This window comes from Tinamus guttatus, unplaced genomic scaffold, assembly GCF_059628265.1.
Source record: "Tinamus guttatus ecotype Peru unplaced genomic scaffold, ASM5962826v1 Tinamus_guttatus_pri_ptg000085l, whole genome shotgun sequence".
Classification (NCBI taxonomy): domain Eukaryota; kingdom Metazoa; phylum Chordata; class Aves; order Tinamiformes; family Tinamidae; genus Tinamus; species Tinamus guttatus.
The window spans coordinates 53100-125188 of NW_028288619.1; the positions used below are offsets into that span (position 1 = coordinate 53100).

The 72089-nt window shown below is 42.3% G+C and overlaps 2 protein-coding genes across 2 annotated transcripts; both read right to left on the reverse strand.

Annotated features, from left to right (window-relative positions):
- Window positions 1-13758: 13758 nt before the first annotated feature.
- On the reverse strand, window positions 13759-37832 carry CYB5R4 (cytochrome b5 reductase 4). Its single transcript, XM_088520289.1, has 15 exons — window positions 37676-37832; window positions 35026-35126; window positions 33010-33094; window positions 29919-29957; window positions 25672-25726; window positions 25000-25057; window positions 24805-24898; window positions 24146-24178; window positions 23428-23550; window positions 21514-21654; window positions 20499-20651; window positions 19709-19859; window positions 16248-16334; window positions 14712-14876; window positions 13759-13820 (listed from the first exon to the last, which is right to left on the reverse strand). Exons 1-15 carry the CDS (start codon window positions 37800-37802, stop codon window positions 13766-13768), a joined length of 1467 nt encoding a protein of 488 aa, XP_088376415.1. The 5' UTR covers window positions 37803-37832; the 3' UTR covers window positions 13759-13765.
- A 1346-nt stretch (window positions 37833-39178) lies between these two features.
- RIPPLY2 (ripply transcriptional repressor 2) lies at window positions 39179-41424 on the reverse strand (the record flags this gene model as incomplete). Its single annotated transcript, XM_010222403.2, has 2 exons — window positions 39179-39483; window positions 41264-41424. Coding segments are annotated over 2 exons (333 nt in total), but the record flags the coding sequence as incomplete, so codon positions are not given.
- Window positions 41425-72089: the final 30665 nt, after the last annotated feature.

A 72089-nucleotide genomic window follows, 5' to 3' on the forward strand; every position in this document is an offset into this window, starting at 1 on the left:
TTAATGGATGGCGCTGGGTACTGCCTGTCATGTCACAGATTACCATTTTTTAGCTGTTAGAAATAACTACGGCAGGTTTATAAGAGGATCGCACTACACATCAGATACGGCAATTTCTATATAAATATCAAGCTGACATTTCTTGGACAGAACTAGCAGCAATAGCAGCCAAGTAATTTTATTTCCCAGATGTTTTAGAAATTGACTTCACATTCAAGGAATAAAACTCAGTCAGACACCAGAGCAAGAATAGGTGCCTAATATCAGGGATAAGGCTGTAAAGGGGAGTTACAGAAGCTAAGAGCAACATAAACACACACTTGACTCATTTGATCTATTGTGTTAAAGAGCTCAGTGAAAGAGATGAACATAAGAGATAAGCAGAAAAGCTGGAATAAATGTAAAGCAGCTTTCCAGAAGGTGCAACTACACTGCAGAATAAAACAAGGCATTTGGATTTTCTCCTCCTGAAGAGGCACAGGCTGATTAAATGAGCTGAAGAACAACTGCCAGGCTCTCTTAACAGACCTGGGTTTCTTGGCAGCGGCAATAAAATAGAGTATCTGAGATGGGATTTGAAAGCAAAGTGAAACGCGTTGCAGAAAGGAATCCTCCATCTCCCTGGCAGGCACATTTGCCGGTGGGCCTCATTGTTCACTGCCACGTGGTGAAGATGCTGCGTTCTCCGATCCTACGGCACCAGCAGGAACTCCCGTTTTGCAGGACGATGTAGGAGAGCCCGCGTTCCGCAGGCTCCCCTGCACGGAGCCGGCGCTCGCGCGGGTCTGCGGCTGAGGCTGGAGTGAAGTCCGTGCGCCCACGGCCGCTGCTGCCCTCGCGGGGCTGCCCGCATGCCCGCGGGATGGGGCTTCGCAAGGCTCCTTGGCGTGACAAGCGGGCGCTCACTGAACGTATTAATAAATAAAAGCATTCTTAAGTCTGTGCTTCCTAAGTAACGGGAATACTTGTAATCATTAATTGCTTTTCCTCCAGGAGCTTAAAGACTTAAATTATGCAATTTTGGCAGTGAGGTAATTATATGCCTTTGCAGTACAGAACACTACTTTTGAAGATAAGTAAATTTTGTTAAAAATTAGTTTTGAGGTTTGTTTTTAACAACAACATAGGTTTTAAAGATGCTATTCTTACAGAAGAAAAGCGGAGGAAGCTTCATAGTATAGTAATATTGTAATCCAATTCAATTCCCCAATGGGAAGACAGCATGATGAGGGTTGCATTTATGTATGTTCACCAAAATATTCATTTGGAGGCCTAGGTGCAAGTGATAGAAATATGTACTCAGGGCCAGAGCTCAATCATAGAATCCTAGAATGCTTAAGGTTGGAAGGGACCTCTAGAGGTCATCTAGTCCAACCCCCCTGCACACGCAGGGACACCTAGAGCACGTGGCACAGGACTGCGTCCAAGCGGGTTTTGAAGATCTCCAGAGAAGGAGACTCCACAACCTCTCTGGGCAGCCTGTTCCAGCGCTCTGTCACCCTCACTGTTAAGAAATTTTTCCTTAAGTTCCTGTGGAACTTTTGGTGTTTCAGTTAGTGGCCATTACCTCTAGTTCTGTCGGTGGCCACCAGTGAAAAGAGGCCAGCACCATCCTCTGCACTCCCTCCCTTGAGGTACTTATAGACACTGATCATGTCCCCTCTCAGCCTTCTCTTCTCCAGGCTGAACAGGCCCAGCTCCCTCAGTCTCTCCTCATAGGGCAGATGTTCTGGGCCCCTGATCATCCTTGTAGCCCTGCGCTGGACTCTCTCCAGCAGCTCCACATCCCTCTTGTACTGTGGAGCCCAGAACTGGACACAATACTCCAGATGTGGCCTCACCAGGGCTGAGTAGAGGGGCAGGATCACCTCCCTCGACCTGCTGGAGATGCTCTTCTTAATGCACCCCAGGATCCCATTGGCCTTCTTGGCCACGAGGGCACACTGCTGCCTCATGGTCAACTTGTCATCCACCATGACACCCAGGTCCCTCTCCGCAGAGCTGCTCTCCAGAAGGTCAGTCCCCAGCCTGTACTGGTGTCTGGGGTTATTCCTCCCCAGGTGCAGGACCTTGCACTTGGCCTTGTTGAATTGCATGAGGTTTTTCACCGCCCAGTTGTCCAGTCTGTCCAGGTCCCTCTGGATGGCAGCGCAGCCCTCTGAGGTATCAGCTACTCCTCCTGGTTTCGTAATCAAGCTCACTGATACTGAAGGAAAAAAGAATCTCATGTTTTACAGCTTGGACTTAGTTGCCGTTTTGTTCAGGCATACTATATATAGTATTTCAAGCCAGTTTCATTTTATTTTTCGAACACTTCTTGGACCATCTCCAAATACCTTGTGAACATCAAGAAAATAACACCCACAGATCAAAATATTTGCATTCATCTCAACTTTTTGCTAGGGAAAAAAAAACACACACAAGCTAACCACAAAAAGTACTCTGAGACATATGAAAATTGGGGGTTGTGTTGTGCTCGCATTTTCCTTAACACCTTTACTTGCCTATTGCCTATGGACATCCCTTCTCTTCAGTGGAGGCTGAGGTGCAGGAGGAGGAAGTTAGGAATATGCTGTTTGTTGCCCTTCTCTTTTCCTAGCACATGAAATCACTCCAGCTACTAAACAAGACAGTGGGGAATACTTTCAAGTCCACATTTTTCCCAAGTGATCGTATCGTGAAGGCACATGAAACTGTCGTCTCTCCAAAAGGCACCAAAAGCTGGACCAAGTGAGGGGAAACCGCCTCTCCGAAAGGGTCACAGCCATGGGGCGTCACCTGCACACGTGCACGGCAGCGCGGTCCCAGAACAGCAGCCACGTGTGAATTGCTTTGAGGTCCCAGGTTAGTCACTGTCGTCCTGCAGCGTGGTGGTCATGGCTGCTTGGAGAAGCGGGATACACCAGCCCTATTCCTTCCCAAGCAGGAAGGACTCTCCCAGTCTCCCACACGAAGGGTTGGTGTCCTCCACTCTAGCAGCTCATCAGTTTCTTACTCTGGAGGAGCAGCAGTTTCATCCCTATTAGGATAGACACGGTCAGACAGAAGTAGGTGTTTTTTTTTTTTTTTTTTTTTAGTGCTGAAGACAAAAACCATTTTCACTGTCTTGCAAGACACAAGCCTGGACAAGACATGGGAACTCAATCTTTTTCAGGCAGGAGCATCATTTTTAGGTCCAAACTGATGTACGACTACTGGATATAGATTAGGATAAGCCAACTATACCTCAGTTTTCCAAGAATCGGAGGCCAAAGTATCTGCCAAAGTACCTTTTTTCCTTCTGAAAACACTGCCAGAGAAGCAGCATGGGCCAGCCTAACCTTCCATCATACTGAGCAATGGGTACAGTCGCTGCTCTAAGCTTTATTTGCAGCACAAGCAGGACAGGCAACACTGTTCATAAGATCTTCCTTTGGGCTAACAGAAACAATCTTCAACATGTCTAGGGAAAAACGCTTCTCCACAACAGGACTGTTTTCAAAGACACCAAAGGACTGCTGCTTTCTGCGGAAATTTTTGTCTGGGGATGATTCCAGCAGGTTTAACTTCACCCATGCAGAGCAGGGACAACCCTGGTGCTCCTAAAGACACAGCATGCATTGAGCTCCAGCCTAAGTAACGAGGTGATTTTCTGTGGCTGCAGGATCACTTACCTCCCAAACATAACAGGAAAAGCAAAACTCCGCTGCCTTCCTGCTAGATGTGTCCTGCATGAGGCATGTGCTGACCTATCAAGAAGGACGTGTTGAGAGATTCTCCTACATAACCCTCTTTTCCAGCACTTTCTTCTAGTGCTTGGGTTTTGTGCATGTCCCAATATGCAATTCCCAAGGTTTCTTGCTGTACCTCAATTTCAATAAACTCATAATAGCTCTACCAAAAGGTGATCCTACTATATAAAAAAGAATGTATATATTTATTATTTTGTGTATCATACTACATCATTTAAAGGGATATACATTCTGAACTTACACTCTTGTGAATGCATAAAATTTATTTGAAAACACCACCATAATATTGGTCTATCTGAAAAGGGAAATAAAAGGAAACATTTTCATTTAGGCAGCTGGCTGACCTGTCAGAAACACTGCATGTCACTAGAAACACAACCGTGCACGGAATAGAGGCACGTAATAAAACTTCTGTCTCTCTCTGTACAATTTTCCCCACTTGAGGCAAACTGATCTCAGCAGTGCTCATATTACAGAGCACAACATTTTTCTGATGACTTTATTGCCAGTGTGAAGTACAGAAAATAAGTGTTGCTCCCGGTATCGCACAATCCACCCACGACACGTTCCGGCTGCATTCCTGCTCACGATGAGCACTTCCACTGCACCCATATCTACCCAGTTAGCACAGAATTATTACAGCACTGGAGTAGCTATTCATGTTCTGTAATTATTTATGAATTTCTTTATGCTTAAGGGAACTCTGCTTATTCTGCTACGTCTACTTATGCTCTGAGGACTACAGATACCCTCTGTACTCCTGAACCTCGATATAACCATGACTGCAAAGAAATACTCATCCCATGTTATCAGAGGGAGCTCTGTCACAGCTGGATACATTTTCCAGGTTTCTGGCAACAAGCTGGCATCATGGTTAGATCATAGAAGTTAACAGTGAGGATCAAAGCCACGTACCTTTAGAAAAAGCCCTGGTATGTACAGTCTGCCTGCCAGGACACCCCACCATCTTGCTCTGATGCACACTTTGGCTTCCCATTAGATTTTTCTGTGTTAGTATGACCAAAGCTGTCCACGCTTGTGGCTTTCAATGTACAGCTGCAATAGAGTGATACCGTAAACCCAGCCACCACAAACGGAGACAGACAAAACCACAAGCACCAAGTCTGACAGCTGATTTTGTCGGGGGACGCCTTGGGCTATCAAAGTAGAGTTTGTCATTAGTTCTCTCCGTGTTAATCATTTTCAAGCATCATTAGTTATTTTTAAATGTCCTTAGCTCAAAGTATAACATTTTCACTACTTTTTCAGCTGCCTTGAAGAATGGACAAGATTAGAGTTTCTAACTGAACAAATAAGCAGTTATGCACAGGTAACAGGCAAGAACATTGTTATCACAGAGGACCAAGAAACACCCGGATAGTCAGGGCCAGAACATAAAAGCTATCTTCATGTATATTAGGTGGCTGGTGCTCTTGAATGGTATGGAATAAGCATAAATAGACATTTTCTGACAACAACACTGATAAAAGAAGCTAAACTAGAGATTAGTCTCACAAGACAGCTTTGTGCATAAACAAGAAGTCCAAAAAGCTGTTCATCAAAACATGCCCTATAAGTAGAAACTAGTAAGTTATTTGATTCCAATTCCTTTCTTCCTCTGTCCTCATTCATTGACCATTTGTGGTTCTACAGGACATGACTGCGAATGCCTAATCAAAGATTCTGCAGGTGAGGATTTTTTCTTTGACACATGACATCTCAAATACCATCAAGAAATTCTTTCAATCCAAGCTAGAGCTCAAGGAAGATCCTAACATGAACATAGTGCCACTGTCCTACAAAGAGAAAGAAGGCAAACTCTTCCCACCAATAGGGGATTGATACAATTCCAAAACCACTGGGACTGCAGAGTCATTCCAGTGGTTCCTCTCCCATAAATGTCCTCAACAACTTATTTACCCAAATTGAGTTTTACCCAATTAAATAATTCAGTCTTTAAGTGCAAAGAGACAAGAACAACTACTACTAAACTGCCAGTCATGCAACTGGAAATCAGTCTTTGCCTCCACACTCAGGCACCTATTTTCAGGTTCTTGAGTTTTAGAAGTCTTGCCTAATTAATTTAAAGCAGAGTTACTTTTTGTGCATCACAGGAAAACTCATGTTCCCCAGCATCATGCACTCCTGTTATTTTTCAGCATGTGAACATCCCCAAGCAGTTCACGATTAGAGCTGTCACTCCATGTATTCCTTATTTCCAGCTTTGATCAAGCATTATTCGCCTTTAAAGGGAATCAGCGAGACAATTTTGATTTCACAGGAGACAATTTGTATCATATCATGCTTTAACAAACATACCTGATTTAAATACACAGAACCAAAAACTTGCATGACTGGCAGTCTAGTCAATTTGTCCAGCATGAAGGTTCCTCCTCTGCCAAGAGACTCCCTTGTCTCTCTCCCCTTGCTCCTTCCTTCCAGGTTGATAAATACCTGTATCTATGCACAAGTGAAATCAAACTCTTTGTTTTACTTGATTTTAAATATGCTATGCTTAGGCCATCCACTTGCCATCTCCCTGCATTTTAAATTGGTTATTTCAAATACAAGAAAATGCTTCCAGTAGGGCCTTGCTTTCTGCTTGCAGATTAAACCTAGACAGGCTTTGCCGTGATGTACACTCTAATTAAAATTTTTGCAGGTTGGTTTAAAACAAAATAGAAATTCTTTTAAGCTTCTACAAGCCAAACTGTCACAAAAAATATCAATAATTCTATTGGGAAGCTAGAAAGCATGACAGGCTAGCACTCCTTCACCATTAAATGCATAAGGATGTGCCAGGTGGGGCTTGCAGGAGTGTTCTGCTATGATAGTGTTTAAAACCATTACGGGCATCCTAGGGAGCTTTTCACTGCCCTCTGAAGCTTCCAGCACTGGGCGAAGTATGAAGCACCACAGTATGAATTACTGGCCAGCAATGGCTCAACAATTTTATATACCTAACAAATTCATACCTGTGTTGCCACAGCAACTCAGCAGAAAACTCAATTTGTTTGAAGACACTCTTCTGTCTCCATAGGAACAAAACATCCACGTTCGTGTGGAAACTTGAGCTTGCTTAAACATGAAGGAAAGGGAAAAATCAAAGAGAATCAAAGTCAGATAGTTAATTAAGAGGAGAGTCTGTATTAAGTATGTACACGATGGGGCAGAAAGACAACCAGGGAATATTTACTAAGGAAATTTAGACTGGGACTGGAATGTTGAGTCACTCAACATGAGCACTAAGGCACCTCTGCTGAAACACAAACTGAGCTTGTGATGTTAGGACATAGACAACCCTCAATCCCACAGGCTTTAGGCTACCATGAGCACTCTCTATAGGTAGCTCAGATTAGTGTTGAGGTATTCACAAGTGCTGCATCTCTACGTACTATACTGGTCAGTCTCTGAAAACCATCTGCATTTCTCACACAGAAGAGACATTACATAGTAGTAGAAAAAAAAATCAGCAAAATGATCCTCTCAGACTAACACTTAGACTAACAGCGTAACTTTTGACAGGGGGCAGCATTCGACTCTGGAGTAAAACACCAAAATTTGGGCAGCTGCAGTCATCAGTCAGCCCCGTTCTTTCTGAAGACGACATCCGCAGCAGAATATGTGACATTAGGTGTCTGTGGAGGACACAGACACTGAAACACCTTCCCTGGCCAAGCCGGACCCACTCTCGGTTACCACAAAGCGGCGGTCGGTGCCGCTTCCCAAGCGCCGCTCGGATCGACCCCAGGTCTGGGCCGCACCGGCGGCTGCCCTGAGCTCCCTGGCCGCAGAGGTACTTCAGAAACCCGGTTCAACTGCAGGCATCGCATCTTAGCCATCTCAATCTCAAGGTAAAATCAACTCTGTGTTGGCCCTTAATATACAGCCAAACCTGCAAACTATGAAGCCTGATTTGATCTTTTTTATTTTTCGCCATATAGGTAAATTTTAACATGTAATGACATGCCTTAACAAAATGGGAAATGTCTTAGTTTGTCAAAGATGATTGTCGTACTTTACATATCAGCTTAAGGAGGAAAGGAAAAAAAAAAAAAAGAAAAAAAACCTACAAGTTGAAGTATTTCTATGAGCCAGAGGTACTTGCTTTGTCTGTAAAATGTATTCTAATGCTCATCTAACTGCAGATCATGTCCCATGCTAAAGGAGAAAGAAAAAAAAAAAAGCTTGATTGATGAGAATATAACTGAAAAACAGAATGTGCATTTACCTCCCTGTTGCCTTTAGTATTAAAACACTTCTTGGACTTGTGATGAAATCAACCAGGATTCGAACCACTGAACTGATAGATTTGTATGAGCTGGACCGTCTCACCTAAAAAATTGCTGCTGCCAAGAAGAGAGGTCCTGTCTGATCAACGTGATCCAAGGCGCAATGTGGCAAGTGCTGCCAACCTTCATGTTCTCTGTAAGAGGGTCAAAAAGGTGCCCGTGAGCAGCCGCACACGACGGCCCCGGGTCCCAGCTCCACATTCCCGGCTCTCCCCCGCGTCAGCCTTCGCTTTCATCTTGCTCCTCCTGGCAGCTCAAACGGGCAAAGCTAATCCAGAAAACAAAACGCCTCAGAACAGTCACAGAAGCCATTCTGCCCAAGTGCCTCCTAAAGCATGAGCTCGCACAGTAAAACACAGCGACTGTGTCTTTGACCACATGGGCAGTTATAAAGAAGGTTAATTACGACCGAGAAACAGATCGTCAGTGATTTGATTTTAGTAGCTACGTAAGGCTGGTACCACATGAAGGAGGCAGGCAGGCCACACTCAAACATTTTCATTTGTTGATAAAAATTGATCTTGATTTAATTTAAAAGTTTTAACCAATGCCCATCACTTTAGGAACTTATTATAACCTAAAATTAAAATCTTATCAAAGTCTTTTAAGTATTAGAACAGCAGGATGTAAACACCATTTAAAGTTATACCTCAGGTACTTTGAACACCTAACATCATACCTGTATTAGAAAGCTGAAATAATGTCAAATGGCCATTTGTTGCTAAGCTACTCAGTGCAAAGCAAGTTTTGAACAGTATCAAATCTGTTCTAAACTACAAGAAAATCAGAGGCTTTTTGAAGTATAATAATCAGTTCTAAATTACATCTTGAAAAATTCTCACAAAGCTCCTGAAGTTTTGAAAAGCCCCCTTGGAGGAAACAATCTGATTGGTAATTACCTCACCAGAAGTCCATTCCAGAGCTGGAAAAGGCCATCCTTGCCCTCGGCTCCTTTACAGGAGACAGTTTAGAGGACTGCTCACGACGACGCACTTGTAGGCAGCCCCTCTGCCCACCACTCCTACAGCAGGGAGCAGTGGGGAGGTACGAGTGGGACGGGACCAAATGCCCTCTCCCCCCACGATTTATTACTCGGAGGATGTTCTAAAACCTGAGTATTTGCGTTCCAAGGACAGTCATAAGGACATCTTTCACCCCCTGGACATGACATGGCCACTGGGTTATAGGTGGGACAGAGCATTTTTCACCCTTCCCATGCAGATGTGCCACTTCACAAAAGGATGGAGGGGAAAAAAGAATAATAAAGATGTAGCCAGAGAGGAGGGTTCCCATTTTAAAGGAAATAGATATGTATTTCAATGCCTTATGAAAAGCTGCTGTTAAGATAAACGTTTTTACCATTGGAAGCTTGGTAATGCCGAGCTTAGAGGCCCTCCTGAAGCGGTCCGGAAGGGCCACCACCACCTCCTAGGAGGTGGCCCTGGGCCGGGCGAGAGCCACAAAATCTGCAGGTGAAACCGGCACTCGGGACATTTCTTTTTCAAGCCACCCAGCTGAATGTGCCACGCCGCAGCCACACCGTGCCCATGGGGCAGCATTTGCTTGGTTTGTTGGATGCGGTCTGGTGTGGAAGGCCGGGATGTTTTGCCAGGATATTAATAATACACCTACTTGTGAGGGAGGGGGAAGAAATGCTTATTCAACAGCCTGCAGTGTGAGCCGCACTGAGGTCACCAATACAAGCACAAAATGTATTGCTGTTTGTGCAGCTCCCACTGTTTTGTAATGCTGACATTTTTCTAGAAGAGAGGGGAAGTACTGGTATGATAAAACATACACCTACACGGAGGAAGCTTCTGTGTCTTCCCAAACAAATTAGTTTTGCTCAGAGACATTAATGAGAGAAGACAATAGTGCACAATTTCCTGCCTTGCTGTGTGATGAACCTCTTCCAGGACACGTCTGGAACTACTGATGCACTGAAACAAGCAAACATTGGGTAGATTAAACATTGGAATTTTATTTTTAAGTTAATGTAGACCTACTTAACAATCACACTCTTCAAATTCGTTATTATACTTACTGGCTGATTTTATTATGGAAGCTTTTCTAGACACATTTCTCTCTTAATGAACATACAAAATCCCCCCTGAGCAACAGCAGTGAGATGAGCAACACCACAACTTCATATGGGTTCCTTCAAGCCTGCTTTAATTAGCCTTTGAATACGTAAGTATTCCAGAACTAGAACTGGTATATTTTCAAACTGAATTTTCCCCACAGAAAACTGAGGGAAAAAGCCTTCCTCGCTTTGGAAAACCAGCATCCAAAGCTAGTATAAGACAACAATAAGACAGTACAAGACAACAATTTGAGAGAACCTCAATTCATGAAAGCCTGACATTAACCAGGTACTTGGTAAAAAGCAGTACGAAAGACAGTTTTTCTGATGCCATCTTCCACTTTTAACTTCCTAGGCAGGTGGAAGTTAACGCTAGGAAAGTGCAGTTTCTGGTCAATCTCCCTGTGCAGTGCACGGAAGCCTCCTCCTCTCCTCTTCCCACCCAGTAACTCCAGGTTCAACAAGAGGCAAGAGCGTATCGTTCTCATGAGCAGAAGCTTGCTGTACAAATCAACCAACTGAAAGCTGGCGGGGAGAGCCAGCCAGTTTCACCAAGGCAAGTCAAGGCCATAAGCTAAAGCGCTCAAAGCCATTTGCTGGTACGAACAACTCCCCGCACACACTTTTGGGAAACATTCCCCACTTCCATATGTGTAGATTCTTACAACTCATGGCCAGAGGCAGACAAGCTAGCAAGGGAATCTCTAGCCACAAATACCAGCTACATATTTCTGACTTCTAGATTTCTGAGAATTGATCCCTTTATCTGTAGCAAACTATCACATAAATACAACCACCTGAATTTGCACACTTATTCCATACTTATTAAGGGATTATAGCCCATGGGACACTCTTAAAATACCAGGAAGCATCTGAAGCTCTGCAGAAGAATCCCAGCTTTATATCATTTAAAATAGGTAACGTTGAGTTTTTACATTAAGCAAGGCAACTGTAAGTCATTCAGCCCCCATTCATCCATTTCTAAAGAGAACAGAAACACCTCTTTAATGTTCAAGGTTCATCTTCATCTCCTGGGATCACAGCCCTTTCCTTCCCCACAATGGAATGGGATCACCCACAACACACTCACCCAGATGACAACCTGGTGATGATCATGGATCATCTTGTGAAGGAATCTCCGGCCTCCTCCTTATTTGATCAGATTTAGATACGGCCTCTGTTGTAAACAGGACCATTTTGAGATAATGAAGGCACCAGAAACAAGCACCAAAAGCAATTGTTCAAAAGCTAAATTGTAACACATTTGCACTGAAAACTCCAAGGATGCATCTTACGTGTCATGATCCCCTTTTGTTCCTACTCTGTAATACCAGCATCATTGGTTTAGACAGAGTATTAGAGATGCCCAGGAGAAACACAACTGCAGTAAGCCCTGCAAATGGACTCTGCTCCTCCCTGCAGGCAGATGGAGCCCAAGGCCCATGATGTTTGTTCCAACTCACGCTCAGATTAAGGGGAAAAACCACCAGAGCAAAATGCCTCTGCGCTCATCCCCTCCTTAGACTTCCAAAGTTACCAAATAATTTTGCTGTTTGCCTTGCCTGTTTTTTTATTGTATCATTCACAGCATATAAACCGAGCGTATAGACAGGACAGCTCATTTCTTCTTATGTAAGTGCTAGATATGTGACTTGTGAGCACTAAAAAACCCAGCTAGAGTCCAATTCCTAACGCTGTCCCTACCAGGGCCCAGGTTCATACATTTCCAAAGCCTCTCCAGACACTTCAATCCCTCACAGCACCAAAGTGTTCCAAATCCACACCACCTTCTGACACTGAACACAGCTAATCTCACAAGGATCAACTCCCCCACCCTTCCTGACAGGCCTGATGCCTCCAAAACCGATTTCCTTCATGCTGCAACCACAAACAGCAGCTTCCACTCTTCCATCAGACTGTAAACACCCTTTCAGAAGCCAGCAGGAAGATGGACTAAGCACAGACTTCACGAGCTCCTCAAGCCCCTCTGAAGGGGCTCCGCTCCTGCAGACACAGCAGCGATTGCTCTAAGCCTTTGGGAGAGTCACAGGCTGAATCTAGCCTAAGTGCTAGGGCAAAGGAAGAAGCTTCTGAAGCCCCATGTCACAGCAACTACTTATCCTTCTTCTGCCTGTGTGGATAAAGGCGAAGGAGGATGATGGAAGCACAAAGGGCAGGCTGATGGGAAAGTCACCTGTTGGAACCAGAAAGCCTGACACAGCAGCAATTAATGGGAGTCATTTTACACAGGAAGCCAGTTTCTTTCAGCACAGCAATGTCTTCAGGGAACCTGGATGACGGGAACATCAGAAATTCTTCAGTATCCTAAGGAAGATGCAAGGTTTAGTCATTAAAACCAAAATGTGATCTTTTGAAGTCAAAGTACTCATTTACTACTGCCTTTTCTGAAACTGTCATGACCTGTAGACACTGACTGACAGCCAGAGCCTTTTCTAGTACTAGACCTGAAGTCCACTAAATCAGAGTGCACTGAAAACATGACAGATCAGTTTAAGATAGACAGCCACTGTCACACAGCAATTATAAAAAGATATTTTATAAAAAGATATTATTAGCACATTTTATGAAAATGCTAAGATATGGATGCTACAATTGCAAGCCTAGCTCTTTAGAAAGAACTAACTATTCCCCATCATAACAGGAAGATGCAAACAGTACTAGAAGTCATAAGGAAACAGTAATTACATATTTTATTGACATTTAGAGAGGCGACGGCTTTGCTGTTTTCCTTCTGGCAAGTTATTATCTGATACCAGATTACTGTTTTATGATAACATGATAATAATGGAGTGAAGAAACAGATTTAAGTAATACTACTTCGTATTACTGCAGCCCCTCAAGAGTATTTTTGGGTCCTTGCCATCTGCAGGCCACAAAACTGTTGCGATTTACCCTCAGAAGAGCTCGTAACAAGCAAAGGCCCTAATATCAGCAAGGAAGTTCACTGGGAGACCAAGGCTCTCTGCCTCTGCTCCAAGCTCTCCGCTGCTCTCCTAGACTTGGGGAAACTCTTTTGTATCACGTAAGTTGAAAATACAGAAAATGTACTAAAATGCACATAATAAAAAACAATAATTTTACATTTATTATTTCATGTATATTGTGTGTATTTTACCAAAAGTTCTTTTAAATTTTATTCTCTGTAAATATGTACAAAACCAAAAACTTATCTGGATTGCTTGAAAGTCAAATAAAATTTTAAGCTGACAAAGAATGTATTTCAGTGATCAGTTACCTGAGTTACAGTGCAATATTTTAATTCATACAGTATTGCTTTCAAGACATTGTACAGTAAGAAATAATAAGCATTGAGTCAAAATCTAAGTCCGTGCTTGTCATAAATTCCAAAATTCTCATGACTCAATAATATTATATAACTAACAATGTGTACTGCACATTTTTGCTTGCCTGTATGATAAATTAATATCCTGGATGAATTTTAAGTATTAGCAAAAATATTTACAAAAACAAGATAAAACACAGTATAAAATGTTTTTTCAAAGATAAATTTCTTCCAAGAAACAGTTGGGTACCAAGAGTGAAAGTCTTCAAAAAATTACTTCTCATTTAAATAAATCCACAAAGGTAAATAAATAAGGTTGAGTTATACAAAGACACATTGATATCTTCATTTTGTTTTACGCAGTAAAAGCATGCATTTCTTCTTGGGAGTATCCAAGATCCTTCAGACATCTGAAAGCCAGAAATAAAGTTTGTCATATTAGTATCTGCAAACCAAAACCCATCACAGATACAGGCAGAAGACCCCAACTTCTGCACTGCCATCTTGTTTTTATTCAAACATACACAAGACAGGTTATCTTTGCGAATACAGCTAGAAAATGTTTCATTGCCAGAAATTCTGGTGCAAGGCACAAACTCTTAGGATACTGTAACAGTTTCTCAAAGAATTAAAGACATCGCTTTTACTATCTCACGTATCTTAAGGGGTGGCATGAATATTGGCCAATTTCACTCTCCTTCGTATACATTTCTACAGCCCTACTGAAATCAGTTGCATGGAAATCATAATGCATCTGTGTTTTGAAGCTAGAAGAAAGTTAAAAGACTTTTTATTTTTAAATATATGGTGTATAAAATAACAATGAGTATGATGTAATAAGACTGTAAATGCATAAATAAAAATCAACTGTTTCTCATAAAGCAACTGCTAATTCTACTCTTAAGAACTCAATTTGTTAAGCCAGCATCAATAGAGAAAGTTTATTTCCTATAACTTGTCTCTAAAGCAGCATTTAAAAGCAGCTCTAAAAGCAGCATTTAAAGTCTTGAAAAAAGCATTATTAATGAGGTGCTCTTAGAAAGTTTCTTTTTTACTGGAGCTTGTGAAATTCACATATTGCTAATATTTGCCTATCTACATATTGAGTCCTAAAAATATCACATCAAGCATTTTTGAAAATGCAGTTTATAAAAACTAAAAGTTTCCTCATGCATTAGAAAACTGAACGCCATTTTACAAAAACAAACAAACAAAAAAAAAAACAAAAAAAACATAGCCAATTAGGTATTCAAATTGAATGAGAGAGGTAAAAAAAAAAAAAAAAAAAAAAAAACACTCACTGTACTCCTTGTTCAGTAAAGGGTGTTGGACCACAGATGCAGATAAGCACTTTGGAGTCTTTTCTGCTTCTCTCCATAAGCCCAGAGAGAAGAGATGAAGAAATTCTCCCCCGTTTACCCACCCAGTCCTTTGTTGGTTCTGAAAGGACAAACTGAACCTCAAACCTGGAAAGCAGAGAAATATTTCAGAAATAGTGACCCAAAGTTCAAAGCTCCTATGGAACATCAGTGATTGAGAGACTGAGGTTCCCTAGAATTAACTTCTTGTTTTGCTCTACTCCCATGGCACAGTGTAAGACCTCACAGACATGCAGCATGTCCCAGCAAGCAAGCTAACCAAATCACCTCCAATATTCTGTATTTTATTAGTTAATCCAATATTTAAATCTTAGGACTGTTTTAGTTATGCATTTCACCTTAAATAGAAAATCACCTGGTACCTATTGAGATACTAAAGCACAATTACATGATTCCCAGACACAATGTTGGCGTAACGCAATACGGAAGGAGCGAAACCAGAATGTTCAGCCACACTTGTGAAAGTGTCACTACAATTTCACTATGAGAAAATATTGTAACTGGTTGTGAAGACCTACCAGGGTAGCTACTGATGAGAGATATAAAGAAAAAGTCAAGCACTCACGTATCTGAGGCTCATAGGAAACAGGAGAAATGACTTGACTGTAATATTGCACAATGTCTAGACTAGGAAGCTCTGGAGGTGCCAGATATCCCCATGTTATAAAATACTGACTTCTCAATTCATGTTTTGGAAGAACACATGAAATGAATTAGTTCACACAATTTCAACAAAGAATAAATAAGCATAAACAAAAGGAACTTTTCAGTTCCAAGCTAGACACTGGCAATTGATGTAGTCACAAAAGCAAAGATATGGAAACTAAAGCAAACAAAACACTTAAATTGTCTCTGCCGAAAGAACTATGGCTTGTCAAATTAAATTAACACTGCATGTCCACTAGGGAATTTTAATACATAATATATTTGTAACAAAGGAATAAGTTGCCACGATTAAGGAGCAAGTGAAAATGAAAAGTAATAGACTTTAACTTTGAATTTCTATATAAATATTTTCTTAAGCGATAACAGGTTTTTTTCAAGACTTCTCAGTAAATTCAGATTTTTTCTCCAAAGGTGTCTGTTGCTTTCGCAGTTCTCTTTGCATATGTATTTGTTTTCTATGGCTAGAATTAGTTTTCTTCACCTTCAAAAACCTTCTCAGCCCATCTCAGCTGTAATCTCACCCAAGATATCATTCCCAATCAACACCTATTGAACATCTTGTCCAGCTCCTGTATTCACCTGGGTCCTACAGAACAGTGCCCTGGGCTGCCGAGACCAGGGAGCAGGGATCAATTCACCCTCAGCTTCTTCCACTCCCCATGTCTCTTGTTCAAGTATAGCTAAAAGTTTCCAAAAGCAGCATCTGCCTTTGTGCTATAGCTGTACAACACAGCCCACGTCCGCGAATGTCCTCCTATACATTAGGTTGTATTCCAAAGAACTTTTAAATACCTTTCATCTTTAAGAGCTAATTGGTCCAGTTGATTTCTCCAAAGTATGTCATCTTCTGTTTTGTTGAAGAAGATCAGCTTTGCTGTCCTAAATAAATAGAATAAAATTCACTGCAGCTTGTTCCTGTATTTGAAACAAGTATCAAATAATCAGAACTTACTGAGTTTTACAGAAATATTTGCCTTTTGAAAGTCTATTTTTTTTTTTTTCCGCTCTTTATAAATGCCAGCTTCCTACCTGGACTGCAATCCTAAGGAAAATAAGGAGCTCTCTCACAGAAGTCATGCTCTACTCTTAAATTGGGCTTTAGTATTTGCTTATGAAGTTTTACATAGCAGTCTCTCAATATTATTTCAGCATGTCTGCTGAAGTTAGTAGATGATATATCAAATTCTGCACACCTTTTTAATATTACATACAGCACCTTGTAGAGATGAAGATGGAATTTCAAGAGGGTTATATCAATACTAAATTCAAAAAGATGTAATCCAGTCATACATAAGTTAGAAAAACCTTACTCTATCTGTTTTTTAAAATATTTAGCTGGGAAGTGATGCCGGGGCATCTGTCAGGACTATTGCACCCATCACACCTTCAGCCCTAACCCAGCTCCTGCGGAGCTGCCTTTCCTGCAAGTGGATCCTAGAGCTTCCCAAACTACAGTCAAAAAGCGCATATTCTCCCAGCCTGAAACACACATTTTTCAGACTTTCAACTTTTTCCCTTTTTTTCCTTGCAACCTGGGCACATTTCAAGCTCCTGGGAAGTCTCTTCCAAGCTACACGTGGCAATAAACATGACAAATCATCTTATGAGCAACATGCTCATTTTCTGCTGGCAAAAAATACAGCACCGAGGTGTAACAGTTGCATGTAACACACATCAGCAGTGCCATGAGAAGGAAGGTGGTCCAGATTAAGCACAATTCATAACAAATTACAGTATATAGCTTTGAAAAACTTGCCTGGTACAGAACAAAACACTACCCCACAAAACCAAACATACTTTGTCTTTAAATACTATGTATATATATATGTATATATAGATATATATTCGGAAGACAGAATTGCATCAAAAATAGGTTTCTTAAATAGAGCCCACTGCTCCCAAAACACAGAAAATGGAGCTCGCTTCAAGCACATCAGATTTTGAAAGTGAGAATAGTGCATCCCAGCAGCAAGTGCTACTCAGGTGGAAGGAAGGAAGGGAAAAAGAAAGCAAACCACTGAAAAAAGTAGGGGAGAAAAGAGTGTCTTTTGTCCTTTTGCTATAAAGATGGAACAAACTGGTGACAGGTTAGCTGTAAAGGAAGGAGAAAACAGTTAAAAGGAAGGTGTCTTCACACCTCCTCAAAATTTGGATTTGAGGGTACCATTACAGAAGAGCTAACTGAGATAATGAGGACAAACTGAGGACAGGACAGTTACTTATTTCTGAGGACAGAAATAATAAACTTTACCAGTCCTTCGGAAGGAAATGGAAGAAATCCAAAAAAAAAAAAAAAAAACTTTAAAAAGATCATTTCAATGAATGCAGATTCTGCTTAGGTAAAGGAGTTAAAGAGCTCCTTAGAGGCTCTTAACACAGACTAAGAGGGAGAGAAAGTTACAAAACTGGCTGCAAATGCAAGAAAAGGAGGAGGAAAGGAGGAGGAGAGTGTATTCAGACAGATGGTAAGTACAGGGTGAGAGCTTAGGAATGACTGCAGTAATGCAGCACAAGGAGCAAAAAATCACAGCTTGAACAGGAAAGGCCAGCATGGAGACTGCTATTTCATAAAGCGAAAAAGCGAATGCTTTGGCCAGCTACAATTTCCTCTATAAAGGGAGAGACAAGACTGAGGGAAGACTATTACTCTGATATACAAAGGGCTACTGCAGACAGGAAGAGAATAAATTGCTTTCTGTATCTGCCATAGGCAAGAAACAACAGGCTTAAATGACGATAGGGAGATGGAGGTTAGACAGTAAGAACAGAAATCTCAATGATCCTAAATAGCTACGCTCTAGAAAACACCACCCAGAGAAGATGCTGCCCAAACCTCTCATACCTTATTGCTAACTGTGGAGATCCTACCCTGCCCTGAGCACCATGGAGGTGGCAACTAGGTCATCCTCCAGACCCTGCCTTGGCCTTCACTGGGATTTGTGCTCTGGGGTTTGTAAACAAAGTGCAGAGCTATCCAAACTGACCACAGTAAAATTTCTATGCAGTTTTTCATATAGAGGACTTAGATTCTGTGATAAAATATGTAAGTATATAAAATAAACATGAAAAAATCCTCTTGCAACATTTTCTAGCCAACAAAAGTGAGAGTTAAACGGCAAAAATAAGGCCAAGAAACTAAGTTGCCTACAGCAGCCAGAAACATGAAGCCCGGTGGCTGCATAACCCATGTCACATTCTAGTGCCTAATATCCCTGCTGCAAGAGAAAAGAACAACTGCTTCAACTAGTAAGAAAATGCTGTTCCATTGAGTTCCCATAAGAAATCACGAAGACAGTCCTTTACAAGGACAGTAGATAAAAGCAGTCACTATCTGCACAGCCATAGCCTTTTCTTTAGCCTTGGCTACGTAATGCTTACTCTGGTTATAGAGGATCAAAAATGAAGATCTGCATCGTTCAGCACTGCTGTCCTTATGCTGCTTTCACAAGTCACCAGCACAACCACCTTAAACTCGTGTGCTAGCTTTCACTCAAGATGAAAGAAAAGTTATTCCAAATGCACTCCAGAGTGTCTCCCTGGCCTCTCTTCAGATCACAAACTTATCTTTTGGACTTCACAGTGCCAGACAGCTGCACATTATCTGCTACAGACAATACACAAGGCTTTAGAAGAGCTTTACACTGAAACAGCCTCTCTCCTCACCAAACAGAATTATATGCTAGACAACAAGTAATACAAGGATAAAGTTCGGTTTTACTTTTTTTTTTTCCCCTAGAAACAGATTACTGCTGTGCATGTAATCCTTTTTAACTTGACTATGAAGACTAGCTTCTAATTTGAATCAATTATGAAGCACATCTTGAAACAACATAAAGATATAATGAACCAAAACATCCTGAGTTTATATTGAATAAAAGCCAGTATTACAAATTAAATGTATTTTAAGAGAGTCTGAATTAAAGGTACAACTAAACAGCAGCAAGTCTGCAGAACTGCCCCCAGCAACAGTTTAAAAAGAAAATAAAGCTTATTTTCCATTCCTATACTCTCTAAAATGACAGTAGCTGGCATTGGCAGAAGTGTAAACTGTTAAGAAATTCTGGAGGATGTGATTCTGCAGACACATCTACTGCTGAAAGCAACGCAAACTCACCTCACCTCTGTCAAAGTCCAGCCTTACAATAATATTCTGCATTTTATTTTAATGTCAAATTACTGCAAGCTCTCTTAAGACTTTTTATATGCCATATTATTGTTTAGTTAACGTAAAAAAAAAAAAAAAATGCACATACCGGAGAGAAACAACTTCAGCCAGAGCAAAACTGAGCAGTTTAACCATTGGTGTGAAGCCTGTGCCTGCTGCCAACAAAAAGAGATCTTCTACACCCTCAACTTGGGACTTCTTGAAGTTACCTTCAGGATTGCTGATAGAAATACAATCTCCTATATAATAATAAATAAATAAATAAATAAATAAATAACAGAACAAAGTTTTAAATGAGAAAGAAAAAAACGGAATACTAGTTAACTGTTTTTCAAGGTCCTTAATACTGTCTTCATCCTTGCAGCATGAGGGTTCGTTCCAGGGGATACTATATACATATGAACCATGGATCATTTTTGTTAGAACAGATGTTCAATTAAAATGTCTTGTTTTGATATATTTTACATGGCAACACTGACTTCACAAGTGTGCATATACCCATACATAAACGAAAAAGGAAGAACCTCTTAAGTCTAATAAGAAACCTACATCTCTTTATACAACAGCAGAGACAGTTGTCCTTAGAGTATATACAGGATAATCAAGGAGAAATGTTTAATACAGTTGATACATCTAAACAGTTATACTCCAATATAAATCCATTTGCAAGGTCAGTCACAACAGTCTCATATAATGGACTGTTCCTAATTACAGTGAGGATGAAGCTGCAGGTTTGAGACAAGAAACAGGATTTAAAAAGTTAAAAGGATGCACTGATTTTTAACTGGGGAAAAAACATAATGATACCTCTGGCAGCGAATCTGCTAAGATAATGCAATTGCTACAAAACCTAACAAGAAAACAACACTTATACTTACCAATTTGTAGGTGGTCAAGGGCCTGTGTGAACAGTCCGCTGGGATAAATTTTAATCATTAAGTATATATTTGTACTATCATGGCAAGATGGTTCTTTGAAATCCAGTGGCAAAAAAGGCAATATAGGTGTGTATGGTTTTACCACCTCTGTCCCTAAACAGAAGACAAAGACAGCAGCTAAAGAAGTGTCCTTTATTCAGCAGTTTTTTCTGCAAACAGTAATCTATGTATCTCATAGAAATAACATCATACCGCATACTTTTAAACAAGTATTTTATTTTTCATTGTATCATTTCTTATTAAAAGTCTTCCAGACCTTTAACTAGAATCTTTAGGCCACAGGACAGTATGTTATTTCTATACTACTTAGCAATTCAAAAGTATTGGAAAAGAAGATTATGGTCACCTCCAATGAAAATTAATATCTATTACTACTCAGTTTCAAATACCATAAATTCATTTTTTATTGAAATAAAAGATTTTTAACACTATGGTTGTATTTTCTTTTATTATCATTTAATAGTAATAATAAAAAAGTCAGCAAGAGTTGAATACCGACTTAGAAGTAGCGGGAGGGGAGGAAGGACAAAATACACTTTAGGAATAAAAGATACTGAGTAATTCTTCTGAGCATTCTGAAAATTTTTCTCTGCCATGTATAAGTAGCACAATGGAAGTTTTTCAAAACACAAATTAAAGGGTGAGGGGAGCAATTCAGACAGGAGTGAGACAGAAACATAACCCTCTGTAATTGTAATAGATACACAGTGAACTTCTTTCCCCTCAAAGATGAGCAGCACTTCTTGGTTAGGGAGAATGTTTTAAGGGCAGAGTTGGCCGAAGAGAAGAACCGACGTAACAGACCAGGCTGACAGACATCTTTTTATTCAGCCTTCTGGCAGTATTAATCCAGTCAGGTCATTACTGAAGCAGTGACTCTGATCACAGAAATGCAGACATTCTAGCTATGGTTTCATATGAAAAAAACCATGATTATGTTCTCTATTTTTCTTACCTGCAACAACTTGTTTGAGGTAAACATGTTGTCCAGTGGGAATCTGGACATGAGTGCTCTCAGGCAACTTAAAGCAAAAGAGCTTGGTGTCATGGGTAACTTCTGTCTTAGAAACCAACTTGCATTTTCTGTAGAACAGACCTAAAAACGTTTTACTTGTTATTTAACCCTTAACCAGGTTATCTGTTTTCATATGAATAAGAAAGACAAATAAATATATAGCTCACTATACACACAGTTATCAAAACATGTAAGCAGATTCTTCTTGTATCATTACTTATAATTATTTTTCCAATTTGGGGCCACGATTTCGTTTACAGTCTTAACTATGCTCTTAGTAACAGACTGAATCTTCGAGTTATCAGTTAGCATAGACTTGGAAGAAGTAAAAAAGCTCCCACATTTAGATTATGCCACATACCCATGGAAAGCAGAACCACTGCTTGTGTCTACACTACGTCCACCATACGATTACAATATGAAGGCACAGACACAGACAGACTAAAAACAGTTTGCTCAATGCAAGGGAGAAGTAACCAAACACGGGACCAGGGTCTTTTGCAAGGGCCTGTCAATACCCACCAAATCCTGGCTATTATTCTGCTGACTAGCCTACACTGTTGCAGTTTCATCCCTGTTAAGGCAAAAAGCACGTCCAACACAGCTCCCTGTACCTCTACACTCCTGGGGATCACAGCACACGAGCAAAACTCTCCTCCAGCTGTTTCATCATCCACTGCTCTCAGCTAAAAGGCAGCTCATGCTACAATACATAAGAACATGCTGTAAATGCTAAAAGGAGCGTTTGGAGTATACTGTCCAAAATATGAAATGTTACAGCAAGAACTTGATAACTGACAGTCTTTAAAAAAACAGAAGTGTCCACATTTCCTATACAGCCTTTTAACCTTTAGATATCTAAGCTTAAAAGCCTATCAGGATTCAACACACAACCGCAGCTGAACTAACAGGACAGGCACCTCCCTGCACAAAGCACCCCCCCTCATTAGCAATACTTTAGACAAGAATCACTACCTCTTGGCCAACATCTACTATGAACTCCACTTATGTGCTTCATGCTCACTTAAATAGTCTACGAGGACAAATGTGAATGACAAATGTTTGTTTATGTAGCTATTTTGGAGGCAAGGACAAGTGTTTGACACATGGCCCTTTTCAGCCTGCTGCCTGCAGGGTGCACAAACAGCCCATCGACTAAATGCTGTGCAAAGTATAGCACAGAAATTTCCAATTTAGCTCTAAACAAGCAGCACAGTGATCACCCCAGAGCCCTTGAGTGTTGTGTCAAGCTAACACTTGAGGCAGCACTTGCACCTACGAAGCCATCCTGTGCTAGTGCTGTAATAGTCATCTACTGCTTCCTGTGACACATCAGCTCGTTCAGAGCTGCCTCTCGTAACTTTAAATGAGGCCCTGCAAAGCCTGCGATCATTGCTCATGTGACAACTATGCAGGATGCTGCAACATCACATATGAAACAGGATGCATCTATAGTAACAGCTGGAACTGCAGACTTCCATTCCTTCGCTAAAGTTATTCCTGCATTGACTGATACCACTGGCTATCTCTCCTCAGGTTTACAAATAAACAGAAGGAATATGAAGCACATGGGTACAGTTATGAAATGCAGCCTCCCTCAAGCAGTCTTCACCTCCATCCTGTTAGGTCTTTCAGTAAACCTGAAAGATCTTCAGTTTCACCATGGAAGGAAAAATTAAAACCCCCTAATTAAGCCCTCTCAAGGAAAATTCTTGGATAGCTTTCAGCAAAACCACAAAATTACCCTGAAAGAAATGAAGTAAGACTAAAGAAAACAAAGAGCCCAAGTATGCCTAATATGCCCTGGAAAACCTTGAAACAATCAGTAACATAACAGGGCATTTAACTGTTTACCTCTGTCCTTGCGCTTGATAAAGGTGTTATGGCTCTCCAAAGGCTGTCCCAGCATTTTCCAATGAATGTTATCTTTTTTCTTCAAGTTTATCTCTACCTTTCCAATTTTTTCAGCAATTCTTACTGAAAGAGGAAAAGAATTTCATATTATTAGTTTTAGTTACATTTTGTAAAAAAAAATATTTTTCTTCTCTATTATAATGACACTGTAGAAGGACTGGTCATTTCTCAAGGTGCACAGAATTAATGTGTTAAATTAAAATACCAAATTAAATATACTTCCAGCTATCTCTTTATAATATTAATCAGAATATTTAAAACAACAAGCACTAACTTAATATGCATAATTAACACATCCTATTTACTAAATACATTGAAAAGCTTGACAGCCCATCTGGTCCAAAAGAAGGCTCATGAATTCAAAGTTCTCAATTACTGGAAATTGGTACAAACCAGCAATATTTACCTCCTCCTGTCATTTGAATGAACAAATGAATTTAAGAAAAATCTCAATCTAGGTAGAGAAAGTTCTACAAATACACAAAGAAATTATTTCTAATGATTTTACTGTTAAAGTGGTTGATTTAATGGCTTGATTTGATTGTGTCACAAACTGATAGCATCAACTATCTGATAAGTGAATACTCAGAGGCAAAATAAAATAGGCAGACACAGCTCCCCTCATTAAGAGATACGGAAGAAAAATGACAGGACTTACTTGAAAAGTCTTCTTCAACTGCATGATCCAACTCTAAAATAAAGAAAAATAAATCATTTTTTAAGGAGAGAAAAAAAAAAGTCACATCCCAGTCTTCATAGAGACATTCAGTTCAAGACCAGAAACAGCAAGTGAACGAATCAGCCCAGCACCCTACGAATCTTTATCATGGCTTGAAATTTCACTCTGTTGCATCATACCAATCGCAGCAACTTCTGTGAACTGAACACACACAACATCAAGAAAAGCACTCGTTTCCTCAGGGGTTTTTTAACCAGTGACTCATGCAAAGCTACCAATCTACGTTTATCAGAATAATTTCATTTGCCATTTTTGAACAAGAGCATTTTGTCAGCAACACACACTTGGTATCAATGTCATATAAAGTTTTCAGTCTTCTATTTCTTATTATACCTTATTTTACGTAGCTTTGGGCATTACATGACAAATGATATTAAAAAACGGACATGCTAAAAATAAAGATATGCGAGTTGACAATGACTTCCTTTACATGGGGTATTTTTAAGCAATCTTCTCCCATGGAAAACATAAAATGTGAATTGGTATACATAAAATACACTATACATGGTCTGCAAGATGCTTAAAAAAAAAAAAAAAAAAAAAGCTTAGCATTTTCAACTGCAAATTAAAGTACCTACCAACTTCTAAGACATACGAGTAGTCATTCACGATGATCTCTCCCCTTAATCTTTTGTCTTGACAGTCAACTATCACCAACTCTGCATTCACATCCTTATATCAGCACAAAAAAAGAATATTATTTTGTTAAAAGTTGTTGTGGAATTCAAGCAGGACCACAACTGGATCTTGTAGTTTTCATAAGACGTATTTACCTTCTGCTTAGTGTATATAACAATGGTGATCAACCCATCTGTCTGGAACCAGTCATAACTGTAAAACAAAAAATAAAGAAAAAAAAAAAAAAACACACATACTTTTCCGATGTACACTTAACAGCTTTCAAGCAGAACTTTCATGAAGTTAGAAGCTAACTACATTATTTACTATGTTTTGAAGAAGTAACACCAGAGCCAATTATTTTCAAAATAACATTAAAATAAGAGGAGTGTAGTTACCCACTCTGATAGTTAGCATATTGTAGCTAGAATTACATTGCACTGGTCTTGCTCAACAGGCACATGCATTCTCCCTGCAACACGTGAACCTTCCTAGCAAGGTAGTCAAAAAAAAAAAATCACCAAAGTGGCCAAGGTAGAGTCCGAGAACTACTAGTTCTACCACACACCACAAAAGAGCAATCCCTTTCATCCCCTCAAATCAAGTTTTTCCATTATTATTTTCCAAATTCCCCACAAATCTGGGAAGATTGATCATGAAATAGTTTAATTATGGAACCTCAACTCTCCTACTTTTAAGAGGATGATAATGACAATGTACCCATTTAGGTAAAACACTGAGAGCTAAACATGGAAGAAGTTGCCTGCATTGAGTAAGAACTGCATGGAGCTATTAAACAACACGTTCAACAGGTAAGAAAGGCATACCTTGGAGCTGAATCTTTAGCAGAGGCATCCAGCACTTTCTTTTCAAGAAGCATACCTGCAAAAGACAGACAGCCATTAAAACATTTGCAGGGATGTTCACTTAACAGGAACCATAATCACACATTTAACATTTATGTGCTAAATACCCTTCCTCGATATTTGGTGAGTTTATTTCCACAGATGGACACAGGCATTCTCATAGGTTTTTGATGTTTTTATGTGGAGAGCAAGCTCCTAAAACGGGAAGTTCTATTTCAGAAATTAGAGTTCCATATACCACAGAACTTGTGCGCGCAAACTTTCTAGGACACAGAACTTGGTTTCAGTTGCATCTGTCACTGGCTTGTGCCTTCGCGCTTTGTGGTAGTGAAATAGAAAAAAAGTTGTCCTTATTAATTTACTTTAACAGAACTATTTGCTTACAAAATACAGATCAGCAAATTCAATCTTGAACGCCCAGTTTAATCTAATTCCCATGTAAAATTTTACATTAGTGAATCAAGCAGAAATTTCAATCTTAAACTTTCCACTTTGTATCTTTATAGGAATCTTTGCAGAATTCAGCTACTTGCTTCAGCATCATGAAACAGTCTGAACAAACCTTTACTGGGAGGCAGCACTTGTTCAGCCTTGGCACAGCCAAACTCACTTGTAGCCTAAGGGAAATGGGATATACTTGGCTAAAACTTGAGTAGAAATGACAGGTCCAAGCAAGCAGCAGTCCTCCATCACCTTTGATGCCAGGCAATTGTACAGACTCACGATACAGAAAATGCACAAGTTGAAGTGTAACGTGGTTTGTAACACCACATGGACAGCAGGAATTTCACTGGACAGTGGTTAGGCAGAGGCATAAGATAATAGTTGGTAGCTTACGTTCTTATTGCAAAAGGACGGTTATTTTGAAGGCAAGGAACAGATATTTCCTACCAGGAAAGGTCATTCCTATGGGGTAAAACATTTTCCTAAGAACGTGGGGACATAAAAACCAATTCTTTACTATACTCCTCTAAGAACAAAGGTGATCTGGGGCTGAGCAATCTTTAATTAATCACACTGTAGAAAAGCTTGCTTCCTAGGATCTTTTAAGCGCATTCAATGGCAAACCTTGTACACCAGAAGTGGCTATTCATAAAAATATAATTAACAGATTAATTTTCTCATTGACTTAGGGCATTATCTTCTAAGCACCGGGAAGTCTGGCAGTCTGACTACAAGTTTATACACAGAAATTGTGACATGACCAGGTGGGAAGTCTATAAAAACAAGAGAGGCCCATTCTGGTTAACCCAATCTGACAAAATGATGGATCATCCATATGAAGGAATTATCCCATTCCAATTAATACTTGCCTGAATTTCTTGCACTTTCACCATCGATTACCCCTATGCCCGGGGCATATTCAGCAGCAGCCAAGGAAGCTCAGGGCAGAGCAGTCTGACCTTTGCAAGTGAAAACCCACCACCTAATGACAAAACCCTTGCCCACGGCTGAGCCTTTCTTAGAGACACTATAACTCAGCTGGGCCTCCACAGGAAAGCGATGCCAGGGCCTGTGTGCCTGCACTCAACGGGGACAGAACCCCCTGCCACTGAAAAGGATCCGGAGCCTTCTGAGCAAGGTTGCAATAAGCTGTATCACACTTGGCATTAACTCTAATCAGGCTGCAATACCACATTTACCCAGCAAGTATCAGAAAGTCTCTTTGACAGGACTTCTCTCAAGAGAAACAAAAGCTCCTACTTGACATGAGTAAGACTATTAAAAATATAGATGGCATATGATTGTGCAGTTTCTATAGAAGTCGTCTTCTGAAGCAACCTTGTGCTGAAATTCACAGTGATGCCCCACACTCCGACTCCAGCAAACCCAGCACGTTGAGAATTAGCCTGAACTGCTGCCAGGTGCTGCGCGAAGGCCACGAGAGCAGGCGGGATCCACACAAGCACGACGAGGAAGGCGGCCACACTCATGACTGAAAGGACACAGGGTCATAGGGGAGGTTCCCAGTCACTGAAGAAAAGACAAATATCCCTCCCCTCATCAAGCAAGAGGAGAGACCTGGAGAACTACAGTCAGACTAACCTTGGGCAGGGGCCAGAATGGACCTGACACATTCGAATACATCAAATATAAATGTTCCAGTTCTTTTTAGTAATGTGATTTACCAGAAGCTCTGAATAATGCCAGCGTGTTGAACCACAAGAGTTTGTTTTCTTTACTGGAAGCTCTAGACTATCCCCTCCTGCCTCCCCTTTCCACATCGTATGTTTTTTCAAATTCTGTTGTCCTTATTCCCAAACACCACCAGATTGTTTTCAGATGGCAGAACTGCCCAAGTCATTTATTTTACTGTTATTACTACAGAAATGTCTTCATTAGTGCTGAACACATTAGTGCCACCTAAAAAACACAGCATGCCCTAGGCTTCTCTTTCCCATCTTCAGACAGCCAGACTTATTTCTAGTTTCATTTAGACTTTAATTTACTAGAGCTAGACCCTGAGACATAAAAATGGAATACGAAAAAAGTCATAGAATGTAAAACAAATTAAATAAAAAATATCCACAACTGCTAAGGTCAGTGCCAAAATCTTCAGGGACTGACATTTCCTATTTCAAGAGTCTTGTCTGACAGGTACCCCAAAAACAGCAAACAAATTATTTAAAATTTCATTAATTTGGGGCACTTTTGTAGGAAACTACAATCAGAAGCTGGAAACACACGTTTCCGATGTCTTCTGACAATTCACATGATCTGAAGGAAAAAAATCCAGTGTGTCTAGGAGCAGGTAGGGAAGCAAGACGGGAAAGAGGGAGAAGGAATTTCACTCATTTTTCATTTCTTGGATCAGCCATCAGTGTGAAAAGAGCTATATAAAAAGCTCAGCACAGACAGACAAACAAAAAAACAAGAAATTCATGTACCAACACAACCAAGTAGAAGAAAGAACAACACTGGAGTAGATGGCACAATTAGTCTTGGATTATTTAATGACTACAAACTGCTGCACTGGGATATAAATCCGATGACAGTGAAGCAGTTTGTTTTTCCAAATCCTCTTGCCTTAAGCAGATTCCAACAACTTGTTCAGTGCTGAAGTAAAAAATAAACAAGAGACAAAAGCTGATTGTTGCAGAGTTTAATGTAATTATGTATAAGGCTATTGGCAAAACAGAAACAAATCAGTTTTGCTTCCTTTTATATAATATATGCCTAACTAGTATTAAAACTATGTTTGTGTAGTTCAGTGCTTGTTCACACTAAAATGTAATCTGCTTTTTAGAAGTCAAAGCAACATTCACAGAACATGAAGCAAGGGTTAGGAAAACAGAGGAAAACAAATGGGAAGACACAAGCAGCGGGCAGAGCATGGAGAGGGCAACTTCCCTGCGCTGTGCCTGGCTGTGCTGGGACACAACCCTCAGGCACTTCTGGATTCACCCCCAAGACACATCCAGGTTTCTGCTCTTGCAAAATCTGAGTGCTTTAGACTTCTTTCCCTAAGCTTCAGCCTAGGCTTTTTCATGACCAGTTTGTACCCGTCTGCTTTTATGCCAAAAGGTCGCCCTTCAGCTCAAACACTATAATTTTCCCTTCACAGGTTCCCTCCACGTTCATCTGATTTCCTCTGCCAACACTCCCATCATACCTGGACTGACTGGATGCAAAGAGCCCAAGAGGCTCTTTTAGGGAGCCTCTAAAACCAGGATCACTAACTGCTTGATAGCTCTCCTTCCTTAAAAAGGATCAAAGACATAACTTAGCCATTCTCACCCGATAAACACTCAGCTTTCAATGGAATCTTATAAAATCAGTAAATTCTATACGCCCCACAAAAGCTCATGCCATTTCTGTTATTCCTGCTCCTTGGCCACCTAACTTTTCTAATACGGGGGGGTGTAAAAGCAAACAATTCTGCACTGACAAATTTCAGCAGCAAGTTGCAATTTGCGACCTGCCTTATCTGACTCAAACGGAAACTACATCCATGAAGGACCTCCCCCAAGCAGTGACCTCTAGCATCAAACTCCCTTTTCCACCTATTCCACTGCTGCCTTTCAACACTTCATCCCTGAATTCACCTGAATTAGGCTTTTGCCTCCTGTAATTCCCACAGATTGCTACCACCTCAATATGAGATTGATATATACAGACAGAGGTCGCATAAATGCTGCTCGTTTAATAAACGCATTCAAATTAATTCTAAGATTTGCTCCCCACCTTTCCCCAGGTCAAATACTTACCATTAAGCTGTTTCTTCTCTTCAGATATAGAGGAAATTTCTACAAGCATCAAGAAAAATAACAGTGACCAAGACAGTAATGAGATGTGTGCCTGCCAACTTCAAAGAAATGAGCCAAATTAAGGATCTCCAATGAAAACCTCCAGAACATAAAATAATTGACAAGGATACTTCAACAATCAAGATACCAAACAGAGCACTACATACAGATTAAATACAGAATACCACTACAAAACATACTGTATAAGTGAAAAAAATACTATGTTAAAAGTGTCAAAAGCTGCATAACACTCAAAGGTAGGAAAGGGAAGAACTTCTATCTGACAAGGCAAAACAAACAGACATTATCTTGTATTATCAATTCAAAACAAAACAGCAGAGATTATCTTCTATTATAAACTTCATAGCCAAAAAGCTTGCAAAACTTCCTGAATCTGTCAGACTTTAAATGACATTTGTCTCAAGTGAGCATGTAGTAGACCCTAAATCTGACTTTAAGCCCAATGCTTGATAGAAAATCAGGGGAAACATATCTTTCTATTAGCTCCTTCTGTAAATGGTTTTATTATTTGAAAAGTTATTATCCAAACTTTTCATGAAAACTACAGTATTCTGCAATAACTTTCAAACAAAAAAAAAGTCATAAATACTAGGAGGAAAATGGACCAGAGGATAAAGCGCAAGTATGTGCATGAACATGTAGTGTCAACTCATATATTCAACAACACTCAAGGGCAAAGGACAGTGCTTCTCAGAGCAGTATCTTTCTCCTGCTCACAATATGTGGGGGGGAAACAGCCCTCAGGATGTACCAAGGCACCTACTGCCTCTCTATACAGAGATAGTGATAAGCTTTAAAGACCTCCTTTATATTCTGCTTTATGAATAAAGGTACCAGATGCTAAAGCAACGTATGTGCTAACATCTACAGCCAAGTACCCTGAAAAGAAGGCAAGCAGAATAATGGCAAAAAGTTCAAAACTGTAAAGGATTTCTGAGGAAAGGACATAGAGAAATCCCATCTCACACACCTGGTTACTGCTGTAGCTACCCCGCAGGTCTTCACACCAAGTACCAGGCCACCCATTCCAGGCATGGCTGTAAGTCCCCGCTGCTCCGGGACACTACACAAGAGCCTCCTATTAGTCGCCACCACAGCACCAAGCAGCAGCCCCAAAGACAAGTCAACACAAGGCTACTGGTGACCAACAGCCACAGAAGACTTTTCTTTCATTCACCAACCCTAGATCATGCAAGGGTGAGCCTAAACTTCCTCAGAAAGTACTGCTATTTTCTCACAGAATCATCTTCCAAATAATGGCTTTTAATTTAGGAAATACAAAACTGAGCTAAATAGTCACAGATTCCAGCAACGCTCCAAGAATCCCCTATCTGTCTTCCTAGCATCTTACTGAAACTATCCAAAACAGTAAGTACCAATGCTAGCAATATTGTCAAAGGCTCACCCTTGCCACAAAAAGAAAACTATTTGCACTAAGAGTCAAAGTCCTGTCTTTCTTCTACACATATTGTCCAATTTAATGCTAAAATCAAAAGCATACACCTTAGCTCTGTACTTTATTCTTCAATTTTCAAATCCAAGTTTTGCTGAACTTGTTCTTTCACAGAAAGACATATTGCAAAAATCATTGCTGCCCACTAGTAAAATTCATCATTCTTCATAATTTACTATTCAGAAGAAGAGGTTACAAAACCCACCATGAATCAAACAAGCTTCTAGATTTTTGCACTGAAGAATTTCCCTTTAAGCAACTGTCCCTGGGGGCCATTTTTGCCTACTATTTTTGAGTAGGGATAGTATTAACTGACAAATTCAGTTTTGCCTGGGTTATGTATTGAAGAACCTAACTATTAAACAACTTGGCTAGCTGAAGCAGATTACTGTTACTGCTGCTTTTTTTCAATAAGCTTTTTTTCAACTCTGACAGATTTCATTCTTAATTAAATGGAATGAAATATTTTCTTCAAGCCTGAATTGACCAAAAGACACACAGACAACACAATCATTTTTATACAACCGGCAAAGTTTCAACCTGCTGGCTGTATAAACCAACGGGTTTCAAATTTTACTGCAGTTAAATGGATGGAGCTATCCTATTAAAGGAGGTGGCAAAAGAAGAAAAAGCAAAAAGCAAAAAATGGGCAGACATAGCTGGCAGAAGCAGAGATGCATTTATTTTTTATTCACTGCCTCTTACAATAATTCCCTCTGGTTGCAGAGAAGTACACTAATGAAATAAAAACAAACAAAGGAGATTTATCTTTAAATTTGTAACAGAGGTGACAAAGGGGCAGCAATTCAACTGTAACATCAACTCCATTAACTATAAAGCAGTTACCTGTCTTAATTTGCTCATAGGTTGCAACACTTAAACTCCACAAGAGTTAGCTATCTAGCAGCATGGAAATGTAAAATCCTATTTCCCCCTCATAAGAGCAGAGATAAAGAAATTCAAGTTAACTGTAGCACAAATTAATCTAAGTACTGAGCAAGTATGAAATCAAATTTAGGAAAGAATAAAAAAAACACATAGAAACAGCATCAGCCACTAATTTTAGTAAAATTAATTACATCTCTTATTAATTAAAAATTAATTACATTATCTTATTATACAGAAGACAGAGTAGAGGATTCTGGGAAGAACTACTCTTCCATGTATCTCCATACATACGCACCTTTCCAGACATACATTTGGCACTGAAGCCACTACACGAAAAGTGTCACTTTAATTTCTCTATGCTCTAAATTGCATTCAAGACCTGCCTATGACAACTTGTCCTTCAGGACTTGAAGAAAGAGGAGAGTTCCTTAGCAAGCATGGAGAATGTACATACACACATCCCTGTTTTCTAGCGACTAAAACAAAAGAAATGTAGAAGTATCTCTCATACAAAAGTCTTCATTTAGAAAACATTTTCATCTACAAGCTGTCAGAAGACGAAATATATGCAGCAGTCTTCATCTGTGTGCCAGAATAAACTCTCCTCATAAATATGATGATCTACAATTTCGCACTACCTCCAGATAACTTTGGAATAAAACATTAGAAATTTAATTCTAGAACACTTACCTTTTGAAACAGAGGCAGGCTTGAGAGCCATTCTTCCAACAAGACATTCCTTCAGCATGGATTCATAATTGACCCAACGATGAACCTGTATTAAAAAAATTGTTTTCATAAAATTTGTATTTTTTACTGTGTTTCTATGTAGTAAAATATCATAGCAAGAGAGCTCCTTTTTTGTACAACGGATGATATTAATTTAGAAATTAAGTTAGTTTTTTCTTACCCAAAAACACTTATTGTTCAATGATTCATTATTGATTTTTACTTGTAATAGAAGTAGCAAATATTTGAAGTAAAAAAAAAAAAAACACAGCCTTGAAAAAATTAGTTTCTTTATTTATTTTATACTTTGCAGTATATGATTACTACAGTCCTAAGCTATACGAAATTACACCAAGGATTGCAGAAGGATTTAAATGTTTACAGCACCCCCCACCTGCACCTTATGTAATGAAAAGAACCTGAGTAGGTCTTTACCACAAGGGAAATAATTTTTTCTAGATACAAATGACAAGGAAAAAGGAGCATCTGATGAAGGACAGACAGACAGCATGTAACAGTTTAGCTACATCAGTAACTCCCAGAAGTTTGGTGTATTTGTTTCTCTCTTGTAAATACTGAATTGTTGGGAAACATTCAGTTACTGAAAGCCCTCAGTGATCAATTTTATAAAGTTAAATAAATTGAAGAAAAAGCAGTGGTTTTTGCAACCTATAGGATGCCATAGGAAACGGAGAGCAAAAAAAGCCAATTCTGATATGTCACCCATGATAACATCACAAGGAAACAGAGTGCAACAGTACAAATGTGAGTAGCACAGAGATTTAAAAAATAAAAACAAAAGCTTCAGACTGGTAAAGCTAAGGTGATGAGACAAGGAGAAGGATGTAAAAGCAGAAGTTTCCTAGTATATAGATAATGGAATGAAGTGAAGGATTTTGAGTTACAGTTATTTTTTTAGAGCCTACTCTGAGAAGTGCTAGCAACCTACTAAACATTTAAAGAGATCAGTATCTGGCCAATCCTGAATGCTAAAGCAGAGAGGATAACAATGGAAATGCCTCTGGAACAGAAAATATATCAGCCAGAAATGGAAATGTGAAGAACATGTTTACATGTTTTATGAGCCTGAGCACTGCTCTCCACTCCTAGACAAAAATTAAATTTTAAAATAGCAAGTACATGTGTGAACTTAGGAACAATTCAGAATTCCAGGTCACAACTTGATACTGCATTAACTTTTAGAAGAGAAACTCCAAATTTCTTTAAACCAGAGATGTTCTGTGATCAATGCAGTATTATGCCTGAACTCAACACTTCATTTGCAAAAGGATTAGCCAAAGGAAGCTAAACAAAATACACTTCATCACATCTTTCCTTTGTTTACATGTACTGTTAAAAACAATGTGCAAATAATGTACTGTGACGCAAGAGTACTGTAAAGACAGAACTACTTCTCTTTTCTGTTTTGTCCCTGGTTCTCAACATATACGAATGAAAGAAGGTTAAAGAACATCTGTTTCTTAAAAAAGGTGTTTTTCAAAACACTTAAAAATGTCATCTTATGATTTGTGCACAATCAGTCCATAGCAGTGCCAGCAATTTTCCGTAGTACTTTGTTAACTGATAATACAGTAAACGAGTTAATACACAAAAGAATCCTACAAGCATTTGTCAAAAAATGAGTATGCTCTGAGAAGACAAAGTCTCTCTACAGGCAGCAGTTAATCCATGCAGAAATTTATTACAAAGCAGGGATCTCAAATTGTTAACTTTATTGTCATTTCAGCTAAAAAAAACCAAATAAATAGTCTAATGAAAACAGCATCTCAGCAATGTAAAGCTGTCCATTACTTTCTTTTGATATTAGACTTAAACCATACGCTACTTTCAGCATTCTTTATCCTTGGGGAAATTTAAATCACCATTTCCACAGGGATGCCCTAAAAACAAAGAGAAAACATGAAATTTTCATTATGCCTTTCAGTGAGCAAATTATCCACTGCCAGTTGTTCTCACCTGATCAAAGAGATCTGTACCGTCCGTTCCCGCTGCTTTCATTAGTTCATCCTCACCACCAGGATGATATTCCATGTATGGAGTGACATTATATACAAGTCCTGCAGAAAACGGAAAAAAGAGTGAACACACTCCTACGACCACTGCAACTATTTTCCCATCAACAAAAACAGCGTAAAAATATAATTTATACTAAATAATGTCTAATGGCAAATGGCAATCATCACCTGAACAAATGATCTGACTTTCCAAAACCAGAAACATAAACTACACATACATATCACAAGACTTATCTTAGCACACAGAAACGCCACTCCTACAAAGGGATAACACTTGTTCCAGTGAAAGTCTGGGGAAATCTACAAGGTCAAGACTTTAACAAAAAAGCACTTAAAGTAGCACATATTCTATCCTACCTAAGGGGTAATAAGAGATCCATTTAAACAGGGACATAACATTGACTGAGTTAGTGCACAAAATTGTCTTCCTTTTCCCTTCCAATCAAGTTACTCCTGAAGAGTGTTCATAGCTGTCTTCTTGCCACCATTCCCACATGGATAAACACCTGCACAGAGGAGCAGTGTCTGCAGGTCACCACCAGCAACACGACTTAAAGCCAGCAAGACAAACTACACATGCACCATACTCACTAAAGGCTTCTAACACTGGTAACACATTTGTCCCAGCGAAAGTACATTCCTTCTACATGGGTACTAGTCTTAGTATTTCCAATGAGATAAAATAATGCTTCACGGGTCAGAAAGATGAACTCTAATTATTGTTAGCAAGCCACGGAAGTAATTAGAGCTTGGAGAATAAAACCAAAACAGTTTTAATTGCAGGCATACTGCTGCTTCGAGAATTAACACAGGTCTGTACAGTAGAACATGTGAAATTATATAAAATTAGCAAAGCAGGAAGCCACCGAAAGTGGAACCATGCCAGCACTCACATAAGAAGCTTTCCACTCATTAAAAAGCATACATTACTTCAGTGAGAGTTCTCCCCCATGTTTCTCTCCAAGAAACAACAAGAAATGACTTTTGCACATTTTACTGACCTGCTCTCCTGACAACTGTATCCATTATGCCATCTTGTGTGCAGAACTGACTACTGCACACAAGAAAACATATTTGTAAAAATCTAAATAGGTAGGACCTCCTCAATGGTAGCCTAATATTCAATTTACCAACAAATCAGCTCAAGTAAAAGAAATCTTATTTTTATATCCTTCACTCACTTCTTTCTCGACCCCCTGGCATCCCACTTTATATACCTGTGGCCTGACATTTTCCCTTAATCATCATGTTACTAGTTTCTGAACAGAGGTAGTTCCTGATCATCTACTTCACACCCTTGTCATCACTTTCTGCTCTTTCCTGCAATCTTACTAAGCCAATGCAAGTAATTCATTTAATTTTTCTACCCTGGTGTAATTTTACAACTTATCCACATACCATGTCAACCCATAATCTATCAGGATTCTCAACTATGCTCTGCTGTCATTATCAGGACAAAGAAAAGGTAGAGAGGTGAATGTTAAAGACAGACACAGAAGCAGCACAATGGTGTTTTTGTAAAAATGAAACCTAGGGGGAACAAGAGCTTAAAAATAAAACTGAAATATTATTAAGCTGTGATTCTGTCTGCAGTAGTGAATGTCTTTGTGTGTGTGTGTGCGCACACGTAATAAGCACAGACTTCCACAGTAAATAACCTTTCCCGAGTTTTCCTTCTGCTACGGTTTTGTGAGTATATGCAAGATCAGCACACAGAGGGCATTAACAATTTTACTACTTCGTTCAAAAAGCTAATACTGAGCAACATTTTACCCTCACTTTCAGTCTCATCCCCTTTAACACCCAACACTGCTACACTTACTAAACTTTACACTACACTAACTAAAGTGGAGAGCAGTCATTTTGCTTCTTTCTCCAAGACAAACAGGAACTTCCTCTTCAGCACTAAAAAACTCTTCTAGCCAAGGCCGCTGCTCCAAACCATTTTTAACACACTGTTTATTCTAATTACATGATTTCAACTTTTTAGCCAACATTTCTTTAAAGTAATTACATATAAAACATGGCTCTGTTAGCACAGGTAGTTGTTCTTATAAGCAAGAACTACTCTGCATGGCAGCTGTCAATTGCCTTTCTGAATTTTACAGTGAGGAAGGCGCATATGGGTTTACACACACTTACTTCCCAAAAGCAGTTGCACAGATCTGAATAGCATCTTTAGAAGTTATGTCTTCACACACTTTAAAGTGGTCGCTAATACTCTTGAACTGCCCAGGACACTAAAAACTTCTAAAATAAAAACTGTCAGCACATGCCAGCACTTTCAGTGTCTTGTTCTTGCTAAGTTCCTCTTGTTTGCACGTCACCTGTAATATCATGTGTTATTATCTGCACATACTAGCATACAAGAGGAGTAGAATATGCTCGCTTTGAAGACTTCTTTAAAAAGGCTTGAAAATAAAGAAATTCATTTGTTACATGAGATCTCTTAACTCGATCAAAATTGTGTCCTGTTCTGTTGGTGCTCCACCCTATCTAAATGCAGTAGTGGTGGTTGGTTTGGGTAGGTTATTTTGTACCGAAAAGACACTAGCCAAAAAAGACGGAGAAGTAACATCACAACAACCAACCTCTTATGCATATCCAGCAGTCCTCCTTCCTGTTGTGCTTTGCAAGCTCATCTTCAGTCACTTCAATCAGCCTCCCTTTCAGACCAGCCAGGTCCTTCCCACTTTTAGTTAGCCGAATCCAATCCATAAGGCTCCTTCCTGGCTTCAGAGGTACCTAGAGCCGCAAACATGCAAGCATTCATCAACTCCAAGGAAAGCACGAGTCCGACAAAACACTTCCAAACTCCCGAGGAGAAAGAGCAGCACCTGTGCCCTTCGCTGACACCCGGGACCCCTACAGAGCTCACCGGCGACGCTTGGACCGCGGCCTGAAAACCCGCGGGCAGGAGTAAAGGGGCAAAGGCCCCGGCCAAGGAGAGGAGCCTGCAGGCCGCGGTGAGGCAGGGAAAGGCACCTGAGGCTCCACCTTGCCGCTGTCCAGGGCGGCTCTCCCACCACCCGCGAGGCCACGGCGCTCCCGGCCGGGCTCCGCCGCCCCCCCCGCGTCCCCCCGCTCCCTACCTTGGCGCGGCCGCCCCCGGGCGCGCCCGCCGCGCGCTGCTGGGAGCGCGGCGCGGGGAAGCTCGGCGCCCGCAGCATGGCGCCCGCAGCATGGCGCCGCGGCCTGCGCGCGCCGCGCACTGCGCACGCGCCGCGGCGGGGCCGGGTGCGCGCAGCGCCCCGCGCGGCCTCGCGCCGTTAGGCGCCCCGCGGCCTCGCGCCCCCCGCGGCCTCGCGCCGTTGCGCACCTCGCCGCGCGCCCCCTGCGCCGTTATGTGTGTGCACGGCCAGGCGCGTTACGGCCTGCACCTCGTGCAGATCGCGCGATACAGAATTATCCCTGCTGTATGCTTATATACGGTATACCTGTATATTAACTATAGCAATCTGTAACACGTTTAATCTATAGTAATATCTGTTATATACGGAAATACAGCACATGCTGTAATGTGTAAATACGCTGCTTGCTCTTTGGTAATGTGGTTATAATGTGGTGGGGTGTGTGTGGGGGGCAATCCTCTGGGGCAGCTGCTGCCCCCCACAGCAGGGCCAGGCCAGGGCAGCTGGGGGTAGATGCACATCCGCTATAGGGGACAGCGGCGGCTGCGTTAAGTTTAGGGTGTCTGTCCTTGCAGGGGCTTTGGCCTGGGTGGCTATTAGTGTATTAGCTCCTGCTTTGTATTACCAACATAGTCTATACTTGGCTTTGAGCAGTAACTTCCCATCACACACCAAATAAATAATGACTTCCCATGCATTTACATTCAACAATACAGCTCACGCACAGGAGAGAGCCAAGGCAAGCCTTTTCTTCAGTCACAAGCAAGGCCTGTTAAAATCAAAATGCCCTGTTTTTTAAGAAAATCTGCACCTGAATTTGCTCCTAGAATTGATGCCCAAGCTTATGGCCTACAAAACAGGGCCTAGAACTCAAATATGGTCTTTTCTTGGAGTAAAGAAATAACCAACTCCCTCCCTGCCTAGAAATAAGGCAGGACCAAAACAAAATAAAAGGTTCATATAAAATTACAAAACATTTCAGTTTTATTAAGAATAACTTACATACAAATAAATTATCTTTAAAAATACTATAATACACTTTTTATATTATGTTTAAATTAAAATAGCTTGAAAGTAGCCTTGGCCTTTCTTGCAGTCAGCAATCTGATTCCATTCTTGAATCTTGCTCTAGTTCCTCCTCATCATCATCCTCTTCACTATCCGAGTCTTCATAAAAGGAAATTGTAGCTTGAACAGGGAAGTTTTTCAGAAGTGCTTCAGCTTCCTGATATAGGTAATCATAACACCTTGATTTGGGCCAAAATAGCCTGAAACAGGTATACAAGAAGTTTGTTAGTTATTACATATTCTACTTGGAGGCCAACAGATGAGAAGCAGTGCAGTTCTGTTTATCTAGTGTTTATCTAAATACATCTAGTTTATATTCCCACATGAGTTCTCTCCTCACATTCTCAGTCATCACTAGTCTACTTTCATACAAAAATATTCTCTGGATTCTGTTACCATGTGAAAGGAGAGAAATGCATGTAAAGCCCAAACTTCCTAGAGAAACTACTGTAAAGCCCGAGATCCACAGCACTTCTGAAAGATATTCACTGGTACCTCAATAGGATCCCTGTGACCTGTTCCAATTACTATGACCACGTAGGAACACCTGCTGGGAAGGTGTTGAACACAATCCTTGAGGTTTTTTTTTTTTTTTTTTTTAATTAGTGCTTTTGTTATTGAGGGCCAGATCCTGGCTCTGGTTTACAGTGGTCTAGGGCAAGACTCAAAGTGGAAAGGAAAGACAGTGTGTTAAGTTTGATGTTAAGAAGATCAGACCTTGATATTTCCAAGTCCTGTCTTACCAAGAAGAATCATCTGCTTCACTTCTTAAGGATGCTCCATAGCTTTAGATTTCAGAGCAATTTCTATGTTTTACCCAGAAATTAACTCACAACTTTCTGATAATATCACTGTTCAGCAAGGACAGCCAGCTAGCAAGATTATGTCACCCAACTAATATAATCTGTATTTCCTGTTTCTTCTCAGCTAGCAGCCTCCTTTGCTTACACCTTGAAAGTAGCTGTCAGAAAGAAACACCACAGAAACCTCCAGAGATTAGAAACGAGCAGCTGGGGACAAAAGCAATTACATAGAGAGTACTCATAGTAGAAATGATGCATCAAGCTAGAGACTGGAAGGTTTTCTAGCACGGATGCTCTCCCCGGTGCCGTCACAGGACTGCCTCCTTGGCAGTGCGCAGCAGCCCACGCTGCCTCCGGGAGACGTCCCTGTCTGCAGTGCTCCCTGCGCGGTTACCCGCACCCCTCGGCGCACGGGAAGACTCCGGGAAGCCGGTGCAATCGCGTAAGAGATGCCTCGGCACGTACAGGATGGGAGCCTGGGTCTTGGGGAGAGCTGCATCTTATCTGAAATAGCCACCCGTGTAGCTGGCTCAGCCAACCCACAACCAGCTGCCGGCACCGGCTGAGCAGGTTCCCAGGGGATACGACCGTCCTCATTCTCTCAAGGTTCTCATCAGAAGTGACAGTTTAGTTCTGCCGAGTCCCACGCTGCCAATGAGCTCCGCTTGCAAGATGACTTTGGTTTGTGCATGGAGACACTACCACCCTCATCATTAGAGCTGCAAGTGCACAGGTACTTCCCTCGGCAATGCCCTCTCCTGCAGCTGCCTCCTCCCTCCCAGCGCAGGGAAGCAGCTCCACGACGGGGCACCAGGAGCTTCACCCTGACACAGCCCATGAGCTCATCCAGTTCCTCAATATCCCTCCTCCTCCTCGAGTTTCTTTCCCCAGCCTCACCCCCGCCAAGGGGGAAGGAGCAGCAAGGTGCTTCAGCCACACACAGAAAATAAGTAAATAAGTAAATAAACAATCCATCCTATATCGCAGAAGAACCAGAGCATCTTAAAGATCAGGAAAACCAGGGAGTGCTGGAACTCGTTTGCCTAAGGCCCTAGGGAATCTGGATGCCCCATGTCCCTCTGAAGGTACTTAAATAGCTACATAAACATTTGAGGGGGAAAAAATAAAAACAAATAAAAATAAATAAAAATAAAAAGCTGTTCTTCCCCGCCCTTACCTGACGGGGTGCGCGTACTGCGCCAGCTTCCGCGGCGCGCACGGAGCCCGCGGCGGCGGCCGGGCGGCGGCGCCGCCGTGCGCGGCCGCCCAGGGCCTCCAGAAGGGCGAGGAGCCGCGGGCCGAGGGCCGGGCCGAGGACAGGGCCGAGGACCGGGCCGGCGCCGCGGCAGGAGCCGGCGGGAGGGCAAGGGACGAGCGCCCGTGCGCGGGCAGCGCCGCCGAGGGCGGGCAGCAGCAGCGGCGGCGCCTGCGGCCGCGCTCCATGCCCCGCCGCCCCGCGCGGAGCCTCGGCCAGGGGAGCTGCTGCCGCCGCTCGCCCGGGCCCCGGGGCTTTTATAGCCCGCGGGCGGCGAGCGCGGCGGAGCCCACCTCCCTCCCGCGGCTCATTTGCCAGCGCGGTAAACGGAATAAATAAATAAATAAGTAAATGGGTGAAGGCTCCGCGCGAAGGCGCCGCTGTGTAAACGCGGAGCGCGGGCGCGTGCGAGCCCCAAATGGCCCGGGCCGCGGCGGGGGGGGCCGCTTGGCGGCTCGGTGCTAATGGCGGCGGGGCGGACACATGGCCCCGGCGGGGGGCAGCGCGGCGGGGACGGGGCGCTGCCCGTTTGCGCCAGCACCGACAAGCGCGGCCCGTTTGCGCGGGCGTCGCGCGTGATTCCTCTGCCCCCCGGCCCGCGGCGGCCGGGCGCCCCGCGGCGGGGAAATACCCCCGCACACAACGTTATTTTGTGTTTCGGATGGAAACGGAGCGTTTTCCAGGCACCCCCCGCCGGGTTCGTCCTCCCACGGCAGCGGGGCTGGAGAGGGGACGTGGCGTGGGGGCAACGCCGAGTCCGTGACACGGCCGAGGGTCTCGCCCTGGGTGCTGCGGAGGTGATGAGGTGGTGCCTGTGGCGGCCGTTTCCTCAGGTGTCACCTCCCAGTACACTCCGTGATATTTTTGTTTTCATGTGATCTTGCTAATTTAATGATAATTTGGTAATGTCTTGGTAACTTATTCCACCACCAGCATCAGATGTTGTTCCCTTGTGCGCATGGCTTGGGCCAAACTCAAGCCATTTCCCCAGTTGCCAGTATTTAGAGAGCTTGTGAAAGTTTATTTTTATTTCTCATTTCTTAGCTTTTTTTTTTTTTTTTTTTTTTTTTTTTTGAGGTTGCGATCTCTCGTGTGTCCAGAGAAGAGCAGAAACTGAGGTAGAGATCATGTAAAGGAACTAATAAATCCTTATCACAGCCCTGGGGAAGCCAGGAAGGATAGCAGGCTCAGGGTGGTCTAGATTGGGAAGTCACATTGCCAACGCAATTAATTTCCTGGCCCACTAAAGAGCCGTGACTCACTCCAAGGCCGTGTCCTTGTACCCTCTGGTACAGTTTTTGGCCTGCTTGAACTTAGTGCCTGCCTTAGCGCTGCAGGTAGCTGGTTCCTTGTGCCTTCTCCACAGTATCTTCAGCAAAATCCAGTTCCCTAAGCGGAGAGCAGCACTGGCAGTGCTGCTTGTGAAAAACGGCACATATTAGAAGTTGTGTGGGAACATAATAAACTTGATTAAATATGCCAGGATCATGTCAAGAACAGATGGAGACTGAATTGCCTTTCTGAAGAAAAACAACCTCTTACTATAAAAGAGGAGTAAAGAAGAGTAGATGGAAAAGTCTATTTTCTAAAAGAAAAAAAATAGCTAATATGTAATGATATATAAAGTTGTCTGCATTTTTTTTCTTGCCTATGGAATAGAGTCAGATTAATTAAAATCGGAGTGAGCAAAAAGGCTCAGACTCCTGGTAAATGCTCATCTTACAGATGAAGGGAAATAGAGAATAGGAAATGGAGAAATAACTTGCACGATAAGACGAGCTTGATCATAAGCAGATACTATCAATTTTTCTTCTATTTCCAAATGGTTAATGTGAAACATTGTCTAGGGAGTTAAACTGTAAAATAAGTGTTTAAAAATGATACCGATTCTTCTTTTGCCTAAACGAGGTGAGAGCAGTAACTTCCGCAGTTGGCATTTCTTTTTCAAAAAATATAACAGACTGTACACGAAATATAAAGGCTAAGTTGGTTGTCTAACAAAAATCAGAAATGTCATCCATCATATTAGCACATTTCAGCACCACGGCAACATTGTTTGTTTTATAAGGCACAAAAGCGAGTTTTATCATCTACAGTAAGAGCGGCAAGGGAAGAAATTACCAAGGATTGTCTTTGGCCAGGGAATTGTTTTAGAATTCTTCTTGGTACCTGCCCCAAATGAGAAAATGTCCTAAGAAGAGTGTGTGACTGACCCCCCCTTAGAAAACAAACTGAAGCAGAGGTGTTGAAAGGATAAGGAGAAAATAATGACTAACAGCTGTTATTCCTCTGCATATTTTCACACTAAATGACTCCTCTTGGCCTTGTAGATTAGTAATGTAGTCCTATTCATTGAGAGAAATACCTATATCTGTATTTGCAGTGATACTTTATTGTCATTGATGCCACGGAAATAAAGAGAATCTAACATTTTGCCATAATCCAAGTGACCTTGTTATATAGACTGGTCACGCTGGATTGATAGAGCACTGTTAACAATCTTTTTCTTTTTTTTTGGAAAATAGTAGTGGAAAGCACAGTTTTGAATTCAACAGAAAGTCTGGTAGCGACAAACCCTTATTATTTTTATCTTAATATTTTAAAGTTACCTTATGCAACAAAAAAATGTCTAGGCATTCTATCAAATTTCAGCTGCTTGAAAGTTTCTCTCAGGATTAATGTAGATTTATTTATTTTCACTTGACTCTTTCCAAGCAGGCCATACATGAAAACCTACAGGGTTCAATTCTGCTTAGCCACGCTTCAGTGTTTGTAGGGACTGTTGTATAATCACAACAGAGCTATTTCCAATGCAGTGCAAATAATTCTTGCACAATCACTGGAATTACAGCAGTATAGTCAAAAGCGCAATTTAGTTTTCTTAGAATGTATATCAAGTAGGATTTATCCATAGGAAAATTAAATCACTTGATTTGGTAGGGATTGATTAAAAGTGCTTTTGAGGCTTTCTACAGCATGACATCTTGAAATGTAATGCACTGTTAATAGGATACACAGGAGAGCAAACACAGAGGTCTGTGCAGAGCCGACTGTGCTACTATAAACAAAGAAGATGTTCACAAATGGCTTAGAGCTAAATTTGACAAGACAGTGCTAATCACACTTAGACATGGGAATATCTGGACAGAGAACACTCAGCTGGCTTCATATTAGCCTCTTTGAAGGCAGCGATAACTCTTACTCATTAGTAGAATGTGGTGCATCATATAAAATTATTGGATGAGTTCATGTATGGAAAAAATGGGCTTGATCTTTAATATTTGTGTTTTACTTTAGTGGAGCAAGCAGGGTTAGATACTCTGGAAAAGCTCCTCTGCTCACTGAGGCTGCACTGAGGAAACTGCTTAACAGAAAAAAAAAAACAGTCTTGACTGTTTTATAGTCTAGCTTCATCTTGATACTGATTTTGATAAAATTTTAGGACCAGGTTTGAAAATGATATGCCTAGTATTTGCACACAGATGTTTACTGTGTAGGCATATGACATTTATTTACATGCATGGCTTCTTAGCTGATAAACTGGTCATTTTTTTGCAAGTAAATGTAAAGTTTGCACATCCATGTGGAATTTGGGTGCATAGATTAGGTAGATAAAAATCTATGCGCAAATATAAGTACTTTACTGGAAAACTTGCAATAGACTCTAAGATATGAGGCTTCAAATGTTTTTATTTATTGATTTATTTGTGATATGGCATATATGCTGTGTTTTTTTGTTAGAATTTTAAAGTAAAACATCAGTTTCTAGCAAACAAATAACAGCACAGATGGTTTTAGCAGCCTCTCTATCCTTATCGTAGTTTGGTTGTAAATGTCACTAATGATCCTGAAATCAGACATGGTTCAACAGTTCTGTAAAGTGAAATCTTTTTTTTAATCAGATCAAATTAGGCCCTAAAAAATAAAATAAGCCCATTTTTCTTCTGAAAAAAAAAAGAAGAAGAAGAAGAAAAGACCTTACTGGACAGATAAGTCTATTCTCATTACCAGTGGCTTTAAAACTGGAGCTTGGCTAATGAAAACCGTGTTTGTCCTATTACTGTTGCCACATTTTTTTTCCCTTCCTGTTCATGTATAAATTCTGCCTAGTGTTCCCTAAGGGCAGATATGTTTGGAGCCCTAGAGCCAATCAATGGAAATGCTCCTAGGGCACGTGAACACCCGTCCCTCTTCCTCCCCATCTCTCTGGATTTTGGCTAAGGTGCAGTATCGTTAGATGGCTGTATAGCCTCTTCCTGCTATATGAAGGACTGCAGGAACACTGGAAGGAAAATACCGTGAGAAAGAGGAATACTCCTCTAGATGTCTCCCTGTGGTGTTGGGAGCCCAGCTCCTTGTGAGCTGGGAAGGCCGTCACGGAGGATTAGCAGATTCGGTAGGGAATGGCCTCACCAGCAGCACAGCGCTGGCAAAGCCCCAAGGTCCAGTCTGTCTTTGAGACTGAAAATGCCCAAATTGTGATGGTTTGTCCCATCCCTGATGCTGTTTTAAACCTAGCAGTCATGTGAGATATGAGCGGTCGCTGGTATCTCCTGAGGAATAAGAAATCCATGCGTGTGCTTCCATGTGTGGCACTGGCGGCCCCAGTGCGTACATGTGGCAAGGTGTGACCCCGCACGGCACGTTGGGTCTCCTCATTTCCCTCCTCTTTTGCTCCACTCCCAGGCCCACGCTGGCAAATGGTAAAGGATAACATACCCATATGGGAAAGCAACACATTAAGGGGCTAAGAATGTGTAACGGGATCAGCCACTGGCTACAGCGACCTTCTAAAAAACGAGTATCATTTGCTGTTGAGTTATGGGGACTTTAAATTCCACGCAGATAAGAAAGAGAGACGTGGGCGCTGAACTCCAAGCTCGTCGCTCCCTTTGGTAGAGTGGGAGCCGCGATGCGCGTTGGTGCCGGGCGCCGCAGGAGCGGCCGGCTCGCGCCGCAGCACCGTGGCGCGGGGCTTGCCGTGCTGCACGGGGGCATTGGCACCGTTTGCCCTCTCGCCGCTTAGGGGAAGCGAGAGGCAGCCAAATGAAACGAACTCGCTCTAGCCCAACAGCTATTGACAGGAGAGATGATGAAATTGGATAAGCATTGGAATGTCCTCATCTGACTCCTTTGGTAATACAGTCTTCAGCAGTGTCATCGCTCAAGTGTTCCCATTCAGTTAAGCCTTTCTCTGGGTTTACTGCTTCCCTGGCTGCAAAGAGAGCCATGGAAACAGAGTGGCTGTTTTGCAATTTCCCCTGTATCTCTGAGGCACGTTGACAGCATGCACCCTTAAAGAGGATGCATGTCACTAACCTTGTGAGTTATTTGTATACATCACATCATGCAGCATTTAATCTCTGGCAGGAGAGAATTAACTGCAAGAAACAGCGATGCCTGGGCCATACCTCTGACGAGCAAGCACCTGAGAAAAGCAATGTGAATCCTAAAGATAGCAGCGCTGGCTCTGGAAAGTACACACAGTGTCCTGTGCTGTACTGTAAGGATGACAGAGCTTTTACAGAGGCGCTCGGAGACAAGTCCTGACAGAGACCCTCAGCCCTTCCTGCTCCTTCTTGTTTCTTCTCACAGAGAAGGGGGAGCTTCTGATGACCAGTGTCTTGAGGCTGCAAACTCCATCGTGGTAGGATCCTAATACTTCCTAGCTGCACGCTCACACCCTGGGAATCCTGCGTGGTAGCACTGAGCACAAGGAATACAACTTTCATTGTAGGCTGCCTGTCCTAATCAAGACGCACATGAATGGCAGAAGTACCTAAGGTAAATATTGCTACCACCTATTTTTAGGACTGCCTGTCAGTTCCCTTAAAAATCACCTTTTCATTTGCTTATTTGCTTCCCAAATTTTATCTGGACTATTTTTTTTCCATGCTAGGCTTATGAAAACTTTATTTGCAGGAAAACTACAGTCAAAATAAGACAGCTTAAATCATTCAGGCGTTTATGAGAATGAGGAAGAAACAGCAGAAACATTGTTTTGCAACAAGAAAAAAATCTAGTGTCTTGGATGGGGGGAAAGACTTAAGCATCCCAGTAGCCACGTGTGCTTTTGGGCCATGAAGTCTGCCATTGCACCAAGTATTTGCCTTTTCCTCTGTGTCTGAAAATCCACTCTGATGTGACCAACTTCCAGGGGAAGACTCACTCACTAAAAAGACTTTTTAGAATTTAATATATATAAGTATATAGTTTAGTATATAGTATAGTTAATATATAGTTAACATATAATTATAGTTATATATAACTATATATAACTAAAATATCTGTGCATTTGAGGGAGGAAGGAAGAGATGTGTCACCCAAATCTAGCCTGGTAACTTCAGCTGGCTTTAGAGTAATGAGAAAAAAATCTAGGAAAACATATCTAGGTTGCTTAAAATGTATAGGACAGGCAAGATGGCCAGCCTTGGGCACAGTTTATGTCCCTCTACTGAGGAATGACTAGTTCAGCTTTAAAACGACTGTCTTCTAGATAACTGTCTCCAGGTAGGTAAGCTCAATCCCATATATCCCACGTATGTTTCTCTATTTTTGTGTGCCTGGTATATGAGCAGGCAGCCTGATGCATAACACTGTTGGAGTTCATCCCCTCCAGGTTTTGTGAGGGAAGGTTCCCTGTTGAGCTTCTGCACCTCGACATCCAGGACACCCTGCTGCCTGCAGCCTCAGGTCAGTGCGTATCCTGCCCCGCTGGATAGTGCAAGGTGATGGAGAAATGGGATTGTCGGTATCTCAGATTGGCCAGGCAAGTTTAATGGGCCTCCTTGACGTTAAGTGTGTAACCCAGGATTGCTAAAGACTCCAGGAATTGTGGTCACTAATTCATGGAGCTGCTCCTGTTCCCAGCGTCACAGGAAACTTTAAGGGAAATCCCTCAGAGCAGCATTTTGAAACGGGGGTTGCAACTCTTTGCTCTGCAGGAAAAAAAGTCTGAGCGTGTACAGTGAACAGATTATATATTGAATTATAACTGAATAAATTGTCATCACCTATTCAGGGCAATGAGAGAGGGAAGAGATTTGCGAGAAAGCAGAACATGCTTATGCCACCAGGACTGCCCTAATGCACCTACATGCACAGACTCGGTTTGTGTGGGCACCCATGATTCTGGCATTTTTCTGCCTTTCTAGTGCTTGCTATCGTGGTCTTAATAATGTTGTTTTGACACACGAGTGTTTGTGAGTCAGGCAGATGTGTCTGTGTTTTACTCCATCTGGAGTTTCTGTTTTACTCCATCTGGAGGTTCTCCCTTTTTATTTCCCTGGAATGCTTCTATGTGCGTGCATATATGTGCCAAATTCATATGCAAAATATGAAAATATTCACTATTAAGTATATCAAAATATGTTTTAGAGAAGGTGCTAAACTGCGAGATGCAATGCTTGGTGATGATACTAGTATGTACATTCAGACTGCTACAGGGATAAATGTAAAAGTAGATGATAGCAAATTTTTGCTGATAGTCATAAAATAACCATTAAAAAAAAAAGATGGCTATCATAGAGTATTTAAAGGTGCATCTTCCATGTTTCTGCCATCTTCCTCTGCTCAACATTATATTGATTTCTTTTTTTCTCTTAACTGTGGCTGCAGTGTGATTACCACATAACAAACACTTATACTTTCTAACATCCAAAGCACAAAATATACATTCAAAATCATTAAGATTTCAAATAGCTATAAATTTTCTCATATCATCCTTTCATTTTTCTCCTGTCAGATTTCTCTCATTAGTACACTTTAAGAATTTCACAGATCCTACTTTCCAAGCTACTGATGCAGCTTTAGAACAGAAGTCTACCAATAATTATCATTTTGTTAGTCAGCCAAGTATCTCTCTGGCCTCCGGGCACTACTGCAGCATAAGTATAAAAAAAAAAAAAAGAAAATTTTCCACCACATTTATCTCCTGTCTTCTTAAGCTACTATTTTATTCAAAATAAAATATCATTCATATCATTCATATCATATTAAAGTTCATATCATATTAAGTTTTTTTTTTTAATTGAAATGCTTTAGGGCTATATTAAATATACTATATTATTGCCATTTAGTTTTTCTTATCTCCAGAGAGACATACCATAAAATATACACAAATATTCACATTTCTGCATACATACAAATGTGTACAGATATATTTTCATACGTATATATATATATACACACACACACAAAATATGAATTAATTTCCCTTTCAGCTGAATAAGTATGACCTATCTGGAAGCTACCACATAATAAATACAAACCTTGCCAGATATATCTTTCTAAATATGTCAGTTCCTGACAAGTGCATATTTTTCAAAACGGTGCTGCTATTAAGAGAACATATGAAACCCAAGGAGTTTTCAGGGCGTTTTCCAGCTGCAATGCAGTTTTCCTCCGTAGCTTGGCACTGCAAGAGATCACTCATCGTGCAGGACACAAGCATTCGGCAAATCTTCCGGAGTGTAATATTGCTGAAAATGCAGTATTTTTCAGCAGCTATTTGGCTGAAATGCGAGTTTGAAGTGCATTTCACGGAGCCAGGCCGCGGAGGGCACGCGCGGGCACTGCCAGGCCACGCTTGTGCAGGCACTGAGCAGCTCTCAGCTAAAGAGACTTGTCTTACATATATTCCTAAGGACCTCTCTGAACCACAGGCTCTCTTTGGATTTTGACCTACATTAGTAACGGTCGAGAGCTGGGGTTATGTAATAGCTGCAGGGGAGGTGGAGGCTTCATTTTCTGTTAAAACAGAAAACAAAACAAAACAAAACAAAACTCCCTCATTCTGGATGGCATCAAGGTGGCACTGTGGAAGGGATCCGCAGCCTCCGAAGGAAGCAGCTTTTCAAAGCCCCCGTGGCCTCCCTCGTTAACCTGCTCGCAGTGATTTTACACCCAAAGGGCTGGGGAGTCCCCTCAGCTTGCCTTGGCCCTGGCCAACGTGGTGCCCTTAGTGGGACCTTGGTTTTGTGCTGGTGCTTGTGCTGGTTTCTCCCGCGCCGCAGGGTTTTTGAAGCAGGGCTAATGGAGCCTTTGGGAAGAGGAAGGTCCTCATTTTCCTTCCCTTCCCACTACAGCCACCACTCGCTCTCGTTGCTCTCTCTCCGTGGTAGAAAAGCAGGTCTGAGGCAGACTCTCTGGCAGAGAAAAGATGTTCTGGTGCTATAATTATGATCAACATTTATTTGTAAAATACTCCAGGGTTTCTAAATGCATCGTGCATAGAGGCAGCTCTGCAGAGAGCTTTTACTTCCCTTCTCCCAGTCATCACACCGTAAATACTAATACCCACAGGAGAATTTCCTTTCTTTCCCCTTCTCCTTCCCATTCCCCTTTTCTCTTCCCCATCCACATCCCCTTTGCCTTTCCTTTTTGCCTTCACATTTCCCTTTCCCCTTTCCTTTCTTATTTCCCTTTCCCTGCTCCTTCCCCTTCCTTTTCCCCCTTCCCTTGCTTTGCTATTTTCCACGATAATTTTCAGCCAGCAAGTGATGGACAAAACCTTCCTTCTAACTCCACCTGCACAAGCCATAGCAAGGAGGTCTGTGGTGAGCTGGTCGGATTCACCATGTATTTCTGTTCCGCTGAATTTGACTTTTATGGTTATGTTTCCAGTGGAGACATTAGACGCCTTCCTATTTATCAGCTAGGATTTGTTTTTGTAGAATATACCCAGCATCATTTGAGAACCATTGTTTTGCTAAACCAGCTTTCCAGAAAGCAAAATAAAGTCACATGCAGAATTTATGCAAACCGCATCTTTAAATATGAAGTGGGAGCAGTCTGCTAGCACTCAGGATTCAAAAAGGCCTTAGGAGAGTTTTTAAATTGAGGACTGAGGAAAAGATGACAGGTGCAGAAGAGCATGTGAGTTGGAGTGACTCATTATCTAAAGAGTAAAACCCCAAACGCTCCGCATGCCTGAGAGAGATAAGAAAATCTAGACAGGAAACCATGGAGGTCAGACTAAGCATTCCAAATAAAATGGCACATATATAAATGGATTACATCGAGATTCAATAGGAAAGTGGTCTCTGTAAATGCTATGAGTCTAAGAACCGAGATGAGTGAACTGGAACCTTTAATTTTAAATGTTGTTAATAACAAGCATCCAGGAAACTCAGTAGGAGACAATCAGTCAGATATTATAATACCAGCATATAACTGATATTTAAGTACTCAAGATTTTACCATTAGGGAATGAAAAAGCTATGTTTCAAGCTAATTAAAAGCATGAAAATATGCCATAAAATCAATAGGGTTGAAATTCCCTAGCTGAGGAGGGGTGATAGCTGAAAGCTGGGTGTCCAGTGCTCAGAGGCCGCCCTCAGAGGACCGGCACAGGGAGGAGACTCCATTTCATCCCAAACAGGGCTCCAGGCATGGGAAGGGAGCCACCCTTTGCAGTCCCCATCCCTCTCTGCTCACTCTACCTGGCAAGCGCCCACAAAATGCTCACCACCAAAATGGTAAAAGTTGAGCGAGATAAATCCAGGGTGGCCAGGACCGCACTGCTAGTGACTCGGCCACGTGGTGACGATGGCGTCAAAACAGCCACGGATTGAGCTAAGGAGCCTTGAAAGGGTTGGAGATGCTGGAAAAGTGGGAGACTTCATCTGTCTGCAGGGGACTTGGCTACCTTCATGGTGCAATGTTATACGGAGGTGATGGTTTTCAATTCCGCGAGTTGCTTCTTCTCAGCTCACCTGGTCAGATAACCCACAAGAAGAAAAACCACCCTAGACTTCATCGTGAGCTGCCTGCAGGGCCTATTTCTACGTGTAGTTATTGAGCGAAACTGCTGCACGTGGCTATTGAGTGAAATTTTGCTCTGCCCTTCTCAAAGAAAGGATTCAGTGTAACCAGGGAAAAGGTACAAAAAGGCAATACGCAGGCTCAGATACTTTAAACAGGGTCTACACACGGGGAGTAAACAGGATAGGAAAGTTCATTTTGGAAAAAATAAAAGGTGGCTTAAGAGGTTTTATTGACCATGAAAGATACAGAGATAGTAAACAATTAATTCTTATGATCTGAGATCTAGAAGCACCATGTAAAGTCGCCACACAGACAGAAAAGTTGCTTTCTCATACAATATATAACTAAAGTGTGAAACTCATTGCTACAGGGCACTGTACGGACCCTGTAGCTTCAAAAAGAATGAATTGGACCTAGTTTTGAAAGACAGATACATGGGAGACAGCTACATCAGGAAGCATGATTTGGATACGTTCTTTGGCTTGGGAAGGCGGGGAAGGATCCATATTTGCCCCACTTCTGCAACCCTTTCTCTCAGCACCCAACATCAGAGACTTAAGTGCTGGCTGAGATGGGCATCTTGCCTAGCCTGAGCCAGCTGCTCCTAACTCCTAACTGAAATGAAGTCATGTAAAGATGGGCAGAGAAGTAGATTATTATTTTTTCCAATTCTACTCATTGGGTAATAACCTTTGGTTATTGTAAACTGGGCTGGATTCCAAGTGATAATTTCAAAATGAACAGCTCCAACTAAGTTATTATATCCCCATGGCTTTCATTTGTAAATGAAAAATAAAAATGAATACCAAGTATTTCCTAGCTGCTGGAAGGAGAACCACCCCCATCTCTGATTATTTCAGTGAAAGGAGGCATTTTTAACTAATATGAAATATATCCCCTTCAGTGCAGAATTATTATTTCCACTTTCATACTCTTCTGTTAGAGTGAGAATTGGCTAAGGAAAAAAAGGGAGGAAGTGACAGATTGTTATTTTCAGACCAGTGCTTCCACTCTTTGCAGTTGGTTACTTCTAGAAAGCACAGAAAATGGTGTTGTGCTTATCTGCCTTTTTCGGGTGGCTCAGGACACTTCTGTGATTGTCTTGAGACCCTGTGGGCTGGGGATGATAAACTTAATTAAGCTCCTTAAGCAACCACGTTCTGACTCAGTAAATGTTAACACTTTCCCCTACGCCTGAGCAAACAGAAAGATCTGGTCTCGGCTTGGGAATAGTTCAGAGTGTTAATGCAAACAACACAATTTAAGAGATTTTTGCAAATGGTCCCGAAAGGTTTTCTAACAAGGCAGTGCTAATCACACTTCTCACTTAGGAAGATAACTTTGCTCTGTTATTCTGTATATTCTGTATGTTGTGGAATCTTTTGGTGTATACATGAAATTATTTGGAGGGGCCGGGGATAAGAGGAGGGATATCTGTGCAGAGAAGATTCTAAATAGTCCTCCTCTACCAAAAGCCGTGCAAACAACTGAAAATTAAATCTGCAGAATATTCCCCAGGAACATGGAGTTGATTTTTTAAAGATTCTTACAGCCCTGCATAACTGTATTCTTATGACTGGAGCTAGTTTCATCCAGGTTTGTAGCTGGTAAATCTACATATTATAGAAATATCTAAAGAACACATGTGCACTGCCATGCACAGGGTCTGTATAACTGATCACGATGGGTCAACATCTGCATGCCAGCATTTCCCAGTGTTTCAAATGGCCCTACTGTTTCAAATCGGCACAGTGATTTCATCTCCGGGTCAAACAAATTACTTGTATCCTCTCCTGCAGCAGAGCCTTCTCCCCATCTGAAGGGCTATATGAAATTCTACTCCTCACAATTCACTTTTTGGGGTTTTTTTAAGTCCTTGCAGGCAGGTGGGAGACAGAGGACTTGGTATGGTCCACACTGGTGGTGCAGAAGTGGTGTCTGCCTGTGGGTGCTCAGAGTGCCAAGGCTTCCCAGGGAAGGACAGGTCTGCAATGCTTCCCATGTAATTTTAATGTGGAATTTCTCCCTTTAGTCAGTTCACTGGCAAGAGAGAAAGAGGCGAGAAATGGTGGTGATTTCCAGTCCCTCTTAAAAAAAATACAACTGTGTGCCCTACAGCAGAGGGAGATATAAATTGTAAAACCCATTCCGCTAAGCGTTCACCTGCACCACTATAATTCATTCAGTGCAGGAGTCTCTTGAGTAAACACTATGAATTTTGGCAGACCATATGGCCAACTTAAGAAAGACACAGCTAAATCTCTGTAATGAGACCAAGCATTGAAGTGAGATTTCATTTCATTTTTGAACTCAGCAGTGAAAGACTATACTAAAATGAAGAAAAAAATCTTTTTATTTCTTATATTTTTTGATTATGGTACAGAATGATAAAGCTGAAGGAATTTTTAACATGTCCGTTTTTTTTTTGTAAATGTCACCCAAAGCATCTGCAGCTATTTGCATGGGAAAACACTAAGCCTAAGCCTGGTCACTTGTCTCAATACTCTTTATTATTTTTATTCCATTCAGACTGAATGCAGAAGAACAGATTGAGCTACACATTGTCTGTGCCTCTCAGTCTGGGCCCACCTGCTAAATGGCAAATGCTGTGTAGCAAAATGTGGAAAAAGGGAAGGGAAGGGGAAGGGGAAGAGAAGGGGAAGGAGAAGGGAAGTGGAAGGAAAGAGGAAGGGAAGCGGAAGGAAAGAGGAAGGGAAGGGAAAGGGAGGGGAAAGGAAAGGAAAGGAAAGGAAAGGAAAGGAAAGGAAAGGAAAGGAAAGGAAAGGAAAGGAAAGGAAAGGAAAGGAAAAAGTTCTTACATACAAAAATATCTTTCTTTTGAAGTACAGGATAGGAATGCCATTGAAATATGTCTTGGACACAAGGCGCAATGGATCTAATTAATATTAATTCTAGTCAACACATCATGTAGTCCTTATCCTTTTACTGACTCCAGATAGCATCTGCCTTACGAATCCAAGGCACAGCACGATGTGCACAGTAATCAGCCCTTTTGGCCTATGCTATTTTCTGTGTCTTGCAGGTTTTACAGGAAGGTGCTGGCTCATGTTGAGGATCACTATTATTTCACTATCTTTGCCTGCAACTGGGTTTTGTTTCCTCTTGTGGATCCTGCTCTCATTCATCACATCCCTTTTGTTCCCTTTTGTTGCCAGGCTGTTGTCTCTGGGAACGGGACCTAAGCACCGTGGGCTCTTTTGTGAGCTAGGCCTCCTTATCCTTATCATCAACATCGCTTCCTTTTACATCTGCACGTCTGACCAGCCTTCCTGAAAGTAAAAATCATGTGACAATTAGAAATGCCGTAGCCGTTACGGACACAGGAACTTCCTCTTTGGAGCCGTGGAGCGGTGTATGCCCAACCAAGCCAAAAAGGCACATGGAAGGAGAACGGAAGGGCCTCGGAGGGCACGAGCGGCCCGGCAGGGAGCAGAGGCCGCCATAGGGAGCAGGACAGGGCTCGGTGTGTGAGGATCTCCCGCCCAAGCCTCCGCCTGCGGCCCACGCACGGATGCTGCCGGCGAGCGTGTCCATGTAAATGACGCTCATGGGCATGGTTATCCCGGGAGCTGGAGAGGTGCGCTCTTCCCAAGCTCCTCATTCACAGACTTGGCAGTTAAAACATATTTTGTGGCTTGAATATATCTGTCTATACCCTATTTGTCTCTGCTTTCAACATGTCCTTATACAAAAGCATTGCCAACGACTTTTTCAGCGTCTTCTAGAAGCTCCCTCATGAGTGTGTCCCCAGGTAGAGGCTCTCAGAGGTGATGTGACCTTATCATCCTGCTTGCACACTTTCCACATGCTCCATTCTGCCTGCCAGATTTCTGAGTTACGGTTTTGAGCAGCATTTCCTTGATGGTATCAGAGTGACCTGACTTTTCTCCAGAGATCAACAAGACAGAGAAGCTGAATGTACTGTATGAGTCTCTTCCCTCATTAGCTCTGCTCTTAGTAGGAGCAGAACTCCTTCACATTTATATTCGCCTTTTTTTTTTTTTTTTTTGCTTTTTCTTTCCTCCCAATAAAACTTGAGAGGCAACTCTCAGCATATTTTGATAATCTCTGCAATTCTCTGAGCAGATCGTACTGTACCTTCGTCCAACACAATGCACAAGGGTAGGCGAGGGAAGTACAGAGTTTGCAGAAAGGATTTTTTGTAAATAAGGAGACTGCCCGTCTATTCCTTGGGCAGCATCTATGAAAGGACTCAATGTGAACAATCTTCTCTTGAGGGAGAACTTCGTACTCTGTCCTTGCCCACCAAGATTTTGTATAATATTCTTTTTAGGCTGCATAACTTCATAGTCTAACATATAAACAAATCGAAGGTACATTCTGTTTTCTGTGTGCATAAAAAAACTTGGTAGGATACTTGCACATCATTATGTTGCACCCAATACTCTGTATATTTTCCCCATAACATCTTTCCTTTCTGATAAAGGTGTCCTATGTCTATAAGAAAAAGATCTGTGGTTATTGATGTTTTAATTGCTTTCTTTCCAATCTTTTAAATGGATCAAGATTACAAGCCAACACTCATGAGCCAAATTTTACTGCCTGTGCTCATATTGATTTAAGAGAGTGGTGGAAGAAAGCAATGTCTGGGATGGAGGGAGGTCAAGGCTTCCTCGTGATGAAATAATATCAAAACCGAAGATATGTCCTGCCAAGACACAAGATATATAAGGCTGTTTCAGAGGATTAGTTTAGTTCGCAGAACATCCCTTCACATTGCCATGAGCTGCACCACTGTGAATTGCAATGAATCGTGCCCTTCTGCACCAAGGATGCTCGTTCCACTGCGGGTCATGCACTCCAGTGGGAGTTTGCACTGTCTTTATGCAGCAAGTGTAAAGTTCAGGACCACGTTTCTCTTAGCAAGCACTAACTATGTGTGCCCCAAGTCTCCTTGCACAAGACCTTTGAACACCCTGGGTCTGCCGAATAAGCTATCAGCAAGTCAGGGATGCTGACAGTTTTTTAAACAACTCTAAAGCAGAAATAGATTAATTTGAGGTGATTTTTTTCTTATACCTAGAACTTAGGTGTATATATATATATATTCTAAATCTTTTCTTTATTTGAAAAGTAGTTGTTTTATTCTTTATTCCATTTCATACCTTACGGCTCACTCTATATCATATAAACTAAGGAAAGGGACTACACAATGCAGTCGTCTGTGCTTCTAAACCAAAATGAGTTTTGCTGTCAGTGAGAACGGCATCATATCATAATTCCCACGAAGGATTGTGATAACAAACAGGATTACAATCTGCAGCTTAGTATAGGAAAGAAAAAGTGGAAGGAAGCAAAGTCTTGAGAAACAAAGATCCTGTTTTCTTTCAGTTAGATTTAACAGCACAAAATAAAGCAATGTGTTGAGAAATTCAATCCGAGGGTCATTGGCAGGCATTTTAGCTACAGGTTTTTGATCATCTCGCACTAGCTTCCAAGTTCTGGTTTGCTGGCTGTGCATGTACAACTGTATGTGTTATATTTCATGGTATGAAGCAGGAAAAACTAGGAATCTCAAAAACAGAAACCACCTGACTGAAATTAAGGTGGAAGAAAAAAAAATGAACATCCTAGATCTGTGATTAAATCTCCTGGTTAGCTTCAGTGGTGACTCTTGGGGTAGTGGAGCCTCCAGGAGAGCAAACAGTGAAGCTGTGTAGTGTGACACATCAGGAGCCATCTTTAGCTCCTCAGTCACGCAGAAAGCCTTGAAACTGCCTCTGCAACCTATTCCAGCGCAGATTTATTTACAGTGGGCGCTTGATTAAAAAGGCTTTTTAAGGACAATGATTCACGCTAGTATGCCCTGAGCTTTAATGCTTATTCCCCCTTTTCCTGTTATAGCAGCTTAGATGTGTTAGAGATGAATAAGTATTTCTCTTTTTTCAATTTAGGATGACCAAATGATTAGTTCAGAACCACAAGTGATGTCTAACTCCAGAGTTATGGTCTCATATCTTTCAAGAAAATCCCTGCCTTTTAAATAAACTGTGCCACATTATAGCTAGAATTCCCATATGGTTATCTCCTGGAGAAGCAACATCAAAAAGATATTTTTCTGCCCATGTTCAGATCTGCTCGCTGAAAGCAACTGCCTTTGATTCCGGCCTTCACTGACCCCTCACAGCATGCCTGGGGATTCCTGTCACTGCCGGCAGCGACGCGGCGCGCACCGAACAGCTCCCATGAATTGTTAAAATGACCTGGTGCCAAAAGCCCGCTGTTGCTTGCCGTCTTCTGTGACTCTGATTGATCACAGTGAGCTTCTGCGTGCTCCACGCTGCCCGCAGAAGGCAGCAAGCGATGGTCTTGAGCATCCCTAGGGAGGCCAGGGAAATACATCTGCCCTTATCAAACTGCTGGGCGTTTTGCTGGATCTTTCCCTCGTTCCATCTGTGCCTCACAGAGGGAAGAGCAGAGCTGCTCTCGCACAACACCAGAAGATTTTCAGATGTCCATAATAAAGGCAGTACTCTCCCAGATGTACACTAGCAGTTTTAATTCACTGTGAATGCATGTACGTCTTGTGTTAACATTTTCTCTGTTGAATCACTGCTCATCTAGGGAACCTGTAATTGTCATATATAAAAAGCAGAGAGATCTAAAATGGCTCAGCTGTGCTATTTAGTTGTTGAAATGCTGTGCATCTTTAACACTTTAATAAAACCCCAACTTGGCTGGAAGACCGGTAAGCTCTCTGGGCCTGTAGCTTGATGCACCTTCTCTGAGGACCTCCTGGTGCTCCTTTAGGATAAAGAATTCACCTTTAATTGTGTATTTATGAGTCTAGCCCTCTTCTGCTGCTCCACAAGATTGCCCAACTTAGGCCAACATTTAATTAACACATAGTTGTATTTCTTAACTATACTGCAGAGACAGCTATTAATTATACAAAATTGGTTCCTGTTTAGTATTTCCCTTTGGCATTATCTAACTTCCTTGAGAATGTGAGATCACTTAATGGGAATGAGACTCTATGTGAATGCTCCATTAAGAAAGAGTTAAGCTCATACAGTTTATGCCTATGCAAGTATGTTATGCTGTCAAGTACTTAAAGTCCAAACCAGCGTAATGCATTATTAAGATACCAAGAGTATCTGAGCATATCCCTTTCTTTTGGCTGGACATGATTTTGTCTACCTGCTTAGTTATCGTGAACTACTTAGTAAATGTACTAAAAGGCTTTTATAAATCCCACAGTCAGCAGAAAAGCTTTTAGGAGTTATTTTAATATTTCAGTTAAGGCAGTTGATGCTTAGGTTTCATGCATACAGTCTTTAGGAACCGAACATGGAAGCCAAGTAGGTAGAGACTGAGTCTTGAAGAAAACTGTTTCATTAGCAGTAATAGTCTGCAGGAACTAGTTCAGAGTGTGTTTATTCACCAATAACAGCAGTGCTGATGCTCTCTGAGGGGAAGGGAAGGCCATTGCAAGCAATAGCTGCACAGCAAGAGCAAGGCTGGCTACACAATTGCTGCTGACCTACACAGCGAATATGCTGCAACCTTGTAAGATTTGCAGGGCTTATGTGTGCCCTGCAGAGCAGAATTAAGTGTTAGGGTGAGAAAACCTCCAGAGCACAGCATGAGCAAAGGCACAGGATATATTTAAGCTGCAGTTAGGCTGCAAACTGGAAAGCTTCTGTTTTTGGAGCTCTTCAAATGCTACCGAAGGAGTCCGGTGACTCATGTTGCATCTGATCAGGATGCAGATCTAAAAACGGAGAATCACAGAGGTGAAAGGGGACTTCTCGAGAGAAAGATAAAGCTGAAATAATTAGCCAAGACTGTGCTGTGTGTGCAAGTGAAAGCGACAGGCGTGAGCAGATGTGTGGTGCAGAAGGTAGCCTTGAAAGTCGCCTGCCACCATCACCGAGAAGGCACCCAGAAGCTTCCGTGTAAAAGTCCCATTTAGATAAAATTCACATGTGAAACTTGGATTTTATCTGCGAAATTCAGAGGTAAAGAAGCAGCACTCTTCTTGTTCTATGTAGGCAAAAAGAGAAAAAAATAAAGCACACCAAAAAGTTTTCTTTACTAACACAGCAGGATGCAAAGCAGTGTCTACTAAATTCAAACCTTTTTGAAGCACAGGCGCAGGGAATTCATACCAAGGAAGTAGGTGAAGAGATCTTGTAACATCTAACATTAATATTTAAATGTATTGAAATAATTCAGTAATTCATTTCAGAAATATTCTTTTGTAATATTAAAAGGAGGGGGGAATATGAAGAGGTTAGCCTGGCAGGTAAAACACTGCAATGGTGTCTATAAAATTGCAGCAGCAAAGAGATAGAGGCTAAAAATACAATTAGTGATAGGTGCCATTGTTTCCTGGAAGACAGATCTGAGCAGATGAAATTCACTGTCTTTGATTCAATTATCTATTATCTATTGCTCACCTTGGGCAATAGTGAAAATGTGTTAACACAGTCTGCTTGGGTTCCTGCACAGCTTTTTATGTAGAGTCATGCGATGCTTAGATTAAAAGGCTTTTATCTGGTGAAATTAAGGATGCAGGTGATGAATGCAGGTATTTACAGACACCTTGAAGACAGATGAGAGGCGAGACCTGCGATGAGTCAGTCTGGTTTTGCTGGATCTCCCTGCAGTCCTGTTTTAGTCCAGGGCTGTTAAATATTCACACTTATGAATCACAGGGTGATTCACAAAGTCTCTGCTGGGAAAATTTTGGATCTCTGAAGGCTGCTTTGGTAACGAGCACTGGATATGGGTTATTTAATGCTCTGGATCGGCTCAGAAGAGAGGGGTGAATGATTAAAGCCACTGGAGCACTCTACCCAGGAAAGTGCTTCACACCAGTCATGCCCTTTCAGGGGAAGTTAGCTGTTTTCCTCCTGGCTGCGTGTGCAGCAGGAGAAGCTCTGTGTGTGCATGGGTGTCTGTGTGTGTGTGTGAGGGAGACAGCATGTGAAATGAGAGGTCTGTCCCACACATCTCTGTGGAGGGAGCTGTCTGTAGACAAGAGGAAGCTCATGGCTATGCTCTTCATCCTCATAAATTTTGCAGCTCTGCAGTGGGACAATGATTATAATCAAATCTCATGCTTCAAGGCTTCAGGGTCAGGAAAAAAATAATGCCATCCATGCCACCACCAGCACTAGCTCCAAATCCTGCCGGGACCTGCCTGGAAAGTCTCCTTCATTTTCCATGTCCTTGCACAGGCTGGGGGCCTCAGGAGCCTTTTTCCTTCCTATGTATGTGTTGTTAGTGCCTGGGATCATGTGAGCACACCTTCAGTGGGGCCACATTTTGCAAACCTGGTTTCTTTCTGCCTAAAGTAGAGAGCATTGGTTTGATATGAGGCATCCTGGGAATTTGCAGGTGAAATTATCCAGTACTCTGCTTTGGCCTTCCATTCTGTGAAGCAGATAGAAAAATAATTTCAAAATGAAGCTGGAGATGTTCTCCCTTAATTAATTATATGTTCTGCATTAATTAATAGATAAGTATTAATTCCAAGGGGGTCACTGGTGATGCAGAAAATTAAAAAATAATAATAATAAAAAAGAGACAGAAAGTGAATAGTTAAAAGGAATGGAAGGAGAGACCCATAAAATAAATTGTTATTACATTATTAAACAAACAGCAAGAAGGATGGAAAAGGGCTCTTTACTCCAGCAGGTTGTGAAAAGGGCAGTGGGCCACTCTTTTTACCCCACCTCTCCTTGCTATTTTTCTATTTTTCGCTATTTTTCAGTAGCGAACTGACATTAACAGACATTACAGCTGGATGGTAATGGAGAAGTGTACTTTAAAGAAAAAAAAATGTTAACATAGATTACAGCAATTGTAAGGATGGAATCCTAATGGTGTCCTACAGGTATTCAGCCCTAGTGTATGGTCATGTATGACCAGAAGAAAATATTCTAGAAGAGGAATGCCCAAGATATTTTGCCTTCAGTTAAGTGAGAAGAGCAGCTGTGGTATCTGAGCTTGGTCAGTTTGTCTGTCTTCCATATAATTTATGCATCTACTTAAATAAATGTTGATGTTAATCAAAAGCCTTAATGACCACACGGTTAAAATGGAAGGAAAAGATGTCAAGAACATCGAATATCTAAAGAATAAGAGCTATTTACCCTGGCTTACCTAACAAGACATAACGTCTCAAAGTGCCCTTTATTGTGATGTTTAGTTGAGCTGAGTATAAGTACAGAATGAATCAAGACTCAGATTACTGGAAGCTGCAGATGTAAGGCCATTTGCCTTGATGTTTCCCCTGACCCTTTGGCTTTTCCTAGAATGAGGATCTACATGTACGTTTGGATAGAACTGATCAGCCATTTTTATGTTCTAGCTTTGCGCTTTATGTTCATGCTTTCCTGAAACAAAGCTCCCAGTAGAGTTACTGATTTCACAGCTAAAGTCTGCTCCAGAATACACAGGACAGTATTTTTTTTTGTCCTGGACTTTACAGTCTGTATTTAATGAGAGTCCTACGCCGAGCAATGTCTTAAGGATCTGAATTTGTGTTTGCAGAATAGATTTGCCCATCCTGTTTCCTTACTTATATGATGATTTTCCCTTAGTCCCAGAAGCAATTACTTAGTATTCATCGATGGAAATGTGAAATACTTATCAGTATTCATTGATGGAAATGTGATGAAAGGAATCTTCTCAGATCTAATATTGCATGTCCAAGATGAGGATGGTGAAATCAGAAATTCAAATCCAGTAGAGCTACAGACTTTCCCACTCCTCTTCTCACTGGGGACACACAAACCTTCACCAAAACACGTGCACTTAAGTTTGCATAAAAAGGAGAGATGAACCAAGGGGTAAAAGCTATGTTTGGGGATGTGTACCGGCCTGAATAAGTACTCCAAATGAGCCTTCAGTGTGACAGAACACCAGCATTATAATGGCATAAATACAGGTTTCTTTCTAGAGAGAAAATAATTTATTGTGCTTTTCTAAATAGTGGATTTTTCTTTATGCCCTGACTGCATCAATCACACTGTATTTGTCACAAATGCAGCTGTTTTAAGTGTAGGGTACGGCGCTCGGAAGATCTCGCGATGTACGGGAAGAATAGGGAACTAAGGCATATGCCATATTAGGTAAAGAGCAACGCTTATTGGCTATATAGGCATGCTTCCGCCTTCGCTACCTTTATAAGATCCAGCCTGCGTATATTAAACGCCATTTGCAGCATCCTCATATTGGTGTCTGTGCTCTCTGGCCCAGGCACGGGTGGGACGTGCCTGGCCGCCTCGGCGGACGGAGTCGATTGCCAATGTCAGGCAACAAGTGGTGACCCCGACGTGATACTCCGAGGCGGCGGACCGTAGGCGGCGAACCGTAGGCGGTCGAGGGATCCGCGGATCATGGAAGGGATAATCAAGGTCGTATTATCGTGTGCTCGTGAATGGGGGATTTCTATGAAATCGAACGCAGTTAAGAGCTGCATTGAGCGGCTCCTTGAAGAAGGGGCGGTTAACAGTGCCGGGGAAGTTTTATTCCCCCAGCACTGGCAGAGATGTACCACCGCGTTAACGGAATATGGTATGTCTAAAGGGAGTGCGAAAGATCTAAAGACATGGGGAGTGATACGGCAGGTCCTCCAGAGAGCAAGGGAGGAGAGGGAGACTTGGAGGGCAGCACGGGAGGCGCTCGGAAAGAGCGAAGCAGTGGGAGTGCAGACAGAGGCTGATGAACAGACCCTCTGCAAGCTTTCAATCTGGTGCAGAGAGAATGGGTTCAAAGCCGAGCCCCACCTAGTATTCAAACCCGATGTGAAAGCCAAAAGCAAAGTGGCCATCGGAGCCACGGCAGCCTTTGCAAGCACTTCAGGACCGGGACCACCACGCCACTGAAAACCGCTGGTGTTTGGAGATCCATCGCTAACCCCCCCGCCAGTGCCTGCCTCTGTGCCTGCACCTGCGGCGCCTACACTGTCTGTGCCCCCGCTTCCGCTTGTTAGATCGCCTTGAAAAAAGGAGAAAGGGGGGCTGGGGAAGAGAAGGCGAATGAGATCAAGGAAACTTATGTTGCTGAAGGCTTGATGAAAGCCAGGAGGGAGGTGCAGAGGAATTTGATTCATTTTTTAAAAGTAGGGGTTGAAGAACTGTAATGCTTTAAGTGAGGACGGAAACCGTTATTAGGGCTATTATTTCTATTTGCTATGTTCATCTCTATTATGTGTTGTATCCTTTGTATATTGATGCCGACACGAGGTATGGTTGAAAGGTGGAAATTTGTATGATCTGTAGAGTCATAAAACTATTGTGAAAAATAGGATCCAAGACCCTGAGAAAGAAGATGTTTGCCTGCCCAGGCTGAGAGATAAGGAGCGCGGAGGCGGCTGCCCAGCCAGGCTCAGAGCCGACCTCCTCCAAAAGCAGATGAAGGCGGCTGCTCGACCGGGCTTGTAGCCAACTTAACTGCAAACATCCTCTAAATTAGTTTGAAGGTCAAACACCCGAGAGGGAGGGAGATGAGAAAGGCAGGACCCTCAGACTGACGACTGGGACAATTTACTGACATGCGCACCTGCGCACCCAGGAGGGAAGATTATGTGATTGAAGGCGGAGTTTGTCCGCCCCCTGGTCTGCCTGCTGGCACGTACTGGCCCTACGTGGCAGGATGCACCGGGCATAAACAGACAGTGCAGAGAGAAAGGAGGGGTGAGACTCCTAACACTGAGACCCACGTTGTCTCTGCGGGGACGCCCGCTGAGTTGGGAGCCTGTCAGCAACCCTCTCATCTGCCAACTCAAGAGAATGTTCAGTCTCAGTGTCCTGCCAACAAGTATTACCTCACGAGTAATTAGGCATACTTTAAAGGCTTCTTTAACGTGCTTTCACCTGAATAGCCGTAGCCACTTTGTTCTGTGTGATTATTGTCGAATCCCAAACCCATTCGCAACCTAATTGGCAGCGAGGATGGGATTAGGCAATTGAGACAGTGGAACTCACTAGTGGAGTGCACAGCTACGTGAGGTCGTGCCACTGGATGGAAATTGTGTTTGTGCTGTTTGTATCTGTGGTTTTTAGATCTTTATTGTGTAATATATATATCAGCAGAGAGGGCTAAATAAGCACAACAAGAAAGTGCAGAATTTGAAAGAGGGAAAGCCAGGAATAACTCAGACTATGGCGTTCCCCCCCCACAACCAGTGGAGGACTGGGAGCCGTACTCTGACTTGTATCCTTGGAAAGAGACTAGGGAAGTACTTCAGCATGGGAAACAAGAATGAAGCGATGGCCACGCTCCAGTGCAACTGACACGGAAGGACCTGCAACAGTCCTTACAAATTGTAAAAGCCTCAATGCTACTGGAGCGGGGACCTCCTTAATATACAGAAATCCCAAGCAATTTCTGGGGAGGAAACCAAATTGAAGCTATGCAAACATAAATAGAAATGGAAATCGAAAACCTTTCAAAATGATTTGGACATCTTAATAATCGATTTAAAAGATTGTTTTTTCACCATACTATTACATCCTGAGGACCATGACATAGTGGAACATATGAACCAAACGCTGAAACGCCAGCTACGAAAAATGAAAAATTGGCAAGAGCAGAATATGTTTTAAAATTTTGAGATTGCCCCAGGATAGCCTAGTCCCTCTGATGGTCAAACACAGGGCTGGGCTAAAGGGAGGCCTGACAGAAGTAAAGTCGGGTCCGAGTAAGGTGATGCTGAGAGACTGGAACACGGGAAACTGGATGGGACCCTTGGGCTTAATAACCTGGGGAAAAGGGTATGCTTGTATCGTTACAGATACTGGAACCAGATGGGTGCCAGCAAAAATGGGCGAGACCTTGGCTGGAAGCAAACTCGCATACATCAAACGTAGCAGGCAGGCAGCTGGTACCCTAGCTGTGGAAAGTGTGAGCCTGCAGAAGAACAACATGGGAGGAAGAAGTGTTACTGTTATTATTAGCTGTATATTGTGGCTTTTAGGAGGTAATATTACTTTAACGCTATTATAGAAGCTGATGCTACTTTTAACACTAATGGATATGTTATGCTCCTTAGGCGTATTGTTAATTATACCCAAATTAAGAGTTGTTGGCTTTGTGGGACAGCGGATCAATTGATGCACTGGTGTTAGGTATTCCTCAAAGCAACTGGACAGACCTGAATCCATATAGCCTACTCAATACATCATATCAGTGCACACAGGAGAATGTATGGGCGGGCACGCCAATAGCCATCATGCTGGAGGAGGCGCTGCAACAGCGCAGCACCACAGCCTCCATAGTCCATGTGAGAAGTCATGCCAGTATACAGGGATATTATCAGGAAGGCAACAATAAAGCTGATGCAGCAGCCAAGGGTGTATGGACAATAACACAAGCTCGTGCTATACACGAGCACCTCCACATAGGAGCGAGAGCCCTCGCAAAGCATTGCAACATTCCCCTTGCAGCAGCCAGGGATGTGGTAGCCACTTGCCCGTATTGCCAACGATCGACTCTATGGGGTGCTGGGGTGAATCCCCGTGGCCTAAAGGCAAATCAAATCTGGCAGTCAGACTTCACATTATGCCCTTTATTCAAACCACGACCCTGGTTAGCAGTTACAGTGGATACATGCAGTGGACTGATCATAGCCACACAACACCAGAGGGTTACTGCGCGTGCAGCTCACCAGCATTGGATAACGGCTATAGCATGGTTAGGTGTTCCGCGAATAATCAAAACAGATAACGGCTCCTGCTTCACAGCCCAATCTACGCAAGACTGGGCTGACAAATGGGGAATTCAACTGCAACACGGAATTCCTCATAATAGCCAAGGACAGGCAATTGTAGAGAGAGCAAATCAAACCCTCAAACAAAAAATCAAGATCCTTGGGGAGGGGGAAGGTCATACCCAAAGAATTCCCAGTATGAAGCAACCAGAAATTTTGATGCGAGCGCTATATTCGCTGAATCATTTCATTCGTGGAGATGAGAACAAGGCACCAGTGGATAAACATTGGGCGGTCGCAGCTATAGAGGATGGGCCCCCAGTTCTGGTCAGGTTCCCAGAGAAAGGGATATGGGAGTCTGGGTGGAACTTGGTAACCCAGGGAAGGGGCTACGCGGCCGTAAGACAGCAGGAGGTAGTGAAATGGGTACCCGCAAGGTGGATAAGACCGAACCTCAAAACTCATGGCAACTATGAGCTTACCCCTACAGGAACAGCTGGTGGGACGACCCCCACAACCCATACACCTCAGTGATGGAGGATTCGACTGGACCCCGACCTACTAAGAAAGCACCTTGTCCGGTTGAAAAGGAAATATTGGAGAATAGCAAAACAAACGATCGACATGGCAAGACGAGGAAAGGCTCTCTTTGCATTATCCTGCTGATACAGGTTGTATGGAGTCGACCAGGAAACACAGAATCCTAGGCCCGACAACGGGCGAGAGGCGCATCCCATTATTGCCTCCCCACCGGGGTGGAAAAATGGGAAAGTCCTGATCTCAACCTGTGTTGAAAATGTTGCAGTTTGAAAGCCGTAGTGGTAATGGTGGTGGTGGGGGGAAGGAGGTATCAAAAAAGGTATCGGATTCACGAACAGTCTGTCATCTGTAGGTCCGATTGCCCCCCCCCAAACAAATAGTCGAGTTCACAAACAGTATGATTTATTCAAGTGCAGCATTTACAAAGCAGGTTTCGATGTTAGTACAGGAAATTCTCTACTAGAGCATGGGGTTTTTAGCTAGCTCTGATGTATAAATGTGCAGTCATCACTCACCCCAGAAAATGGGAGAAGACGTCCAGTCTCGAGTCTCCTCAGGCAGCGTCCTGGCGCAAGGGGAGGGAAGGGGCCTCAGCCTCTCAACTGACCCAGGAGTTACGATGAATTCTTCCCTCCAGACTTTTCATCCTTAGTTCACCTTTTATACTTTTCTTTACATTCAGGTGGAGCTTGAGTGACTAAAGTCATACTTAACCTTGTTGTTGATTGGTGGAAAAGTTTCTCGCTTTCATTTAAAGGTACAGTCAACCGAAAATCTAAAGCGCATGCTCAGTGAGGGGTGGTCGTACCTCGGAGGCGGGTAACTTCTGGGATGGAGGTACGGTTTTCACATTGTAATGAGCAAAGTTTAAGCAAAGTTCATCATTTGCCACTTTTGCTGGCACAGCACCGGACATCTTATTGTATATCTCCCATTAGACAGCCACTGTGCAGCTTATCAGCAGCCCAGCAAAGGGAGTGCAACAGAGTTTGGCCGCGGAGCTTTCACCCCGCTCCGTCCTCCGTTACTCCCTTTTGCAGCTGCGAGGAGGGCAGATTGCGTTGCCCAGGGAACCGTGGAGGAGCAGAGTCCGTGCGCACCAACCATCCTAGAAGTGGCAACTGTGCAGCACCCCAAGCAGGCCTCTGTAATGCCAGAGCTATGTGAGGCCCTAGTTTTCCTCTCAGTTCCTGCTTTCAAACAATTCTTCTACAAACGCTCCTTCCACACAATCCACTAACATGCTTTGCTTTTGTAAGTTTTGCGGCTTCGCTAACAGATAACGCTTTATGCAAATTAATGGCACGAAGAGCAGCAAATCTCACAATACTGCCTAGTGGGACAGTGTATGGGGAATCATGGTCACCATATGGGTCATATGTTAATGTGACATACCGCTCCCGTCATGTGAATTTCACAGGGTACCTAGAGATAGTCACTCAGAAGGCTCAGAAATGGGAGAGAAAGATTACATCAGACCCCTCTGCCACCTGTGAAAGTTATAATACAATAAATATAGGCAGAGGTGTGGGAAGATTTAGCTGCGGGGATGATGAAGGAAACAGGGAGTGGATTATACCCGAAGACTTGTTTAGACACTCAGGTACAAGATGGACGAACGGTACTATAATTCTCCCCACCTGAAACGTTTCCTGCTCTAGCGCGCTATGCTTGCTGGCTGCTGCATACCTACCACCAGACAAAATACCCCCAACCCTTGTAAAATTTTTTTGCCCCCATGTCACCTGATGTCTTTTTACCGGGTAATATGAGCGAGGCACCATTCCTCGTCCTGGTGAATGCTAATATTACTTGCCTCGGCCCGATTTTAGGATCAACAGGGCTATACAAAATTCAAAGCTCGACCTGTCACTTGTTGCGGACGAATAAAGCAGTAAACACGTTGTCTCAACAGATAGCGGCAGGTTTTAGGGATGTCAACAAGATACTCAAAGCACATCACGAGGCCATCAACGTAATCTTCGAGATTCTCCAGGTGGGGGGAGGCCAGTCCAGAACATTCAAAAACCTAAAATTTTGTTGCCTGACCACAAAAGACTACGAGAAGATCGACAAGAGGTCGGAGGCCATTCAAAACGTAGGATCAGATCTGCTACAGGTGATAAGATGTAACCCAGGAAACTGGAGATGGCTTGAGAACATAGGCAACAGTATCTGGACATGATTACTATCCTGGCTCAATTGGATTGATTGTGGAAGCTTGGGTTGATTATCATTATGGTATTGATTGGTGTCTTTTGCAGCATGCCTATTTTGTCATGTATAATCCACTATGTATTGCATCAGCTACGACGCTCACAGAAACAAGGCAGTCACAATGTATGCTATTAGCAGCTTGTTCAAAGTAGTGATATTTAGGATATTTAGATTAACATGGGGGGGGGGAGATGTAGGGTACGGCGCTCGGAAGATCTCGCGATGTACGGGAAGAATAGGGAACTAAGGCATATGCCATATTAGGTAAAGAGCAACGCTTATTGGCTATATAGGCATGCTTCCGCCTTCGCTACCTTTATAAGATCCAGCCTGCGTATATTAAACGCCATTTGCAGCATCCTCATATTGGTGTCTGTGCTCTCTGGCCCAGGCACGGGTGGGACGTGCCTGGCCGCCTCGGCGGACGGAGTCGATTGCCAATGTCAGGCAACATTTAAGGAAGTATTTTGGAATTGAATGTAAAATAAGCAGATATCAGAAAGTGGTCTTTCAGGTTTCGCAGTATAAGCACACACAGAGAGCTAAGAACAGAGCAAAGCACATCCTGCATCTCTGACAGCAAACCTTGGCTGAGTCTCTGAGTAAGGCCTGATGTGATGGAAAAGATCATGCAAATAGCTTGCATGGATTTGAACTTTTATAACGCAGGCATCACCGCCATGTCATAATAATAGATATTAAGATGAGAAAGGACCCTTGTGATTTTTTAGTGGGAGAGGGGAATCAACATCATGCACAGCCATCTCACAGCTGTTGCCTTTGTGCAGGCTTTCTTTGTGGCTGTTCTTCAGTTTTTCCCTCCTTTTATTTCCCACCTGTAAAATGGGGATAAAAAACCTGCTTTCCTTGCCTGTTCATTCTACAGGCATCTTTCCCCAGATTGCACCACTTCGCTCCCTGTCTTCAGTGCAGCGACGCCTCCCTTTGCCAGGGCAAAGCGATGTTGTATCCTGGGCATTTTGTTAGGAGCTGAGGAGGCAACAGCTGCCGGGTGCTTGCAGGGTAGCCCGGTGAAGGCTGGAAAAGCCTGTGCTCCTCCTCCTGTGCCTGGGTGTCCACGCCAGGGTGTCACCCAGGCTGAGATCTGCTGTGGAGCTCTGCTGGGTGGGAAAGGCCAGTGAGGGAGAAGAGTCATTGCATCTGAGAGACAACATCCGTGCAGAAATGGCGAAGCAGAAGTCCGCAAATGGCTCTAGGCTGGAAAAGAAAGTATTTCCAAGCATCAGAGAGGTGTAGGAGCAAAACATCATCTTATAGCTGCTGCCGGAATAAAAAATTGTAATTAGATGGATCTTGATTAATGAATGGGATTGCGTTACCTAATTGCCTGCAAAAGCACAGAATGAGGCCTCCTGACTGCCAAAGTCCTGGGCAACAGCCTGCCTAGAGTGCCAGATCTCCAGCTCACCTGTCCCTTCCCGTGCGCTCGCACAGCGGCGGCCCTGACCACGGTCGGGCTTTCCTTTTGTGCTGTTGTATTTAAAAATAATAATTTGGTTAATTTGGTGGGGCAAATTGAAAAGGAAAAGAATAGCTATGAAGCTCATTTGGGGTATTGATTTGGGACTATGTACAAATTATCAGATGTCCTGGGAGAAGATCTGAAATTTCACACATCTCCTGGCGGTCAGGCCTGTTGGATAGGGCCCGGGTTCAGCAGCCACCAAGCGGCCCTCGCAGCTCCGCTCGTGGGTGTTTGGTGCCATCTATGGCCAGACGTTAGAACTTGCTCACACGTGCTAGGATTTTCCTAAAATCCTAGCATCTAGATGTGTGTTAATGAGATACACCGGTATACAATACATCTAAAAGTATATCTATGGATATTCATACATGACTGTGCTTTGGACACTACCAGTGAGCTCCTTAAGGCTATTAATAACTTCTGGATTTACTGAACGGTCTTCAGATTGGCCTTTATAGACCTCTGCTAGCCCACGGTGTACTAGTCTGGGATATGGCATCAGGAAACTTTACTGGAGATAAGGAAACATGGTGCCTTTGGGAGAATGTACAGATCATATTTTTCTATTTGAATTTATATTCATCACAGACATCAGCCTCTGTCCTTTCCCTTCCTCCTACTGGTCATCCTCAAGGACGGGTGGCAGTGGCACTGCTGAAAGCTGGGGGGCTGTTTCAGGGACATTTCCTGGCTGTGCCCCGAAGCTTCGTGGAGCCACCTCTTAGATTTCCACGTGGAAAGGCTGTGCGGAGACCTTGGCAGGATGGACCTCAGCAGGTCTGTCCCTGGCTGTGGTATGGCATGTCCATGTTTGCATCTCCTGAGGAGTGACCTCAGTGAGACCCCACTTTCCTTGGGCAGGCAGGTTGAGCACGTTCCTTCATTAGCCTGGGGCAGTCCTGCTTGTCCCCAGAGCTGCGGACTAACATGAGTCCATGTGCCGAGGACTAAGCTCAGTCCTGCACACTGAGCCTGGCAACATCTCCACATTCACCTGAACGTGCTCAGAAGTGAGACCCTTTCGCAGGCAA

What these genes read in the sequence shown, in the direction of transcription:
- CYB5R4 (XM_088520289.1), bottom strand. Translation starts at nt 37,802, where the DNA reads ATGGATTGGATTCGGCTAACTAAAAGTGGGAAGGACCTGGCTGGTCTG. An exon ending in AGAGAAGAAACAGCTTAATG is followed by an intron (nt 25,727 to 29,918) that starts GTAAGTATTTGA and finishes TGTCTTTTGCAG; the next exon opens with GTATGCTTCTTGAAAAGAAA. An exon ending in TTTACTGAACAAGGAGTACA is followed by an intron (nt 13,821 to 14,711) that starts GTGAGTGTTTTT and finishes TCTGGCTTTCAG; the next exon opens with ATGTCTGAAGGATCTTGGAT.